This window comes from Perna viridis, chromosome 13 (genome assembly GCF_037379345.1).
Source record: "Perna viridis isolate PV_CMFRI_1.1 ecotype Kerala chromosome 13, ASM3737934v1, whole genome shotgun sequence".
NCBI classification, from domain to species: Eukaryota; Metazoa; Mollusca; class Bivalvia; order Mytilida; family Mytilidae; genus Perna; species Perna viridis.
Window position 1 is genome coordinate 28,535,138 of NC_142457.1, and position 72,089 is coordinate 28,607,226.

A 72,089-nucleotide genomic window follows, 5' to 3' on the forward strand; every position below is an offset into this window, starting at 1 on the left:
GGATGCACTATTGAGGTTACAGACCACCAATTCAACCAATGAGCATTTGGAACGTACGCAAAAATAGTTCTACGCAGAAATTACCCCTGTTCCTCATAGTGCTGTGAAAAAAGTGCTCATCTCATTTAAAAAATTTAAACAGTTTCTGAAAGGAAAAACATTTCTGTACATTTTATAGGCGCATTTTGCTTCTTGTGATGTGAAGCCTAATCTCCATAATGATTTCTAAATATACCCCTATCTTGTGAAAACACTGGGATTTCCCATGCTATTTATAGACACTTCACTTCCGGTGACCAGTACTGCACTGCAAGTCTGCTAACCCCACATGCCATTCTGAGGATTGTGAGCTGACATATGTAGAATCATGCTGATATATAGTCCTCTGCAGGTTAAAGTTAAGGTAAAGTCCAGAGAAGCCATTGAATATTGTGAAATTAGCATAGAAGCCTATGGGAAGTGGAATTAGTGGTTTTTAGCCTTAAGACCAACCAAGTTCCGGCTTTTATTTTAAAGCCTTACTAAGTTAGACCGGGTCAACTTGAATCGCATCTGCGTAATGCAGCCTATGTGAAATAGAACGAGTTATAATAGATCAGTCGATGCAAAGATCTTCCAATTTTTTTTTAACAATTGTCTGCTATTTTTCTCCGTTCAAGTGTATTTCACTAAACTTTAAAAGTCTGCCTTGTTGACAAAATATCTTTTATTTGGTTATAGAAATCATCAATATACATGTGTCATTCCTCTTACAAAAGAGTCTTGATATTTATAACGTAAAAAGGCTTCTTACAAGACGAAAATAATGGAATTTATGTTTTTTTTTCAATGATTTATCTTGTACATGAAATGTCGCATTTTAATACGACATCAACAGCACCCAGTGTAATTCAGTAACCATTTTGTTCTGTTTTATAGGCTTTCATGTCCAGCCATACATACAGCTGTTCAGTTCGTTGAATATAGTTTAAAAACACAAAGTAAAGCAAAAGTGAAAAAAAAAAAAAACAAAACAAAACAAAACAAAACCTATACATTGTTATCTTGGAGTGACAATAGATCCGTTTGTGCTAACTGTGGGATAGTCGATGAGCACACTCCACCGATGAGCATGCTCAAAATGCACTTCCGCGAGGGAAAATCTTCTGTTCTACCCAAACCCTACCACGAGTCATTGATTGTCTAAAATAGCAAACAAATTGCTTAAATAGCAAAAACAAAAACAAAAAACAAAAAAAAAAGTATTTGAAATATGTACAATGTTTCCAAGTCTGACGTTATGCATGTTATTGCAACATAGACGGCAACGTCGGAATTCGATATTTATCACTCAATGTTGGCAACACTTTTCGTTTCGGCGTTAAAGAGGAATTAGATGTACGATTGCTCCTTGAAACACGTGTTCAGTATAGCAAAAAAAAAAGTAATAATTACATAATTGGTAGTCTCATATTGTACGTAATTAAATACGTCTTAAACATTTCTTAGAAAATCGAAAAGAATAATTAAACTGATAAGAAGTGCTTAGCCTACAAGTATATGAAAGTTGCACTTGCACGTGCAACGCAGCGTGGAATGTAACATGAACATGAATATCAATGAACTCTTTAACTCAGCTACTCTAAACAAAAAGACAAACAGGGGATTGCATCAATCTCGAAGACCGCGCGTCCGTATGTGTGGGGTGAAAATGGTTAGTTTCATTCATCATATTTTGTTGAAAAAAATCAATGTTTTACTGCTTTTAAAATAAACGTAGCTGTAAAAAGTTCCGAATACGTTATTACATGTATACATGTGGCGAGTTCAGGTGGAGGTTCCGCAAGTTTTGGGAGCATGTTGGAATTTTTTTTAGTGCATTTAAATTTTTACTGAATTGACCAAATGATAACCTGGACCCTTTACAAAATGTTCGGATGGCACCAGCAGTTTTTATACTGTCTTTATATTCTTATTGTCCATTAGTTTTTCGTCTTTCCTTTTTTTTGCTCATTTGCACTTTCCGATATGAAAAATGTTTATGACTCCATTCTCTACTTTCTTTCATTTTATTTTATTGTCTCTTTCGTTTACAAGTTCCATACTAGTAATTAATTGCAGAGACGAGTTTAAGTTTCCGGTAGTGGTTATCCGGAGGGAAAAATAAATATTTCCTCCATATTCCGATCGAAAGAAAACGTTCGAAAAGCGAAAGTTGGACAAATCGCTAGAAATTTTGTTATGTTCGATTTTTTTTTCGTTTTAAACTGTACAAATCATGAAAAATGAAATGTATGTTCATAAATGCATGTACGATTATAAAGTTTCGTGATATTTTATGATAAGTAATTGCCAATGAATTAAAGAATTACGTTGAAGAATGTAGTTTTCTCAACAAACGCGGAAAATATTGACTTCACACATTTCTTGAGACATTTTCAAAAAGCCATAACTTTATTGTCTGCACTGAAAATTTTATCAAATAGAATATTGTCTAATTAACAACTTAATTTCATTATAAATGACCAACACGTTCATTTTGACTATGAATATTCGTTTACCTAAAATAAACTTATATCCGATAAATATCTCAAAAGGAACAAATGACATTATTCTTCCACGCAATATTTTGCGAGTTTCCTACCCTCTGCAGGAGCGCTACTCGCTATTTTATTTTTTTTTAGACCTACAGTTTGTTACACCTAACAGGCGGAATTTTGCAGTTTTTACGGGTCTCTGACAAGTTTAATTGATTATAAAATATTCCTAAGACTAAAATTAAGAAATTTTATTAAAAGTGGAGGCTCTGTAGAGCTCTTAGAAAGTCTATTTACTTTACTCTGTTCCGAAGACAAACACCAAGCCAGAATTTTAGGCGAATGGACAAATGCGGTTCAAAACACACACACACACACACACATATATATATATTTTGACAGTTCTAACATCGTGGGAATTTTTCAGACCCTTCTATAAGCTTACGTTACGTTTGTATAATATTGATTTGTTGTGACATGCATCATTAATTTGATCCTCTCTCCCATATACACCTAAAAGAACTGTCCCGTACTACCATACATCGTTTACTATAGTTACAGCCATAGATTAATCCTACGAGGAGGAACGACCCGGCCAACCAAAGCTATATTTTTATCTAGCCGAGTGGTCTAGGGGGCTGGACTTCGTGCAGGCGGTGTTGCCATAGATGTCACAGCGGTACGATTTCGAGTCCCTCGGAGGGAACGAACAAAAATTGCAAATTTATATTATTAGTTCTAATATAATTGGGAATTTTTCGGACCCTTCTATATATATACATTAATGATGATTCATATATTTTGATGATAGTTGTATTTCAAATAAATATGAAGTCAAAATCATCTGCTGTACTGCTCATGCAACAAATCATGAGCCATTTTATATCGACATACCAGAATAATACATTCATGTAATAGCGAGTTTCACATTCAAAGAGTAATCAAGGGAACCAAGGTTATAGCGGTAATCAAAAGAATGTAATCCAGGGACAAAGACCAGACATGGAAAACAGACATTCACAACAAAGAACATAAAGTAACTAAAATCATACATACAAAGTAACAAAAGTAAATGAGCAACTCGGACTCCACTAAAAACTGGGAGCATGGACCAGGTGCACCGGTAGGGTAAGCATCCTCTGCTTTTCTAGAAACACCCGTCAAGTTGCTCATAAAAAGTCAAGTCCGGGGTAGACAAACGAGGGAAGGAAAACTATGACCCGTTGAATACATCAGTTTTCATGGTGCTGATGGATACACCATAACGATCCACGAGTTCATGATGACGACCATAAAACTTCTGTAGTGATGACTTCAATCTTGTAGCAACATAACCCTGCTCCAGAAGCCTATTTGTTATAGTTCTAGCGCGATACAAAAAGTCTGCGTAGTCTCGGCAAGCTCTGGCATAACGTATGAGTTGTGATATGAACACTCCATATGCAGGAGCCCAAGGGATGTTGCCACAGATGAAATGAAAGTTAACAATTCTGAATGAAAAGTCATCACGTTTGTCGTAAAGTTTGTCAATAGTTTTCCTTTACAATCGATTTCTAAGTGTAGGTCAAGATATGAGGCTGACTTCACAGTGTCTGTAGTTTCCTTTATCTCAAGTTCTTTTAGGTAGATGCGATGTATCAAATCCCCGAAATTAGGATTGTTTAAAGATAATACGTCATCTATATAGCGGAAACTGAGATTGAAGGATCTAGCCAAACGATATTCTTTCTTTCTGATCAGATCAGCTATAAAGTTAGCCTCATAAGAGTAAAGGAATAAATCAGCAAGTAAAGGAGCACAATTTGTTACCATTGGAATGCCGACCGTTTGTTGAAAAACACGTCCACCACACTGGACAAATATGTTGTCGATTAAAAATTCCAGCATTTTGTAAACATCTTCCTCTGTTTATTTGGAAGATGATTTGGAATTATTTCTTACAAAGTATGAGGAATCTCTACCAAGAACTATATATTTGTATCTAGGTGTACCATCTTTTTTGGAAAACAACGATGTATAATGTTTTTAAGTCGGGATTTTAACTGAGTATGGGGAATAGAAGTATACAGTGTTGAAAAATCATAGGTTTTAATGCTATTATATTCAGATAATAGTCTTGAACTGATTGTCTCCAAAAGATCTTTCGAATTTTTCAGGATCCATATTGAATTAATACCACTACGGGAGTAACAAGTGTTGTGGTAGGACTGTAGACCCTCTTTGACAGTTGTGAGTATAGAAGTTAAAAGTTTTGAAAGAGGTTTGGTGGTACATTTTGCAGATCCAGCTATGAAACGTTGTTTGTATAGATTCTTGTGAAGTTTAGGAATCCAGTACATAAAGTCAGCCTCATAAGAGTAAAGGAATAGGTCAGCAAGTAAAGGAGCACAATTTGTTCCCATTGGAATGCCGACCGTTTGTTGAAAAACACGTCCACCACACTGGACAAATATGTTGTCGATTAAAAATTCCAGCATTTTGTAAACATCTTCCTCTGTTTATTTGGAAGATGATTTGGAATTATTTCTTACAAAGTATGAGGAATCTCTACCAAGAACTATATATTTGTATCTAGGTGTACCATCTTTTTTTGGTAAAACAACGATGTATAATGTTTTTAAGTCGGGATTTTAACTGAGTATGGGGAATAGAAGTATACAGTGTTGAAAAATCATAGGTTTTAATGCTATTATATTCAGATAATAGTCTTGAACTGATTGTCTCCAAAAGATCTTTCGAATTTTTCAGGATCCGCATTGAATTAATACCACTACGGGAGTAACAAGTGTTGTGGTAGGACTGTAGACCCTCTTTGACAGTTGTGAGTATAGAAGTTAAAAGTTTTGAAAGAGGTTTGGTGGTACATTTTGCAGATCCAGCTATGAAACGTTGTTTGTATAGATTCTTGTGAAGTTAAGGAATCCAGTACATAGACGGTAAATCGCAATCATCGTCATTAGTAGAGAGACCAAAAGACGGTAGCACAGATTTATGGTTTTCCACAATCTCTTCTTTGGAGAGAGTGGTAGCAGTGTAGGTCCTATGACTGCTATTATTTTCTACGTCTACCTCTGATAATAAACATTGAATATAAAACGTTTTGCAGACAAAAACAATGTTGTTTTAGGCTTTGTCTGCTGGTACGACAACATACTTGTCATGTATAGTAGACAATGTTTTTGCTACATCGGGGTCTTTGAAAACTGATGTAGCCTTGGCACTCATTGACCTACTTAAAACCTTCATTCGTTTCATAATTAAAGACCTCACGGCCTTTAACCACTCTGACAGAGAATCAATGTCTTCTTGTTCTGGTTTTATCCATTTTCTTGCATAGTCCTCGACGGCATCCATAAGAACTTTAAAGTTATAATTCCAATTTATGGAGCATGGTTCACGGTACTTGGGACCTTTAGAAAAGATATTACACAGAGATTCGTTTTCGATAATGGTTAAATCTCCCGTAACGACGTGACCAGAAGGACCATATTTGAATGGAGAGGTTTTGCAAGAACAGTCAGGTGGTTTAGCCTTGAAGTCCTCAATCTCGAGGTTCTGCAATAGCCTTTTATAATTGAAAATTTTGGATGCGATGGGTGAAGTATAGGAAACTTTTCAGAAACAAACTTATATACCCTGTCCATATTTTGAACTTATTTAGATGTACAAATCATGAACCATTTGTTTATATCAACACATCAGCATGATAATTGAGGATCTTACTCTTTTTACGGTTGACATACAGATAATGCAATCCATGACTTGATTGATAAGAGTCAGCATATAAAATATATCTCTAGATGCAATTTGCCCTTTGTAACGATGGCGGAACATGTATAATATGATATACATCGAGTTGATAAATATTCTGCTAAGCACAAGAAACGAAAGAGTCATTCAAGCTCCCATCTGTAGTATCTTTAGCTTGCTACTCATTACTAGTCGAGAACGATGACCAATTTTGTTGTTTACATTAACTTATCGAGTTTATCAAAATATTGCAGACTAAACTTATTGTATGAATAAAAAAGATAGAAAACAGAAGTTTATAAAACAAGTTTGAACATAATTCCTTCTGGCGGAAATAAGCAGTAAGCAGAAGCAAACAAGTCACAAGGGCCAAACTTAAATATACATTTTGTACATCAAAAATTAGAAAAGTTGCATTTTACCATTTCAATGATATTAGACATCAAATTCAACTACATGACACACAAAACAGAAAAAAAAAGTTGTATTCTTTCTTGAACTACAAAATATAAAAATAGGATTCTTTCACAACGTACCATATTCGATCTATCTAAAGTAGGCATGTAGTCTCATAGTTCTGACTTACTTCCACTTAATCACGATTCAGATAAAGCCACTCACTGATGATATAAAATAACCATTTAAAGGTCGAACATATTTGTCTCAATGAAAATGTCCACAGTTGACAGGGAGTCTTTATCTGTACTTATATTGATTGAATTCCAATATTAGTATTGTAAATAACAATATAACGTTTCATTTTTCTATATAGATAGTGTAATCAACAAACAAAGCTATAGTATACATAATGACAGTTACTATGTCTCTGTCAAGTGGATTTATAAATTAGATAGTAAGAAAAGTGAAGGACATCGATGATAAACACACGGTCCATCATAGTTAGAATAGAATGAAAAATAGCACAATTTTAATGCCCCAGTCTCCTAAAATATAATTAAATGTTCAGACTTTCACATTGCCACCTAAAAGTTACATACAATAACGAATTCATCATGCTTTCTTTTTTATCACTTATTCCATAAGATACATATTATGCAGTAAGCAACAGTTTGGTGTAAATTTCAAGTAAAAAAAAGAAATTCTGGCTCTACTTTGTCACACCTGTCATACTTCCACATTTATTTATTTACGATAAACATCATTCGTATATTGTTCCAAATATCACAAATAATATGTAAGTAAGAATTTAACACCTGTTAAAAGACATATCCTACTATTGTTTTGCGCATATTGTCTTTGGACGATATTGTTTTGCACATATTGTCTTTGGACGATATTGTTTTGCAATATGCCTTTTACGTTATCCGATATTTAGCGGAAATACGTACTACTTCCGGTAGCGATAATGGACTGAACGAATTTTGAAAAGAAACAGCAAAGGGAAATAGAAAAAGACAAGATATAAATGAAGACGTTTTAATGGTGGAAAATACTGTGTAGACAACAGGAAAAAAGACGAATTCTAGAACATTTATTTGTTGCGAGAAAAATTGAAAGAAGGGTGCCAAGAATGTGGCGAAATTCTCAAATTTACCAACATTATTAATGAAATAAAATGTGGGTTAGAATTTTATCTGAGTGTATGTTCAATGTCCCTGTGGAACCATAAATACCATAAAATCAGGAATTCTGCAAAATGAAAATACCGCATATTTTTTATATCAATTCGAAAGCTGCAATCGGTAAGTACATGTAGTACATGTACAAATCTTTATATACGATAAAAACAAACAAACAAAAAAAGAAACAAACTCAAAAACCAAAACCAAAACCAAAAAAAATAAATTAAAAAAAAACAAAACAAAACAAAAGCAAACATAATGAATGTATGTATAAATACAAATACAACTCCCCCCCCCCCAAAAAAAAAAAAAAAAAAAAACAACAACAACAACAAAAAAACCAAAAAAAAACCCAAAAAAAACAAATGATTGATTGAATGATTGTTGATGTTTAACGTACAAGCAGCAATATCTCAGCCGTATCCAGACGATGAACATAAAATGAATGATAAAATGAACATGAAACGTTGATGAAATAAAAAAAAGGGATGGGACACAAGGATAACAGGGTCGACGAATTTTGATTGCCAGTGGAAATAGGGAGAGGTGGGTGGAGTCCGGCATGCAATTTAGCCTCCTATGGAGGAGCGCCAAGGTTCCCACTCCAATCGAATAGCACAGCAGGGTACATATAGCATGCCAGATTACCCCATTCAACCACCTTGGACACACAACCCAGTTGCTCTGTAGGCAAAGCGTCCTTGTCTCCGGCCATGATTCTTGGTCTAATTTAGTCGCTTTCTAAGATAAGCTCAGCGCTACTGTGGGTCTTTTCCTTTGACATCCGGGCCCGCACGGAAAAAAAGTACATTTGGACGTTCCAACCGGTGCTTATAATCTTACAAAGTACATGGTCTTGAAGCTGCTCCATTATTCGTCTGCGAGTTACAAAATTACATAAGAAATCTGAAAAATACAATATATTCTGCATGTATATATGAAAATTAAATATTTACAATACAATTGCATAAGATTACGTTGTTATATAATTTATCAATTACAGAGGTAGACCTTGGGTAAGGGACACAATTCTTACAAATTATTGGAACATTTGTATTCATCTCATGTAAGCATCAAAGTAACTTGGACTGATTATGTTCTGTTTCAAATGACCTATTGACTGGCTTTGGTGAAATTGAATGTGATACAAACATATCACTGATTTAAAAAGTTATGCCCCATACCCTAGGTCTACCTCCATAAGTCTACATTTTCTTTGTATTGTCATTAATTCTTCAACTTTGTATATTTTAACAACACTTTTATAAAAGCTAATTTAGTTTAAAAAACTGATAGAACAAATTCTGTGGCCACGAATTAACAAGTCGGGCCAGGAATAAGAACATTAAGTAAGAAAAAAGTATGCAAATTTTATTGTATCAAAGACCAAACATTGATATATCAGCAATTGACAAAAGAACAACAAAATAAGCGTACATAAAATAGGTAAACTACATCTATACAGATACATAAAATAGGTAAACTACATCTATACAGATGATATAGACAATCAATACCAATACAAGATTAACATCCCTTGAATCTTTGACAAAAAGATGAAATATATACTGAATATTACATGTCAAAATCTGTATCACATGCTGTATCAACCCGAGACTCATATATCCTCCCATGGCCACTGGTCTGCGGGATGATATAGGTCGAGGGTTGATATAGCATGTCATACAGATTTTAACATGTCGTGTTCATTACATCATACAGGGGTTTCATTAATTTTTCAGACAGGAGGTACTTTACAGATAGTAGGAAGTACCAAATAAATTCGGCAAGGGGTCTGGGGCCGCTTAAGGCCCCCAGTGGGTCAAGGGCAACGCCTTGGTGGGGGTATGGGCAAAGCCCCCAGAAGCTCCTGGCTGTTATCTTTTTTGAGATTTATATTTTGGGAAAATATGGGATTAAGTCTGCAATATTTGCTTCAGTTTTGTTTAAAATATATGAATTTGAAATAAAAATATATGATATACGACGAATCATAACTGATTTAGTCTCAAAACCCTGAAATCCAGGAGCTCCCCATGATTCCCACCAGATCCATTTCTAGACTAATGCTGATCAACTTTGTTGACTGTTTATTTTTTTTTATTTTGATAAATGTCATATTTTGTTTATAGGCTTTTATTTACTTGTTACAAAATTTGAACACTAACACATGCAAATCAAAGCATAGGAACAACACTAAGCATTTATTAAATGAAATTCCATAACGTGTGGTGGTTCCTAGTGCTGATTAGTTTCATAATAAAACTTTGTTGTTGTTTATTGCCCAATTATTACAGTGACATGTACAGCAATTGCATGTGCATGGCAAGCCAAAGTGGACAAAAATCAATATTTTGTAATATTAGAAAATTTTTAATATTACAAAATCATTTTTATTTTAATATTAGAAAAAAAATTTTAATATCAAAAAATCATTTTCTAATATTAAAATTCCTGATTTAGTAATATCATATAACATCACACATTTTGTAATATTACAAATTGATTTTCTAATATTAGAAGATCGTTTTTTAATATTAGAAATTCAATTGAATTTTTAATATTTAAAAATGATTTTTTTAATATTAAAAAAAGTGTTTTGTGATATAAGAAATCTAATTTGTAATGTTAGGAAATGAATTTGTAATATTGAAAAATCAATTTTTAATATTAGAAAATACCCATTTTTATCCACTTTGGCTTGCCATACATGTGTCTTATTGTGAAATGTTGGTAAAAAAATCATAGTCTGATAAGAAGTTCTTTGCTTCTGAAAAAAAAACAAGGCTAGCAGTTTTAGTCTGGTTGACTTTTTGACGGAGAGAATTTTTTAAACATTACAATGTATTTATTTTCTATCATAATTTATAGCAGTGTTGAATCTCGGATCCAATATCGATAATATTTTTTTATATTCTTGCCAGCAAAGGCCAGACATGTTCTTTTCAAACTAAGAGTTGCCAGAATATTTTTACCAAAACTCCCCCTCCCCGCCGAATCGAATAGTCGTCACTTAAATCACATTCTGTAAGTTTGTTTCACGTGGTGACTCGTTGTCAACACTAAAAATTCCTGCACTCTCCTGTACAAATCACAACAAATATCGGGGAAAATGACGGGTATGGGGCAATTTCAAATACGAACGGCATTTTTTGACACGTTTTCATAGAATCTTCACCTGTGTTTAGCTTTTTGTTCAGTACAAAATATTCGGTGATTGCTTTGACATTGTTAAGTCACCACATGTTTCCTTGAAATAGACACTACGTTAAAACGTCGTAGGTTAAAGCGATTAGAATCCGACGCGGACCTCGACGAAGACACCAATTGATATAAACAATAATAAAGACCGATTTTGGAGACATACCCGTAGCCTACAGACGGAACGATCTTAGATATCTATTTACTAGATTTTTCCTCATATTTTTCTGCTTTTATTTTATTCTGCCGGTGCCAGACGCTACCGTAGCCGGGTAAAAGTACCGGGTACCGGCTCTTAATGAAAGTACTGATCATATATTTTAACCATACTTCAAGTATAGTCTGTGAAGGGGTGCGATGCAAGATATGCGATATAAGTCTAGGAGCGTGATATAGGGTATGCGCTATAGGTCTAGAGGTGCGATATAGAGTATGCGATATAGGGTAGACGATATAGGGTAGACAATATAGGGTTTAAACAAACACTTATAATGCATATACAAAAAATTATATTTTAATCAAAATATATGTATATTGTGACATCCCAGCCGAGGAATAAGTTTTATATTGTACTAAGTTCTAGATGATAAGCTGCAATTTCGTTAAGCTATGACACGCTACTCCACAAGGTTGTTTGGTAAGGGCAATGATTAACGAAAACAGTCTCCAGTTAATGTCATTTATTAAAATGATGTATAAAATGACACAGTAAAGATGTACATATATACATTAACTGGGAGTATAAATATAGTGAACATGGCACTATATAACAGATTACCGTAAAATACTCCACCTGAAAATTTTGGGAGTCTCCTTACAACAACATTATTTTTTCTTTCGCTATCGCTCAGGGTAAAATAATGCGGCATAAATGGTCAGCCCGTGGTAAAACAATGATAAAATGGAGTTTCCGTGATTTATTTCGATTCTAATAGGACAATAATAGTACTTTTTTACATTTTCGTGACCTATCCAGGTCGGTGTCTGGTCAATTTTTTTGCCAATTCGTCCCAGTTTGGGACAATTTGTCCCAATTTATTTAACTTTGAATTTGAATCATTTTATTTTTCAATATATCAAAAGACGCATTTCCTCTCATCCCCGATTCAGAAATCTGTTGTCAAATTCGAGATGTAGGTTCAAAAAGATATAGGACAATATGTATCTGTAGTCTCCTTTATCTCGAGCACTGGTTGATATATTGACAGTAACCATTTACCAAAAGAAGGGCAGATGGACAATACATCATCAATATACATTGTAATTGTATGCAAAATTAAAGGATTTAGCATATTTTAAATATTTATTCTTTACGAGATTCTGAAGAAATTTAGTCTCGTATGAATATAAAAGCAAATCGTCTAGGAGAAGAGCACAGTAAATGCCCATTGGAATGCCAACTTGTTAAAAAAGCTCCTCCAAATGAGATAAATATGTTATCAATGAGGAAATCAAGTTTATCGCATACCTGCTGTTCTGTATAGCACACTTTGTCCTTCTGCGAAGTTTTTAGAAAAATATGTGGATTTGTAACCAAGAACAACATAATTTTTACGCCTCAAATAATAGTCAAATTGCAAAAAATATGGGATGAAAGGAAAGTACAGTGATCGAATTCAAACATATCTTAAAACAAGCCAATTGTTGTAAATGATCAATATAAAACTCATTAATTTATTTTTTTAATTCACCATTCCGATTACGAAGGAAATTTAATTAATACACAAGAAAATTTGCGATGCATCGTAGCACGGAATGTGCCAGTTTGCGAAATATTCAGGTTCAATGATGGTTTACATGGAACACCTAGATGAATTAACACAAAACAACCAACAAATTGCACAACTTTACTACAAACTACTGGTTGGCCTTTCCCAGTTCCTAAATTTTCAAGTTGAAATTCAATTTAAAGGTCTCCAGGTCGAAACTGTCAAATCATCCAAACTTAAGCCACATTCATTGAAATAAAACATACCATTATACAAGTTGTAATGAATTATGGTCGTTGTTAATACAAACCAAATTAATCATCATATTTAGTTCGCAATAAAAGTTGTTTATTGGGTTTGCTTATTGGCGTAAATAGCATATAATTAAATATGATATATTAGAAGGACTATTTTTCTTCAGTAATGTAAGATAATTTCAGATGCTAACAGAGCTAACATGCTAAAAATCTAAAGGCTCTGGCAACTGCTACATTAATTCTGATCTTCAATCTAAATTGATAATCATAACTTCTCATCTCATTTTTCTAGTTATGTACAAAACAAAATCCAAAATATATTTCATTTTTAAATTATAGTCACGTAAAATAATGCCCTTTAAAATCATAACAAAATTGACCAAAAGTGGGACAAATTGACCTGTATCCATTACGGTCACCTTAGACGCACCATGTTTGCCCGTATTTGGCTGTACACATTGCGCTACCTGTCAGTTGAAATGCATGGTCGCTAGTGAAACTTTGCTTTGTATTTTTTATATGAACTAATGGGGAATTAAGTAGAACGATGTTAGATATGGCAATAGTCGTTTGCATTATAAGGTCACAGTGTTCACACATGGGCATTGTTTCGTTTCATACATGATGGCGCACGTGACGAGTGCTACCAAGTATGTGTAGTGATTTTTACGGAATTTAATGTAACTTTTCTAAAACATAACATTGAATATCTTTAATGTTTGGTAGGCATTGGCTAAATCAGCGAGCACCGTGAGCTTTACCATACATGTACCGTCTGTGCGAGATTTGTAAATATAATAAAGGACATTACAAAGAGGGGGGTCGGGGATCGACCCGGGTGAAAATTTTTGCTTCGCAAGTGCAATATTAATTTTGTTCATATTTTAGCAGCAAGCGAAATCAATATTTCTATTTAAAAATGTGTCTTGTTAATTAATGGGGGGGATTTTTTTTTTTCAATAAATGAATAATTTTTTCCCCAAAATACCAACCCCATGAGCATACCCCTTTCCCCTCGCTCTCAAAATGGTCAATAACCTTAAAGCACTTCGCAATACTTTACATTTTATACAGCTTTACGACAAAGAACTATAGGCACCCTTAGTAATTATAATACCAAAATTCTTTTTTTCGGTGACCCTTCGAAAAACGATCGCGAAAATGAAAATATTTTCGAACAAGTTCAGAATTTCATTACTGAGAGTAGACGGTTCGCTCTGTAGATGCTTAGCAACATTGCTTCTCCACCCTAATATTTACGATTATGACTGCCTAGCTTTGTTACATGTAGTTAACTGCATTTATTATGTCTGCAATTGACCGAACTATAAACATAGCCATAGATATACTTCTCACACAATCGTAGCAGTTAGAATTACTTTTTAGCCTTAATTTAGCTGATTTTTGCATTGAAGTTGATATGTTCTTAATATATGATCACGATTTATTGATGTTATAATCACGTTCTGTCTGATTTTTTTCTGGGGGAGACGGATTAATATAAGGAAACTTGTTTCCGAATCCCGATTTCTTATTTATGTTTTGTATTCTGTTATGCATTTTCTAATAAAATATGGTTTACACTAAAAATCAAACCAGATCAAGAAAGATAACTCCTGCAAATTTCCGAATGACCAATTTCATGCACAATCTATATTTTTTTTTATTTCAAAAGCGCAATAACCAAATGAAAATCTTAGATTAGTTATGTGATCTTTAACCGTTTCTGAACAAGAAATAAATTTGAATTTGGTGGGTTTTTGACATGTATGAATCACATCCTGTCTGATTTTTATGTGGACTGGTACTAAAATAAACGTTTCTCATATGTCATCTTATCTAACAAAGATGACAAGGAAAACATGAGCAAGGATCATCAAGCTCCACATGTGTATAAAGACTATGTTCTTTGTGACAACTGTTTGTGTTCTCATGATAAAACTAGGATGTACTGCATATTTTAATATTTATGTGTTTTGTTGTTGTTGTTGTTAAAATGTTATTATTATGTCATATCAATGTTTCAATAATTTGGTCAAAGGTCGTGCAGTTGGTAGTGTATCATATTTCACGTTATAACATCTATTATTTCGGTGTATCAGTAAAATCAATTCTTGATGTATTTAAATTCCTAGTTATAGATTGACACCAGAATACTTTTTGTGAACAAAATACACATCGATGGTTTGTCGAAGTCCTTTGTCGAATACCCGAGAAATGAAGTGTCAAGAAATTTCATGAAATTTATCATTAGATGGGAAAAAAATATTTCTAGTCGTTTTCGTGGTTTTGTGAGAAAAAAAAACGATATAATTTTTTAACAACTTGAGACATATAAAAACTATCATTCATACTCAGTCTGATCCAAGAATCAGCATTTTAAAATAAACCGAATGGATTATAATTAAAGGTCAGAAGTTATATGCTTTCTGATTGTATAATAAAAATTGTCCATCATCTCATACATTACATTTTGACATGTGTCTGTGACATCATCGACCTTTTAGAGTGATTTACTAGTTGAATTTTGATACTAAAATTAATTTTTAAGGAATGACTGTTAATTTGTTCCGGTCTATTTGAGATAACCATAATGCCCATAGTGTACACTAGAAAACAACTTGCTACGCAGATTATCTAATGTGCATAACGTGAATACGTGATTTAGGTGACTTCTTCATAGACAATAAATAAAAAAATATAACGTCATTTCATAAATAAATGAAATAAAAAAATGGATAACACTAACTTGGTTTAGCATTATTTCCGAATCGTGCTGGTCCGGATGTCAAAAGAATAGACTCGCAGCAGCGCTGAGCTTGTCGCAAAAGGCGACTAAATAGTGCTCAGAACCCTGGCCGGGAGTGGGGATGGGATTTTGCAAGGCGCTCTGTCAACAGAGCAACTGGGTTGTGTACCTCAGGTGGTTGAATGGGGGTAACACCTGACATTCTACATGCTGGGGTCGTAAGGCCATAATACGGAAAACTTGACCGCAAACCATAGTGGTGCAACGTATTGGGAACCTCACTCATCGCACATTAACAAAACTTGCTGTGGTATTCATTAGGAGTAGGAATCTTTGCGCTCCGGCACAGGAGGCTTAACTGTCCGACCCTACCCACCTCTCATTATTTCCCTTGGCAATCAAAATTAGTCGACCTTATAATCCTTTTGTCCCATCCTATTTTTCATATCATCATCATTTCATGTTCATTTTATCATCCATTTAATATTCATCGCCTGGATATAGCTGAAATATTGCTGCTCGGACGTTAAACACCAACAATCAATCAATCAATCATTATTTCTTTAGTGTGACCATTAAGTCTCAAGAATAATACGGTATTTTCATATTGTCCTAGATAAAGATAAGATATTTAAATAAACATCATACACTTTTGAGTATTATTGCGTAAAAAACTACGCCTCAGTCCAACATCGTTAGCCTCGGACCAAAACTAAGGTAATATGGAAAACCTTCCGCAATCATACCTCTATTGACTACATGTAACTAGTCCAATATGGATTTTAAAAAGGCTAATAGAGTAAAAGCCGTATTAGACCGGTAAATCTTATATTGGTACACTTTCGTATTTTGTATTTAATTGACAGTTTTTATCATATTTAGGCTGATTTTCAAACGTTAGTCAATAACAGGACTTATTTCATGGTCATCATGAACTCGTGTATCGTTATGGTGTATCCGTCTGCACCATGAAAACTGATTTATTCAACGGGTCATAGTTTTCCTTTCCTCGTTTGTCTTGGCTTGACTTTTTATGAGCAACTCGGAGAGGAGTCCGAGATGCTCATTTGCTTTTATTACTTTGTATATATGATTTTAGTTACTTTATAATCGTTGTTGCGTATGTTTTCCGTGTCTGGTCTTTGTCCCTGAATTGCATTCTTTTGATTGCTGCTGTAGCCTTGGTTCTCTTGATTACTCTTTTACCCTGTTCCAAGGTTAACCAGTAATGATAATTGTTGTAATGTGGAGATTTCATTCCTGTATAATTGGACATGGATGTCAGCATTCTTCGGGTCATTTGCGATTGTTTTTTTATTCTTAGTTAGTAAGCATATGAGATAAAAATATTATTCGATTATCTTCGATTAAATTTTCTCGCATTTTTTTGGACTATGAAGGTTTTTTTTCTAAAGACTCCAATGAAAATTCCGGACTTGTGGACACGTTTTGAAATTGGCCCTACTTACTGTCAGAATCCTGCGGAAATTAGCCTAGGGCCTTTTGTACACATCAAAATTGCATTTGATTTTATACCTATCCTAGCACCCGGCCCGATGTACGTATATTCGAATTATTTTTAAATTAACTTTGAATTGAAAAAGGTATAGATCAACATAAAAATGTAAAAAAAAAATTATTTTATTAAACGTGTACTGAATACACACTAAGAATACAACGCGTATTAATAATGCATGTACACTACTGAATTGTTGGTTCGCTGTAGCTTATTTATTTATTGTTCATGATACATTCATTTATTTATGCCACAATTATGTATGTGTAACAGAAAGTATAATCATCGTCTATGGTGGATTTGGGCGGAAAAGGAGGGGGGAAATCAAACCGGAGTGATTGGCTTCTAAAGCCTTAAAGCTTCTGAAACAATGTTTAGTCCTCAATCTTGAGTTTCGACCGACAGTATACATTTTATTTTTAGTTTGTACGAAATTCCATAATGCGCAATTGTGGATAAATAAGAAGAGCCATAAAACCCCCAGTTAAGGAGATAGGCCTACGGTAAGGAAAGTAACTCTTGAAATCAGTGATGTTTGTGCATAGTAACTAACTTCAACAAAGCCTATCAAGCATTCAAATGAAAGAGAATGAAATCAATCCAAGTTACTTAGATGCTTACATGATATCTATGGAAAATGGTTTATAAAAACGTACAATTGATTTGTAATAGTTGTACCCATTACCTTAGGTCTACCTCCTTAATCTGAAAAGATATCACCTGACAGTATGGTAAACATATTGGACAGGACGTAACTCTTTAGCGCAGTGGTAACGTTTGGTATACTTGACTGAAGTTATAAATTATTATCTATTATTATTTTTATAACACAGACTTCACCATTTGTTATGTAAGTAAGTTACAAATTATATTTCATTGATATTTTTTGCTTTGTTAAATAGAAAACTTCGAAAACAAAAAATGTAGTAAAACTGTTTTTTACAATTTTTTCGGTGGATTGGGATGGGATGAAATATGGTCTGCGTGTTCATGTTAAAACATTGGTCTATATGTTTTTTACCATTTTCATTCGATAAAGGAATTTTGTTAAATATAAATATCTGTTTATGTGACTTACCAAGAATCCCATTAAAGTTGATGTCAAACTGTCAATGAGAATTTTTAACTACAGCGTAACTAAAATCTAAATCAATGCTTTCGAATCTCCTTGTCAAAACAGTAGTGTATAGACCCGTTAACCTTTAGATAGGGTGGATGATCTGGCGAACAAATTAACAGTGAACCGTACTGACAATTTTCCTTTTTACTTTTTTAGTTAGCCATGTTTTTTAACATTGACGTAGACCTAAGGTAAGGGACATAAGGGAAATTAGTGATTTGTTTACAAGTATCATATTTAACTTCAATAAAGCCTATCAAGCTTTCATTTGAAACAGAATAGAATCAGTCTAAGTTACTTTGATTCTTATACGAGATTGACATAAAATACTGAAAGCAAACGTTCCAATTATTTGTAAGAGTTATGTCCCTTACCCTACATAAATGAAACTTTCTTCTTAAAAAGAACACTTTTCAATGTTATTGTGAATTAAATGCTTAGAACAATAAATTGAAACAGATATTTGATCAAAGTCTCGAAAAAGAAACGAAAAAAATCAGAAAGCCCTATTTTCCCTTCGAACTGATACAAATCGAGTTTTTGTTTTGTACTGGTTTATACACGTCTGTATAATATAGAAAATTAGGGCCTGGGTGTGTTTGACCACTTTGACATACATTTGTAAAACATCATTAAAACATACATATCCTTAATGTAGCATCCACATCTAGGTCAAACAAAAATTGATTCTACCGCTAAAATCTGTGTTAACAAGAATTCTTCAAAACAAAACTGAATGAATGAACAAATAGCGATAAAATAATAGGAACTTCACGCATAATCACATGACTAAATATTTCAAAAACATAAGATATATTATCATACATTGACATTATTCTTTTCACAAAGTTCATTGTTCTGCAGACGGGAGTTTCCTGTTGACTGTGGTGAAATGGTCTGTTCCGAGTGAGGATTTGATTCATCCTTAGATCTCGATCTCTTAATTTCTACAGATAGATTACTAAAAGTTTTACTTAGATCACTGTGCTTGCTATTCTCCCGAACAATATCGTTTAAACTCCTTGAAGACAACTTCATTGCAGATAAGGATCTCTCCAATAACTTAATTTGTTTATCTGTATAAACTACGGTTTTCTCTTCAAAAGAGGTTTTGGTAAGTTCCTTTGCGGCCTTCGTGTATTCTTTTACTAACAGTACCTTTTTAGATTCAATTAAATCAGTGTTTGTAGTAACATGAACCAGTGTTGAGAATCTATGGTAGATCATACCAACAAACTGAATCAACAATAGAATCCCGAACACCACAGTAAACAGAAATGCTAATGGAACTATTCTACCAACTTTATCACTACAAGTACAATAAATTCTCAATGAATCACTAACATGATTTATCTCTGTTACAGCAAACATAGCCGCTGTTAGAATAACATTCAATAGGTACACAGCCAAACAGACTTTATTCAATAGGTACACAGCCAAACAAACTTTATTCCGTAGGTACACAGCCAAACAGACTTTATTCCGTAGGTACACAGCCAAACAGACTTTATTCAATAGGTACACAGCCAAACAGACTTTATTCCTCGCTATCTCTTTTTCTTTTTTTGGGTCAGCATTTAATGGCTTGAGATATTTTTTTATCATCTTCTTCCAAAAGTTTGTCGCATCTTTGAAAATTTTGGTTGAATTTTCATCGAAGTATACATGAAAGTCAGCATCATCATCATAATCGTCCTCATCATCATCATCGTTTTTGTCATCCTCAATATCATTAATGATGGGACTGATCTCATTTTCTGTTAGAAAAAAATAAACGAGTAAGTTACGAAATGCTTTTCTAAAAAAAACAAAAAAACTATCGACAAACATAGTAAGAAAAAACAACATTGAAGAAATTCGATATTGTTGAAAGGTGTGATTTCTCTGATTTATATTTACATATATACTATTTCGTTCGATTTATTGATTCAAATGGTTATTTTTTTTGTTTTTCTTGAAACTTATGTACTAGCGTACTTGGGTACACAATTTAAGTTTTTTTATTAACAGATTAGTCACTAAAAAACTTTAAAGTTTAATAATTCTATGAAAAACACGTTACTACCTTATGTATTAGCTTTAACCTTTGTACTAGGTTCATGTTGGTTTTCCACTTTGGTTTCTGTTTCCCGCCTTAATAGGCGTAACTCCTTCATTATATTTTCATACAAGAAATCTTCTTTAGTATAATTATTTGTAGGGAATAACAAGCAGCTACAAAACAAAGAAAAAAACTTAAAAACTATAATCAGTGATATGTTTGTATAATATTCAATTTCACCAATGCCTATCAAGCTTTCATTTGACACAGAATGAAATCAATCTAAGTTACTTTGATGCTTACATGAGATTGATGTCAAATGCTAAATACAAACGTTCAAACGATTCGTAAGAGTTGTGTTCCTTACCCTAGGTCTACCTCCTTAAACTATATAACGTTTCATACAGAAAAAAAACACATTACTTTACTAACGTTATAAACTGATACACGCACAATTTATATGAACATCCGGGTTCCAAAGCGGTGCTTATCGCAAATACGGTTGATAAATTGGTTAAAAAATAGATCTGAGGTGAGTTGACAATTATACTGTTATATTCGATTAAATATGAAAAGTATGAATACTTTGGCTGCATCTTCTCTCACTTAAAAGACAACTTTCCAATAAAAAGACGTGGGAGTTATTTTTGTCCCGACATTATACTTATCTTGGACATTTTAGACTATTTATAATGCCATTCGAGATAAAGGTACTCTGACGCAATATTTTTTTCATGGGGTCAATGTACTTAGTATTATAGCTGATTCATATGTATCAGTTATTGATGAATAATAACTGTTTTTAAGAGAGAATAATACTTCTTTCGACGCAGTGGTGTTGCTTTTACAGCGGTGAAATTACAGATTACAGTTCTGTGCTCGTATAGTGCGGATGATATTATAGTCAATATAAAATATGTTTGGATTAAAAATATGGGAAAATTTTAAACCTGATAAACTTATTTTAGTACATATCATTTGACCAAACATTTACAATCCGAAATTAAAATAATTTCCGATTACTTCCACATTTATTCTAAATGTATTTACAAGTATTTTGATGTTGTTTTGTTTTTAATTACAATATATTAAACTGACCTACACTTACATGTGTGGCAAGATCTATTTCCGAGATTTCTATAAACTGTTTAAAACTAAAAGCTTTAGGGCGAGTGCCGTTTTTCACCCATAATTCAAGTTTTTCTTCACTTAACTATAAATTACTGACATTTCATTGCCGTTTTTTGACAATTCGCGTTTAGAAGGCAACACTGTTTAAAGATAAGCGGAGGGTGTTCATAATGGAATAGAAACTATTCTTTCCTTTGATTTTGGGAGCAAATCCTGTTGTGTACAGCGTATATGCATTCATACATTCACTCAATGAACTTTGAATTCCTGACTGTGCCATACTCTACAAGAATTCATCCAATATTCGAATCGTTTGTTTAATAATGAAATAATGAGAAAAACCTTTAAACGGGGGAATGGTGTGAGGGTTTACTGGAAATACAGTCACCACTTTTTCTTAAGATTCATTTCTCTACTTTACGTGTCCAATTTCGTGAACCTGTTCATCAACCGTATCAAGAATGACGCATTTTCACCGAGACATTTCATCTTTCAGTAGTGTAACTTAGTATTGATTTTCACCTGTCATTTAGAATTCCCAAATACAGATGCATATATGATTAACACGTGTGAGTATTTCCAACTCCAAATTTCACGGTAATATTCTACACAAAGCACGGAAAGCTCGATGTTCATTCAATAAGTTAACTAAATCGTTAAATAGGCTTATTCGACAGAGCGATCGTTATGAAAGTGTCAAATCAATATAGACAGCATATTTGGTATTATCATTGATTTTCACATTGGGTTTTGACACATAAATTAAATCAATATATTTAAAACCGTTTTTGGCATGATATTGGTTATCTCCTTATTGTATGACTTTTGATATACCGTGGTTCTCAACCCAAATGGAAAGAATTTGGACTTATATTACATAAGTTGAGGACATAACTTTTTGTAGGTTAAAACTGGTCTGGAGCTGGCAAGTCAGTTAACTGCTAGTAGTCTTTTGTTTGTGTAACGTATAATCAGTTCTGTTTTACAAGGGACATGGATATTTTTGAACATATGTTTAGGCGTGTTTAGATATATGCTATTTTTCCACTGAGGTCATAATGTAAGGGGAGATGGTTGTGATCCATGTCAAAGTAACCTGCGCACTGTTTTGGCCTGTCACAAGTCAGGAGTTTCTGGCCTGTATACGTCTTTTTTGTTTGCAATTTCAATAGCTTTTATCTTTCTAGAGTCTATAGTCAGGGATACAAAATTATATATATAAATATAACCACATACTAAAACCATCCCTCGAGTGAACAAAAATATCCTTTCTCTTCAAGTTCAGGTGTATGCTTGGAGGTTTTCTGTTTGATATTGTCCTGTTGTTTGGCTTCTCGAGTACCCCATGATACAACGTGTAGATTTCCATTTTCTATTCAGTGATTTTTTAGTGAAATAGTTCGTTATTTTTTAATGTAATAAATTATTCCCTACTTATTATGGTTATAAAAACGTTCAGCATGTTTTAATAAGCACTAAGTTATTATAAGCTTTTATTCAAAGAAGTGAATTTTCCGATTGTGTATCGATATTTTTAATTGTCGTAAGAACCAATTAGTAAATAAGCCGTGGTAATTGCATACGTCAAAGAATAATATATCATGAGAAACATTTGTGAAAATGCTGTATCTACTATTGCCTGTTGTGTAAACTACATTAATTCTTTCTGAAGACATTGTGTTGCGGAAATATTTGTTCGTTTCATTTATAAAACACTTTATTATCAGTCCCTGTAAGAATCAGATAGTGGGTAAAACATGGTATAAAAAACATCATTTTGATACTGAAATTTGACAATTTGCACCATCAGAATCAAGGAAAACAGACAAGACTTTCCATATCGTGCTGGACCATTGAGTTACAATTTCATTGAAATGCACTGAAAATGAATATTTCAAGGGCAGATAACTCTGTCAAAAATCACATTTTTCTAACATTCTATTGGAAACATTTTAGGCAAAGCCAGTGATGCAGAGATTAAATAGTGTTATTTTCAAATAGAGAAAGAATCCTTGAGTGATATTACATTGTCAAATCAGTGGGTTTTTGACATTCATGTTTCTATTTTTTTTCCATTTTGCCTGATTCTTACAAATACTTACACTTATTTTTTTAAACCGATTGAACCGTGGCATATTCAACATTTAACTTCTTACCTTTGGATGCAATTATGCAGTGATAAGAATAACTCCAATTACAAACATCATAAAGTCCGTAGTTGTTGAACAAATTTGTGAACTTTTGTGTGAGGAAAATAAAAGCATGTGTTGTGTATTCTTCTTAGTTATCAAGTATTCCACACATACTTTTATATTGCAGTATTTCATTGTTTGCTTACATACTTAGATGATCAACATATGTCATAAAAAGAACATTTTTGAAAAAGCTCTCGAACTCTCACCTGACGCTTTGTAGATGCATAAAGGCACATCACCCAAAATAAACCAATTGGAAACGCATTCACCAAGAGAGCCAACCAAGGCAAAATACTTTCAAATACAATATTAATGGCACCAAAGATCATCATGATAATCGTTCCTGGTGCCAATAGACCTGATACAAATAACATCATTTGAAAGATTATATACAGAGAAGATATATTTTGGTTTTTCTTGATGATTTTCCAGTGTACAATTAAATCTGGAATGTTGTCAATTGTAGAGGGCGACCAACGTCTTCTCTGGTTATAAAATTCGTAGAAACCTTCCGGAGCATGTGCAAAAGCGTCAGACTCTGCGCAGTATTCAATTCTCCAACCTTCGTTCAATAGCAGAGTACAAAGCCAAAGATCTTCTCTTGAAAGCATTCGAAAACGTCTATCTTCTTTTCTTTACAGACGAATCGTCTTATAAATAATTAAAAAAAAAAAAAAAAAAAACGAATGAACAATGGCTTCTGATAAAGCATTTTGAGGGGTTGTAATAGTGGTGGATATGATGGACGAAATGGGCTGTAATTCTCCAACTATGCAGCAGAATACAACTTTCGTATTAATCACGCTTTACCATTTTATATCCCGGTATAAAAGGGTGGTACACGTAAGAAAAAAAGTTTATGACAAGTTATGCGACATTACCAACTTTTGGGCCAATTTTGCTCAATGAAGCTCTAAAGAGGCATGCGTCATTTTCTCTTTCATATTGTATACACGGAAATAAATACTTGCAGAAGGAATTATCTCTCTGGTATATAGATCATATCGATTTCCGGGTACTAGGTATGGTCAGACAAAGTCTTAAGTGAACGTAAACGAAAAATGCTTTATTTATTTGTGTATGGGTGCAAATAGGAACATTCAGTTAACCCCTATGTAACTTGCATTGCAAACAACAGCGTGGTGGAATGTCAAATGGTTCCAAACGAAAGGAAAGTTGAAATAAAGTGCGCACCATACGACAAAAGTTGACTTTATTATTGTGTATCATTATTTTGACCATCTTGTGTACTTTACTTGATTCATTTCTCGTTTCGGTCATATATGTAAAAAATAGAATATTTTCTATACAAGTTAAATAAACAAAATTAAGGACTTTTATATTGAACACGAATTTCGGGGTTTTCAAATCGGTATCATCCACTCAGATTGTTTGATATTATACTGTTGTATTTTTTTTTCTTTTTCTGAAATGAACATAGAAGTTATGTCCCGTTATTTGGGAAGATGGTCATGATTACAAGTAGACTAAATTCAATAAAAAAGTAAAATAACCGACCTTACAAAAGCTTTTTAAGTATGGACTCAACTACATAATATAAACCATAATTATTATGTGCCCATCAATAAGTATTGTGTAAACCAATTTTTGAAGATCCAAAGAAGAATATACTGTTGTTTATCATTGGACAATCGTTTTATTTCATTGAATGTACGTTTGCCTTGGTCATATTGTATATATACTGCTGCCGTAGTAGCTATTTCTGTATATTTCTTGATGACATCAGCATGCAGCAGTGCGGAACAAACTGAAACACCCTGAACTACATAAAACACATCCAGTAACGTGTTTTGTAGCCATTTGAAGCCAATGGCTGACTGCGTACTCGAATTTCTGATACCACACCATCGGTCCTGAGTATTTATAGTAGACAACATTACCTTTATCAATAATTGCTGGTGAGAATGTTTTTACTTTGTTTACTTTATTCCCATTGTAAAGTGTATCATTTGGATAGCGATTTATTACGATCTTTTCGTGCCAACTTGCGGGGGTGTGCTGACCTAAACATTGTCCTTTCTTACAAATTACCGACAAAACCCTAACAAAATATTTGAAATACTTTTAAACCCGCATTTGATATTGCTTTTTGCAGAATGAAAATGTCGTTGATTAAAATTAAAAAGTAATGTTAGAGAGTAATCAAAGGAACCAAGATTCTACTAAAAAACAAATCAGTTGTCATGGTGCAGATGGATACACAGTAACAATCTACGAGTTCATGATGTACAATAAAACTTCTGAAGTGACGATTTCAATCTTCTATCAACATAACCCTGTTCAAGAAGCCTAATTGTAAGAAGTCTAGCACGCTTCAAAAAGTATCCGTAGTTACGACAAGCTCTTGCATAACGTATGAGTTGTGATATAAAAACGCAGGTGCTGAAGGGATGTTGCCACAGGTGTTGATACTACGGAAGGAAAAGTTATTGCGTTTGTCGTATAGTTTGGTTAATAGTTATGGTCAATGTGTAAAGTCATTAAAATTAATTTTGATCTACCTGTTCCAGTAGGATGAATTCTACCATACGCCGCCCCAACAAGTTCGTCTAGCTAAACTCAATATAGCCTCTGGTGTAAAAACAACATCCCCATTAAGAGCCAGTAGAAAAGTGTTTTCTGCAGCTGCGTCGTATGCTGGAGATCTAAAGGTGTATTTTCCTGCTAGTTTATACTTAAGGATATAAAACATGTACATTACCTGAAAGAATGAATTAACAAATCTAAGGCATTATATTTGTTAATAGTGCTGCTTCTGTTCATATTGTTCCTCAAAGCTATGCAACTTCAAAAAGATTCATAGAAACCGACAGAACAGAACATATCATGTTAACTTTATAACAAGGATTAGTAAATTCTCATTGATTTGCGGTAGTATTCCATCTGTATCTGTGATTGGAATGTACGAATGTCGAGATACACACTATATCTTATCAACATTATTTCATTAACGAGACTATTTCTATGTAATCTTCTGTTGCAGCATTGTGTATAAGGTCGTTATAGACAGAACTTCTTGATTGGAGGAAAATTTTAAAAGAAGGAAGACGCGAAATATACCACTACATTTATCTGAGGCTTCCTGTTGTTGCAAGGGTTGCATATCTTTGCTCATTCAGTTTTGTGACCATTTTTTGTAAATAAGTCACATTGTTGATTTTACCTGACTCCATCGTTTTTTATGACGAATTTTATTCTTGTCCTTTAAATGGACGACGAGGGTGTTCATTCCTGGTAGTATGTATTCCAGTCGTCCTCCGTAAGGTGTCTTATACGACTTGAATGTTAGTTTTTCCATTCCTGTACCGTGTATCTGTCTTATAACGTAAAAACAAGTTAATCGACATTGAGATAATTTCAGTCTTTCTAAAAAAAATAATTTTAAAGTACATAATTTTTAATCTTAAGACTTTTTGCACTCACCCAAAAGCGAATGAGTGAAACAAATAATAATTCTAATCATGAGATTCTTCATGCTTATAGCCGTTTTGATTGGTCGAGAACGTCGTTGCCAGAAAGTTCATACATGCATGAACTTCGCCAGATCGTTCATACATGCATGAACGCCAGTCAACTTGGAACCAATATGGAGGCGGTGTACACACACTTTTATAATAATCGATTATATATTAAATCAAAACATAAAACGTCATGAAAAAAATATTCTACGAATAATAAACAAGTAAAACTTAAGTAGCACTCCAGCTAAGAATCATGCAAGATGTGATTCATGGGCGAAAAGCCTACATATTTTTATTTTTGATATTTTGTTTGAAATGTCATAGTAAACAGTGTGGTTTTTCATATAACCTGTGCTCTTAGGAAATAAAAATTATATAGAATGCACTGTAGCTTTCAAAATTAAGGGAGATAACTCTGTAAATGATGCTGAAATACAATAGAATCTACTGGATTTTTAATGTTAATTATCTCCTAAGAGCAGGCAGATTTGAATGAATAATTACACATTTCATAGTATAGACCCATAAAACAACTTAATTACAAAACTAAAAATATGTATCCTTTTTTAAGGTGTATCACATTTTTCAGATTTTTCAGGATTCCTACAAAGACAGCTACTTAAAAAGGACTTGCATGTATATACAAATAAAATACTAATGAAATGTAAAAAAAAAAGAAGAAATGATTGCCGCCTTAATCTTAGATCTTACTGCCTGCGTCAGTGTTAAATAGAAGTAAAAGGGAGGAGAAAAAGAAATGTCACGTTTACCTAAGCTATGTCACATACATAAAAAAGTTTTAATTTGAAATAATTTTGGTCTACAGTTTCATTGACACCTACCGATTTCTGATGTGTGTCATTCATATCACAAAACGTCTTCTCCGTATAACATATATAATGCGAATTGTTCAAATCAGATGACATTTCAAATCCAGAGCACAATGTTTACATTGTTAAATCGGTCGTGATGTAATTACCAAGACGATTTTTGGTTGTTGGTTGTTTGACGAAAACACAGATTTACCACCTTATTTGGTGTTAAAAATTCTTTTGAAGGTTCCTACTAAATAATTGTTTATTTTCAAAGTCGTGAGAAATTACATTTATTTTTATTTTTTTTTTGGGTGTTTTTTTTATAAACTGAGAAATGCACAACAAATAAAAAGACAGACATCTCTGCCTCAATAAAAGTACGACTAAAGAAAGTAATGATTAAATTGAAAATGGTGTTGAACTGATGTCGGGAATTGTACTATTTCAAATAATTAATATATCTTAGAGTCGCAGGTAGGGTTCTATCCTATCATTTTTTGGCAACAGTTGCTTTTGAAAGTTTTTTATTTTACTTACAACTACATCAATAATGTAAGTATGGCCAGATGATGAATGCACAATTACTAATTGTAACAAGTGACGGTAGCCATTTCCTTGCCAAAAGTATGACCAAAAACTACTTAATTGACGGAATATCCAAATATCGATAAATTACAAGCAGTACTTTTGCCTTGTTCTTTTTAAAGGAAGAATTATCATAAGTCACTATGTTCGCTTATTTGTGATCGATTCAAGTCTCGAAATTCACAGTTAGACATTTCAACGTTTAATGATTTATTTTCATGTGTATTACAGACCAATGAGAGCCTTTACTACCCCTTCTCCTTAGTGCAATTAAACGTCTTAAATTATTTAAGTATTCTTAGAAATTTGTCAATTTCACTTCACGTTGCTATAACTCTTTCACTACAATTCCAAAATGTATGTTCAAACATCATAATAATAACCATAAAAAATATTTCATTTCTATTTGTCTAAAAAAGCTGTGGTTCTTAACAAATGACTTTGCCGTAACATTAACAACTTAATCAACGCCTTGACACAGTCATTGATATCAGCAAATGTCTCTCCTTCTTTCAGTTTATCAAAGGCGTCATCAAATAAAATATGGGCTGGAATTAAAAAAACGTAAATCAGCTACTAACACAATCAATATCATCGTCATCATCATCAGTTCCTTTCTAGAAAATCAGAGGAGGCTTACCCTACCGGTGCACCTGATCCATGCTCTCAGTTTTTAGTGGAGTGCGAGTTGCTCATTTGCTTTTGATATTTTGTATGTATGATTTTGTTTACTTTATGTTCTTTGTTGTGTATGTCTGTTTTCCATGTCTGGTCTTTGTCCCTGGATTACATTATTTTGACTACCACTATAATCTTGGTTTCCTTGATTACTCTTCAACATTTTTTCATACGTCTTGACTAATGACAATTATTGTTAGGAGCTAGCTAACACCGTGCTGTTTGAGATCGTGATACAACAAATAAAGAATTTACTTTTTTGTCGGTCAGAAAAAACAACTGTAAATTCGAAGTAATTTATTAAATTTCAACTCGTTTAAGAAATACTTTCATTTACGATGAACATTCTTGTAATGATTTGTTTTGTAGTCATTAGATATCTGGAAGCGTGTATATTAAATATAAGTTTTACAAACTTTCCATGAGATAACTTTCAACATCAAGTATACAAATTTTCAATTCTTTGGTTACTAGATAATTCCGATACTCTGCCAAGTCAAGCCTGTTGTCCAGAAAAAAAATAGACTTAGAATTATATATGATCAAAACCGTAACAAAGAGTGCATACAAATATCGATGAATTTGTCCTATTTTCTTCACATTAAAAGCATTTATCCAGAAAACAAAAAAAGATCATTTAAAGTGCCTGAATTGTTGACTTTGATAATAGAAACCATTTATTCATATCATTCTGAAACAAAACATTCATCAATTAAATAGCACTTATACTGACATATTGTAAAGCAATTTGAGCATCACTGCATCCCTTTAAAGACTCAATTGGCGCTTGATATAGCTAAGGAGTTGATCTTTGGAAATGAAAACATGAAAAAAGAAAAAAAGAGAAACGTAAAAAAAAGACTGTGAACCCAACAATGATAAACGTATATTCAAGAAAATATCTCCGTGATTAGATTCCATGATGTTCAGTACATTAACCCATTTCAGAAACGGTTCTGGAAGAATTTAGAAAAAAATGCTGTTGGACTTTAATAGTCTATTTTTAATAATGGCAGTCATGTACAAAATACCCAAAGAAATAATGCGAAAATAATTCACAAAAAATTCATAGTTGTTAGATGTATCTTACTGAACACTAATTTTGATGTCAGAATTTCAGAATTTGTCATAACCTAAATAGAGATATTTGCAAAATACAAAAAACAAAAAAAACAAAACAAAAAAAACAACAAAAAAAACCAGAAAAAGAAAACCAAAAAAAAAAAAAAAAACACACACACACTGTTATAACCGTTTTAATATTCAAATCATTCTTATACCTAAAAATAGATTTCATCAGTTGTAGCATTTCATCTTGGGTTTCATGCCACATGGTAGCACAGCAGACAAACACCATCGGGGCATCTTTGGCCGAATTAGATTCGATATCAGTATCGTTATCCTTAACCATTTAAGATATTGAACTGTGGCGAATATGTCTCTTGTCTAATGCATCATTTAAAGATGGTTAAAAAGTGGAGACAAACAATATTCGAATGGTAACAATTCCAGGTGACTCAAATTCAATTTTCAAATATCAGATTAATTCAAAACGCCGACATAAACACATAAATTGCTGGCCCTAATACAACCAATTCGATTGATGATAAGATTTTGCGGATCCGGGTACTTTGAAGTGGGGTTTCCATAATGGTTCCAGAAAAAAGGATTTCCAGGCTATAATTTGAAAATATTTGTCACAAAATTACACAATAAACGTGTCATAGTTTTTCTTTCCGGTTTTGTCTACCTTCTATGAGCAACTCGGTGGGTATTTCTAGAAAAAAACAGAGGTCGCTTTCCATACCGGTGCACCTGATGGACCATGTTCCAAGTTTTCAGCTCATTTACTTTTATTTCTTTGTATGTTATAGTTTTGTTATTTCACGTTCTTTGTTGTGTGTTTCTGTTTCCCTATCTTGTCTTTGTCCCTGGAAAACATTATTTTGATTTTTTTGCTAGAATCTTGGTTTCTTTGATTACTCATCCTAAATAGAGATCATAAACCTAACTGAGCCATGTGCAATCAAGTTTCATTTCGCATAAAAATTCTTCATAAGTTTTCAGATGGATGTTAATATGTGTTTCTATAGTTTCTATACATGTTAGGAATTTTGATTTTGTATGATTTGGTATAAATAATATAAAATGATATTACGTATTCTAAACGAACAAGCAACTCAAAGTTTTGCCAGCGCAAAAACAGCATCTGACGTTCGAATTCACAGCAGCAAGTCCTCTCAGAAATTTCAAGAATCTTGAAAATTCGGGAAAAAGTGTATGATTTTACTTTACTCATTTGTGAATGACCCATTAACAATAGCATAGCATTGTTATTAAAACTATGAATTATTTTTTTTCTTCTTCTCAGTAACAGCAATAATAACCAAGATATACTACGACCAAGACAATTGATTTTTTGTTATTTGATCATATCAGCCATATGAATGCTCCTATCTTATTCTACAACTTCCCTAAATAATGTCCACAGAACAGTTTTGTACCAAAAAGAGGTGCAACACATTGCATCAATCAAGTAGTAGTCTTTGTGAGAGTCATGCAAATTCTGTAATATATGATACGCCCCGAAGAAGGTTGCATATTTTTATTTTTGTTGTTAAGTTGCTTTATAGGTATATGAAATGAATTGTATAATTATTCATGCCGATCTGTTTGCTCTAAGCATATAAATCACATTGAAAATCCAATAATTTTTATTGTATTTCAGTGTCATTTCCAGAGTTGTCTTCCTTAATTTTGAATTCTACAATTCATTCTATATAATTTTTTTATCTCCTTAACAAGGGTTATATGAAAAGTCACTTGTTACTTTCTTTTTACTGTAGCATTTTAAACAAAATATAAACAAATATGTAGACTTTCTTACCATAAATCACATTATGCATGATTCTTATCTGGAGTGCTACTTAATTATTGTGATTTTGGAATAATAAAAAAAAACGAATAGAAACTTAATTCATTGTTTTGTGGATGCTAGGAAAAAAACTACTCATATATGATGTTAAGAATTATATGATGTGTGTTTGAACTCTTGAGAATAGTAGTCAGCCGAATTTTGCTCACTGAAAAATCATCGCAATATTTTTCAACTCATTTATTGTAACTTACCTAGATGTTTGCCAGTGTTTAAATCCATTGGTTTGCTAGACATGTTTTGCAATGACCCAGTAAGAAATGTACATTACAATGAAAGATACCGGAATAAAATGAATGAATCTATCTCCAACGTTACCAATTCCAAGCCAACAGTAGATGTCAGATTGAAATAGATCCACGGATTCTAGTTTAAAGTCACTTGCTCCAAAAATTAGTCCACCTAAAGATAAAGTTGTGACGATTTGAATTAGTATTGTCCGAAAACTAAACCCGAAAATCTGACATTTGATTACACATGCAGTTTTCGAGGACTTAAAAAAAACAGTCACAAGCTATTTTTACTACTGCAACAATATAAGGTGCATAGTCCAAACAGGTTAAATCGTCTCCTAAAAGACGCCCACCAAAGATTGGACGCAGGGTTACTTCCCCTCTACCAAATATTGCTTTAAGTCCTTCTAACTCTCTGTTTGTTTTAAATACCTGAATACAAACAACAAGACCGAAGGTAAAGAAGACTTGCCATAGGTTAACAAGGCATTTTATTTTTGTTTTCCCTCTATGAAGACTCTGTTTCACCCTTCGATAGAATCCTTAAACCTGGCATCAAAACATTTTCCCAGTATTTTATTGAGATACACAGCGATGCAGCAATATATGTTAATAGTAACCATGTTTCTGCACAGTAGATACATATTAGTGTAATTCCCGTAATACAAAACCGATAACTGAAACAGATAATGATAGTTGAATAGAGTGATTGTCTTCACTAAAAAGTCTATCTAGGATGTTGACAAATGGAGGAATAGCAGCTATTCCCAAATACACAACGGACGATGAAACGGGATCGAATGATGGCAGAACGACAAACGTGAATAGTGACACACCAATACAATTCAAGGATTCTACAAACCAAACCTATAGAATAAACAGCATATATAAGTAAGGATACGTAGCTGTTGTGTATCCCCATTGACCGTATTCCGTTCTGAAAAAAAATTGATTTTCATGTTTTAGTAAGTTCTTCTTATACTCCATTTAGTCTTATCAAAGGAAATTTAATTTATTTGGTTTTTTTTTACACTGATAACATAAATAAAAGTGTTAACTATATCATGATCCTTTAGCATGAATATACGGAAAATTTTATTATTTGTAAATTGTTTTCATTTTCAATTATACTACCAGCATATCTTGGTTTTAATCAAGTTTGTATTATTACATTTGTTCAACGTGTCATAGTTTTCCTTTCCTCTTTCGTCTATGAAATGACTTTTTATTAGCAGCTCGGCGGTTGTTTCTTAAAAAGCAAACAACGCTTCCTTACCAGTGCACTTGCTCCAGGTTGTTTCTGGATTCCGAGTTATTTATTTACTTTTGATGTTTTTTACGTATTATGTGTGTAATTTAATGTTATTTGTTGTGTTTGTCTGTTTTCCATGTCTCGTCTTTGTTCTTGGATTACATTCTTTTGATTTTTGCTAGAATCTTGGTTCCCTTGATTACTCTTTGAAAGCAATTACAATAGAGAAAAACATACTACAAATAAATATTTGAAGTCTATATCTGTGTTCTGTTTCAACACAATTCGCCATAATGTATGTATAAATGTGAGGAAATATGGTGCAACAATAACAATAAACATAGCCCATATCCAGTTGAAATCCACCGCACGGAACTCTTTGCATTCTTCAGTGACGTTGTAGCAAGCTGAGCAATTAAAGCTTAGAATTCCTCCCATAGTTGTAATATCCGTTTTAATGAGATGTGTTGGAGGGTGTTGTTGCCATAGTAATACATGAAAAGTTATTCTACTAATGTATCCACTAGAGAAGACAGTTAGGAACAGAACAATCGAGAATGCAACCTTCAAAACCTTTTCTACAGTAATATTTGTAGATTCTGGTTTTCTTTGCTTCGATAACCTTGTTTTAAATGTTGAAGTTGGTCTGACAATAAACATATAAAATCTTCAATTAGTCAATAATATACATGAATGAAGATTACGTCAGCAACCAATGGGAATTTTAGATATAAATCTGATCAAAATATTAATGAATTATAAACTATTATGTATTTTTAAACATCATATCATTATCATGGCTAATAAGATGGATAAAATTACAATAAGGTTATTAGGGAATGACTATAAAATATTTTTCGGTCTATAAGGAAATAACCTCGATCATGGGGTGCGCACTGAGGGTATTCTAAACAGACCGAAAAGTATAACAGTCATTCCTTATAATTCATTTTTAGTATCAGAATTTAACGAGTAGATCAGCAAAAAGATAAATGACGTCACTGTACCATAACAAAATTTGGTCTATGAAATGATGGACAAAATTCTTTATCCAACCAGATATGTTACACCTAGAATTAAATCATACTGTGTTAACCCATATTTAAATATAAACATATTGTTAACGTCTTCACTTTCAATGAGCAGAGAAATATTTCAAGATAAATTATATATTTGAATCAAATCATTGGAGAAGAAGTTGATAATAAACTTCTTTTTATTCGATAAATTTCCTATTTACCCTTGATGATCGGAATCATCCATCCAGAATTCTTTCTTCATTTAAAATTCAAAAAGGAAAACTTGTATGATATTCATTTAAAATATTTCACACGAATATATGGGTCAAAGATAAAAAAATATTCCTTTTTTTTAAAATATGGTGTGGTAAAATAAAAACTGATGCAACCTTTTATTGAAGAAAAAATAAAAATCAGATTTCATTGGAATTGTTCCAGTATCTTTTTTGTTCTAGATATACGTCGATATATATAGATGATGATATGTTTCCATTGCAGTTAGATTAGTTACGACAGACATGTTGTACCTTAATGTAGAATTCCTCAGACGTTACAGGTCTGGATAAAAGTTTAAGACAATTGAACGTTCTTTTTTTTCTGTTTTCCTTATTGCTCCAATGATCTCGATTTTGGGACATCGCAACAAATCTGAATCTTTGGGTACGATTTAGCTTCATTAACACATTAGAAATTCACGACCACATGCTTTGCGGTCGTTGTAAAAGTCAAACCCGCTATATCGTTACGAAAAGCTTAAAGATCTAATTAGAGTTTACGATGAAGGTTGGCGACTTTTAATCATGGCTTGAATGTTGATAGATGAACCAAAACAAAATGCATCTTTCGTTGCCAATAGTTTTTATACGTACTTGTAATTAGCATTAAAAAAAAACGGTCTTCATTTTGTCTAATATTCAAAAGTAACACTAATACGTCCCTTGATAATATAAATACAAGATATTTACATGTGCATATTTTTTATTTACAAATAAAATTTGAATCAGTGTTTTGACTGTAAGCTTATTTTTCAAGCAAATATATTTGTTAGTTCTCTTTTGTTCACCAATATTGCTATGATTTTTTTTGTATTTAGATGTTATCATACTTACTAGCAACCAATTAAAATATTCCTTCATTGGATCATTCTTTGCCATATGTTCTGGCTCTGATGCAATACGCATTTAATTTCCAGGAGCTTATTTTATTACATTTTGATTTTCAGTTTTTATTGCTATATTAGTATTTCTATACCTTTAACTTCTTGTTTAAAAATAGTCATCGTAATAAATCAGAAAAAAAGATCCATGTATGAATCAAGGATCACATTTTGAAACACCGATATATATTTTTATACCGGATCATATTGTTACACCGATACATATTGTAATACTGGTACATAGTGTAACACCGGTACATGTTATCACATCGATACATACATTTATAGTAAAACTAGTACATATTGTAGCACCGAAACATATTTTAAGACCTTAAGACCTGTTGATGGTGTAACACCGGCATATAAAATATTGTATCAATGGTACATATTGTCACACCGGTACGTACATTATATTAACAGCGGTGCATATTGTAATACCGGTACATACAATATTGTAACACAGGTTCATGAAATTAAACTAGTTATTCCAGAAATATTTTAAATACACATTCGAAACAATCACAAGAAATGTTGTATAGTACATATCTTGGATGTTCTAAATTATTTCAGATTTATTTTATAGCATTGTTATTTACCGATAAACCAGTAATAATTATATTTTTACGTAATGCTTTAGCAGTTCGTTTTAATTGCATCGACAACGATTTCCTATCACAATAAATTCATATTGAAAATAACCAGTTACTATCACCATGTACCTGATACACATGTATAATAATCAAGCGTGACCTTAAGTTCTACTGCAGAGAAACGATAAAAGAATAGTATCAGCTAAATATATCTGACCTTCACACTTTACGGCTCATCGATTTCCTCTTCACACTTTACAGACATCAGATTTTTAGAAAATTATTTTCCTCATAGTAAGATTTTCTATATCCGTTTAATTTCAATTCATTCAATATATAAAGTAAACAATTAAAAATGTAACCAAGTCCTTATCGTTGTCAAAAGACTTGAAATGCTAATCTAGAAATGTTTGTTACAGCTAAGTCCTGGTGTGGGTAATATAAAACAATTTAAGCGGATTAAACATTTATATGGATTACTTGTTTTATCATTGACAACCATGCCCCCAAAAGAGGCTAGGCTTGATGTTCAAAGGTGTGAAATCGTATTCGTAGAAGAGATTTAGAAGAGAAAGAATTCAACTAGAGAAGTCAGAAAAGTGCCAGTGCTAATTGCTAGACTTATAGTAACAACTTTATTAAAGTTTGGACTGATAAACATACCAAAGATACATTTGATCTTGTGTTTTCCTTTCTATTTTCTCTTTTTTTGTATGTTTTAGATATTTTGTGTGAAGTCTTGCTTTCCGTACCCTCGGTTTAACATGAAATTGTTTTATATCCTGTTGTGATTGTAGATCGTGTCTGTTTCTTGTGTTTACATTTTGGTCATGTATTTGTGTAAATTGTTCTTCTAGTATGATGACGCGGTATTTTTCGCTGATATTTGTTAACCAGTTTTACAATTCTCTGCACTAACAAAGATAGATAGGTAACGATTTCGATGCAAGGTAAACGTACGTTTATATATTCAAATCCTTGGTACATATATTAATTTGAAAGAGTAATCAAGGGAACCAAGGTTATAGCGGTAATCAAAGGAATGTATTGACTCCACATTGAATTAATACCACTACGGGAATAACAAGTGTTGTGGTAGGACTGCAGACAGCTGTGAGTATAGAACTTAAAAGTTTTGAAAGAGGTTTGGTGGTACATTTTGCAGATCCAGCTATGTAACTTTGTTTGTATGGGTTCTTATGGAGTTTAGGAATCCAGTACATACAAGGTAAATCACAATAATCGTCCTTAGTAGAGAGACCAAAAGAGGATAGCACAGATTTATGGTTTTCCGCAATCTCTTATTTGGAGAATGTGGTAGCAGTTTAGGTCTTATCACTGCTAATATTTTCTACGTCTACCTCTGATAATAAACATTGGATGTAAAACGTTTTGCAGACAAAACCAATGTTGTTTTTGGCTTTGTCTGCTGGTACAACATACGTGTTATGTATAGTAGACAATGTTATTGCTACATCGGCGTCTTTGAAAACTGAGGTAACATTTTTATGATGGAGGATGTTAGTTAAATTAATTGCATCTATACCTTTGTTGACAAACGGTAGTGGAAGAAATGATTGTTTTTCTTCATCTTGACTTTCACACAAACTTGTTTAAAAAGCCTTTGGAAACCAATATCTAAAATGATGGCAACAAGTCTGTATAATAATGAGGAAGGGTAAAAAACAGGAGTGTCAAGATTTTTTTTGTAAAGGGAGAGTAGTAGAATGAGAGGTATAGAATAGAGTTTGGTTCTAATGTGATGAAGTCCAAGGGGTTTTTGTATGAAAGGAAGGAGATCATCTTTGAAGGCATCATGTAACTTAGGTGACGTATAGTGAAAATGGCCATGACTCCTTCCCCGTCTTGGATTTTTGTCAAATAAATTCATCACATTTATGGTATTGTTATGTTGGCTTGAAAGGTTTCCTATACTTTTGATATTGTCATTAGACCATAAGCTATTTGAGTACCTAGTCTGTATATCCTCTCTTTCCCTACGATAGTTTTTACTTAGAAAGGGACTGTTCGTAATTTTTTTTCTAAAATATGAACAGTCATAGAGAGGATTGAATGATCTTGTTGATTAAAATGTTGATAAACTGTCGGGAATTTGGTGGTATTTATTCCCGAACCAATTCCACTTATTCATTCATTTAATCGCTCGGTTTGAAGGTGTGTTTAAAAAAAATTCTTAAAAAATCAGTGACAAGGTAGTTTTTATATACTGTAAAAGTATTAATTTTCGAGGTGTACTTATTTTCGCGGTGGACAGAAAAGCATGCGAAATTTATTTTCAATACTATAGAACGCTTATCACTTTTTTGAAACCGCGAAATTGATACCCACGAAAATGTTCAGTAGACAGAATCCGCGAAAATTAATACGTTTACAGTATAGATCATTGCTGTCATTCCATACACAATACAATTAACACTGGAAGTATCCGTAACTGGATAGTACTTGCTTATAACTTGTCAAAGTTCTAGATGTGATAAAAGAAAATATTCAACTGTTATGTATAGTTTTCCATGTTTTTTTTTAAACATTCTCCAAACATTGAAGACAATGATATTGTATTGCAACCTTGAATTTTTCGATTTCAGTGAATATGTCCCCTTACTACGGAACTACTTCAGTGGTATCCCAAAACAATAAAAGCATGCATGTAAATTACAAATAGCGCTATCGAATTTTGACAATGGCAGAATTGATCCGCGTTAAACAATTCCACATTAAAATATTACAATTTCTTTACTTCAGTTTTGTTTTCTAGTGTGTTTGAATTAAAATAATGAACTGTTTTAAATTGTTGGTTAGATTATTGGAGTATGTTTCGGTTTACGCCGCATATTAACCGCTTCGTGTTTTTTTTCAATCAGCGTGAACTGACTCAAACATCTAGCCAACAATTAAAAACAATCCTTTAATAACAAATATTATTTTGTTCATTTTTAACTTTTGTATACATTCAAACGAAAACACATACACAAACGATCAATACAATAAACAATTAACAAACCTACAGTGACATGAAAAGCTTAAAATATCATTTTTTTGAAGAATGGACTCCTTTTGTCACTTTAGAAATCCCTTAAATTACTTGATAGAGACTTTTGAAAAGTTCTTGACGAAAGAAACATACTGCAAGAAGCCATAAACATTAAAACAACAACTTGAAATTCGTAAAGTTATAAATTTAGTCCCAGGATACTACAGCTTTAAGTAATAAATTTATAACTTTGTTTCTTCAAAATGTAAAGACCGGAATAACTTTGTTGTATTTCTATTTTTAAATAAGGAGTTACTTATTCACTCAGAATAGAACAGTTTTTTAATGCCAGCTAATATACGTAAATGGTTCTTCGATATTAGATATTTCTACATACAACAACCATAAGAAACTTTTTATTTGATAAAAATTAACTAAAAAAATCAACATCAATACATGCTAAAGTAACGACAAACATCGGTGCAAAATGAACAAAGTAAAAACAAACAAAACCAAACCATACGAACAAAAAACCTGGCTTATAAAAAAAACACTCAATAAATTCAGGAAAACGACACTTAAATTAAGTAAGGAAAAATATAACACAGGATTGCTAAGTATCTTTTCATAAAGCAGTAAAGTTGTATTAAACTTTTAGATTAAGAACAGAATTGGTTTTAAACTGTTAAATAAAGCACAGCACTGGTATTTAACTTTTAAATAAAGCACAGCACTGGATATTAACTTTTCTGTTGTAAACTCCAAGTGGAAAACATGAGTATAATACATCATAACATTACTTTTACACACACTTATAGACATATACGCTTTCACATACGATCTAGTTACATAACATACTACATTGTAAATAAAGCTTCGACTAGTTTTTTTTTCCAAATTTAAGTCATATATCATTTTTCAGCAAGGCTAAACAATAGTTCATTTTATTGTTCCTATTTTTCTAAAAGTAATATCAACCTTGAGTCTCCCCTCGTGCTGACTGAAGTGGTAAAGATTCGTCTGTTTGAGGGTGTACTCTATTTGTATTACTAGAGTTTTTATATGCCCACTTATCATCGCCATTTGTTTTATCCTGTGATGTTTTCCTGGACGTTGCGCCTTGTGATTTTCTTCTAGTTTTCTGATGCCATATTTTTGCCGCATTCTCTACCTTAGTGAATTCACTAAATGTGCCATCCAAATTCAATTGTTTTGTATTTTCTGCAACAACTTCCCTGAGTTTCTTAAATCGTTTTTTCCCACGCGATGACGTAATCATTGAAGAGAGTGATCTCTCTAATAGAGACCTTTGTTTGTCTGTATAAACTTCATTTTCTTCTTCGGAATAGGACGTTTTTGTTAGTTTTTCTGCAGCTTTTTTGTGTTTTTTAATATTAGAATCTTTGTCCGATTCCATTAGGTCTGTGCTAGCTGTAATATGGACCAATGTAGAAAACCTGTGATAGAGCATACAAAGAAACTGAACCAATAGAAGTATTCCAAATACCACTGTAAACAACAAGGCAATTGGAACAATAGTTGCCGTTTTGCCTCCACAAGGAAATTTAATTGTGAGAGAATCTTTGAAGTTGTTTACCTGAGTCAAACCAAACATGATCGTTATAAGGATAGCATTTAACAGATAAACAAACATGCAGACTTTATTACGTAGTTCAACCAAATCTCCTTCGATTTCTTCTTCTTTCTTAGCATCTTTCTCGAGAGGTTTTAAATACTTCTTCAAAATTTTGTTCCAGAATTTTTTCTCGTTTCTACTTATAACGCCAGCTGTTTCATTAAAATAAATGTGATAGTCATCGTCATCATCATCTTCGTCCTGTGTTTTGTCGAAGTCATCGTCTTTATTCTCCTCATGTTCTACAACAAAATTTGGTAAGTAACAAAAGCTTAACATACATTTACACGTCCAATTGACACAATACATACTGACCTTATTTCCAATTCCTCATCGTCTCCTATCTCATTTTTCATCGAACATTTTCCATTCCTATAGCAAAACATATATTTTCAAAAGATTTTTTTTTAATTTCTGCATAAACAAAATAAATATGTTTGTTTGATTTTGTATACATCAACCGATTCTCATTTCCCTCAGTCATAGTCCTCTATAGTAAATCACCATTTCCATTTCCAAATTCTTCCGTAAACTTTTATACCACACAAGTAATACACATTAATATTTGGAATGAATAAATATTGAGAGTACTGAAAACTGAAACAAAAGTCAAACATATTATATTTATCTGATACGATTATTGCTAAAGGCAATATTAATTAAGTCGATTCAATTGTCATTTCAATAAAAAAAAAGACATGAAGACTAGGGCATTTAAAGCAACTAAGACTAATCAGTCCTTAGACGTATGCAAAAGCATTCCCTCTTGCTTGTTGGTCAATGACGTAATCAGCTTATCAATACTGAACAATTCGATGCAACCATGTTTCGGACCATGACAGCCCATAGTTCAAATTAAAAATGCATAAGGACAATCAAAACAGTATATTATAACAAATTTTACAATTTGGAAGTTAATTATAACAGGGCTGACAAAAACTATGAATGGACTTAGGTGCTTGAATTCATGTGTTTGTCGGGAGCGTTTAGGATTTCACCTTTCTCATATTACCTTCGATTTCAGAATTATTAGTCTCGACAGGTTGAGTTACGGGTTGTTTGCTTTGTGAGTTTTCACTGCTTCCATCTAATTTTGTCTTGCGGATTTCATTCATCATATACTCGTACAAAAAGTCTTCTTTAGTGTAATTATTTGTTGGACATAACATACAGCTGCAAATTTAAATCAACTGTAATTTATGAATATTCTAAGCAATCAGGTGAAAGGGGTGAATAATTATTTGAGGTTTGTCATTTTTATAAGTCCATGCAAAACCAGGAAGTGGGTGGCACATGACCAATTTTGTTTTAAAAAAAAGTCATCCATTTCGTACCACAAATGCATCCTTCACGAAGTTGAATGTTGATTTTTGACATGCTGCAACGCTTAAAAAGAACAATATTACATAGAAAGCATTGAAATTAATTGAAACAGAGAGATAAGCCTTTTATTTTGTTCAAAATTTGGTGGTTTTCTTGGGGAACTATAAAACCATTTTCTGGGTTATCCATTGTCGGTTAAAACAAATCTTTATACTATTTGACATGCATATGATACAAACATTACATTTAAACAAATAAATTAGTGGGATAAAATTTATCATGTGCCACCCTTATTATTAGACCTGACTTTTTCTACATGGACAGCCTGTCATTGCATGAATGAAGATGACTGCTTTTGTTTTTAAAAGTGTTGACAAGTGTACGACGGTTTCATACGGAAACGAACTTAAAACCCTTCATTGTATCCTTGTTTGATTGTAATATATACAGTGTTTCGTCAAATGAAGATTAATTCGGTAGTTTACTATCTCACCATCATGAACATTTATCTGCATTTAATCATAAACTTACTTTTACAAAATGCAAAAAAGATAATAATGAAAAAAAAAACCCTACTTTTGATGACAGTTCGTTGTTTGGAGTAACTGGAATGTGTTTTACGTATGAACATCTACTTTCAAATTTGTATCATTATTATTATTATATGTATTTTCGAATTCCAGTCTGTAAAGAATTAAAAATTGGTGTAGCCTGTAACCTATAGCTATCTTCTCCAATTCTCAGCCAGTTTATTTTTTAAACCACCGGCGAAAGTTAAATTGATGCCTGACATTTCTTCAGGATTCTACTCTTGCTTATTCTCGGTTGAAACTACTTTCACTCCCTATTATGATATCAAGATTTTACTGTCTCTAATGGAGAAATAATTCAAAGCATTTGATACTAAAAGCGAAACTTTACTTATTATCTTAATGGGCCTATAAGGCGTTGAACAAATTTACTTTCATTCAGATACAAATAAGGGTTTGTACATTTTAAATTTCTATCAACATATGAGGTGTATCAGATATCCTATGCTGCTATACATACTGAATCCATTTCCCAAGTGAACAGAAGTATCCTTTTTCCTCTAGTTCAGGTGTATGCTTGGAAGTTTTCTGTTTGGTATTGTCCTGTTGTTTGGATTCTCGAGTACCCCATGATACAACATGCAAGTTTCCAATAGTGTATAAAAACATCAACATTGACATGGATGGTATGGCAAGGAAATATAACAGTCCTGGCATGATACACAGTACTTCCTGTAAATATACCAGTCCTTGCATTAAGCATAGTTTTCCATTTAATATAAAATTCCTTTCATTATATATTTTTTTAAATTTAAGCACATATGACTTACAACATCTTAAAAGGTTGTTTTCGTATCGTAAAATCATAAGACATTGAGTCACCATGGATTCTGATGAAAGCGAACTAAGCCGTAAATAAAGGGAAATTAGGATTTCCATGTCGGAACAATTTGTGTCAGTCAAAACATGTACTTTGTTACATCAATTATTTTATACAACCACATAAACAGGAAATGATAATAACGATCGATCTAAATTTTGGAGAAAAAAAATCAAGGTCACGATTTTCTAATTGTAGAAATTAAATTTATTGATACCATTGGATGTACTAAGGCTGCTATAACAAATACTCCTGCTACAAAGATGATAAATATGGTCGTCATGGAACATAAGCCTTCATTGACAGCATCTCTCACCACTCCTATCATTACTACAGCCATCACTATCGCATAGATACACGACAGAACTGCAGCATACTGAAGCTGTAGAAAAAACATATACTATATTATAGATACACGACAGAACTGCAGCATGCTGAAACTAACTGTAGAATAAACTGCAGATTTGACGCGTTGGTATTTTAACCTACATTTAACCCATCATGCATTTTTTGTTGAATTTCATGTACCAAGTCAGATACATTGCAGTACCAGGTCCTCCGGTGAGGTAATATCTTTTTTGTCGGATTAGTTGTGGAATTGACGTAATCATGGATCGGATTAGTGTTCTGTACTTTTGTTGTTACCCTTATTTACTATGCATAACGTTTTACAAGAGATGAAATAAAAGTGGTTTACCTGGCGTTGGGATGACGCATATAGGCACATCAGCAAAAATAGTCCGACTGGTAAAATATTCAATAAAAGGGCTAACCATGGAGGAATACTATCAAACCCGACGATTATGGCGCCTAAAATCATCATAAAAATCGTTCCTGGTGTCAGCATCGTTGACGAAAATAGCAACATTTGATATGCAACATACATAAACGATATATTTTGGTTCTTCTTTGTAACGTTTTGCCAATCCATGATTAGATCAAGAATGTTAGCCATTGTAGAAGGAGACCAGCGTCTTCTCTGGTTGTAAAACTCGTAGAATCCCTCTGGGGCAAAGGTATATGCATCAGACTCGGCGCAGTATTCAACTTTCCAACCCTCTTTTAGCAGTAGAGTACAAAGCCAACGATCTTCACCTGCATGAAAAGGATAGTAAATGATTGATTCATAATCTATATATGTGTGACACTGAAGTTTTTGTCTATGTTGAACGCTAAGCGAAAATATCTTGAAGCATATTATATACTTAAGTATGTTCAGAATACATTTTAAGTACCCTCATAGAGAGTCCGAACATGAAAATCGTGAAGACTGTGGTGCTTATTAACAAAGAACGTAAAAACCTGACGTTTTCTAGTGAAAGAGCAACATTGTAGTGAGCACATTATGTATTACGTTAAGTTGTCAAATGCTGATATAATTCATATCGAGATAGTGGCACGACATATTATATAAAACAGACAATAAAAATAAATTTAAATACTGAAAAACTGCGGGAAAGCATTTCGCTCTTTAAAAGGAATAAAATCCATACCAAGTATCTCAATTTTCCGATGTACTAGTACCAATATTTTTTTCTTATCTTTGATTCGGCATGAGCAGTACTTAAGATTAAATAAATGTACTATATGAAGTTTTGTAAAGCATTGATACATCAAATCTACTATATTTTTCATTTCTACACGTAAATGAGCACAACAAAATTTCATTTTATCCTAAAAAGGTAAGGCTACCTTGGTCGTACTGTATATACTGAGTTGCCTCACTAGCTTTCTTTGTATACGTCTTGATGACGTCAGAGTGCAAGAGTGCAGAGCCACGGAACAAACTGAAACACCCTGGACTACACAACACACAACCAACTACGTGTTCGGTTGCTTTCTGAAGCCAGTGACTGATAGCATACTCAAATTGTTGATACCACACCATTGGTCCTAAATAAAACAGTACCCTTATTAGTTTTCATAGACATTAATATAAGTTTTGAATGGAGCATTCCTTCATATTAATGCAATGAGTCAAATTGTAACATGAATCAAGCATTTAGGTCTCTAAAACTATTTTACCAACAGGTTTACAGACATTTTGTCTACTAGGTAAATAGTTAAAAACTTTCACTAGAGCAAACAAAATAAATATTAATAAAAGAATTCTACAATAAAAAAACAAAAACACAACCAAAGCCATATTTCCTCATCGCGTATATTCATACCAGTCCCGATTGGATGAATTCTTCCACAAGCTGCTCCAACTTGTTTAGATTTTTTCATTCTCCTAGCCAAACTCAGGACAGCATCTGGTTTAAAATCTACATCTCCATCAAGAGCCAATAGAAATGTATTTTCTGCAGCTGCGTGGTATGCTGGTGTTCCTACGGAATATTGTAGACACAGTTTATGTTGTAGGATGTAGAACATATACATAACCTGAAATAATAAACCATGTCAGCTTTTATTTGATCTGTATTATTAAAACAAACAAAAACAAACACATAACGCAAACTGATTGTGAAACTTTCCATACTGAAAAACTGCGAGAAAGCATTTCGCTCTATAAAAGGAATAAAATCCATACTAAGTATATCAAATGAACTTCAGAGGACGTTTACCCTACCGGTGCACCTAGTCCATGCTCCCAGTTTTTAGTGGAGTCCGAGTTGCACATTTGCTTTTGTGGCTTTGTATGTATGATTTTAGTTGCTATTTGTTCTTTGTTGTGTATGTCTGTTTTACATGTCTGGTCTTTATCCATGGATTACATTCTTTTGATTACCGCTATAACTTGGTTCCCTTGATTACTCTTTCATTCTTTCCCACTGATGCATATTGGACTTGAACAAAAATGAACAACAAAGTTCAACATAAACGGTTTTCTTTTATCCCGACTTATTCCACTTCTAAACTAAGATACTCTTGAACGGTAATATGTGATTGGTGATTGTTTTCTTATGTTTTTTTATGTTTACTTGTTCATATACATCAAGCCTCCATGTCGTTTATTGGCGGTCATATCACGTTAAATTACAGGTTTGTGTAAATTCAAAGAAACAAATCATGAAAGAACTTGAGTACTGGTAACCTAACAAACTTCTAACATGACCAATAAGACTGAAAACCAGTCTCCATGATCTAATAAATTAGCCAATGTTTATGAAAGTATCTTGCTAACGAATAAATAACAAATCATTCGGGTAATATTATTTTGATCAGTTACCTGACTCCATCTTTTCTTATGTCGGATTTTATTTTTGTCTTTTAAATGGACAACAAGAATGTTTTCACCGGGTAGTACGTATTCTAATCGCCCTCCATATGGTGTTTTCACTGGTATAAAAGATAATGGTTCCAGATTTGGACCATGTATTTCTCTGAAACGTTAGTCAATACAGTGATTATTCAGAAGAAAGAAATGAAGATTTAATATACTTTCTTATTATATTTCAAAACAAATACTAAAACTGGTCAAAAGCATAAATAAAAAAGCACGTTTACAGATTTTCCAAGCAACGACCTTTTTATTACACATAAGGCAGGTTTGTGTGTTATTTATATTTCACATACGTAATAAAGTTTGGCTACATATCTATCTAATTAATTTCAGTTCCACATGTACACGTACGTGGCGTAAATACAGCAGTCAGAATAAATAATCAGTTTGACCATTTCATTTTGCTATTTTACACCATAAATGAAATAGTAATCAAGGGAACCAAGGTTATAGTAGAAATTAAAAGAATGTATCCACGGACAAAGACCAGACATGGAAAACGGGCACACAAAACCGAAATAATACGTACAATGTAACAAAAGTAAATGAGCAACTCCGGCTTAAAACTGTAAGATAGAATATGTCTTTTTCCGAGGAAATTTGTAAATATTTCAGGAAGGGACTACAATATATATAATTCGACTGAAGATTGAAGAAAACTTGAGTTATTTTAAAGAGTATTTGTCTTAGATGCCAGTGAATAATCCGGCGTTAAAAAATGTTCACTCTAACCAATTCAATGTGAATGTACGCCTATCAATCTTAAATGTACCGTACAAAATTATGTTAAAATGCTGTAATTTTTAATCGACAACATATTTGTCCAATGTAGTAGTCTTCATCATAAACTCGTGTATCGTTATTGTGTATCCATCTGTACTGTGAAAACCGATTTGTTCCCACGTATCATAGTTTTTCTTTCCTATTTCGTCTATCTCGGACGTGACATTGCATTGTAACTCAGTGGGTGTTTCTAAGAAAAGCAGAGGACGCTTACACTACCGGTGCACCTGGTCCATGCTCCTGTGTTTAGTGAAGTCCAGTTTGCTCATTTACTTTTATTTCTTTGTACGCGTTACTTGATAATTTCATTTCCTTTGTTGTGTATGTCTATTTTTTATGTCTAGTCCTTATCCTTGGAATATATTATTTTTGATTATGGCTCAAATCTATTTATTAGATTTCTTACTTTGCAGCATCATTGACAACGTAAGTAAATGTCTTGACGTATTCATTGACATCGGCAAAAGTCTCACCTTCCTTTAACGGGTCGAATGCGTCATCAAAGAAAACATGCGCTGCAAAAGTTACAAATTGTACACGTTATTTATGCTCTGCAGGTTTACTATTTTATTATTCTGAGAGTACACTTCTCGAAATATTTAAGTAGCACTACAGCTAAGGATCATGAAAAATGTGTTCATGGGTAAAAAGCCTACATATTTTTATTTTTGATATTTTTCTTGAAATGTCATAGTGAACAGAGATTAACATGTGGTTTTTCATATCGCCCATGCTCTTAGGAGATAAAAATTATATAGAATACACTGTAGATTTCAAAATGAAGGGAGATAACTCTGTGAATGGCACTCAAATACAATAGAATCTACTGGATTTTCAATGTGGATTATCTCCTAAGAGCAGGCAGATTTGAATGAATAATTACACATTTCATAGTATAGACCCATAAAACAACTTAATTACAAAAATAAAAAATATGTAGCCTTTTTTGGGGTGTATCACATTTTTCAGATTTTGCATGATTCTTACAAAGACAGCTACTTAATGACAGTACATGTTATATATGCTATCAAATGCCCCGTCAAACACCCGCTATTAATTAATTATCCTATGAAAAGCCAATCGAGATATGGTCAAAGTTGGACACTGGTAACAGATAAAACTTGACAATTACGTCATCATGTGTGTACTTTTTAACAAAGCTATATTTTTGTATTACATAATTAAATAATTATAGTATTATTTTCACTCTTCGTGGATTTCTAGTTCAAGGAACGATTATCATCAGTATCAGAAGGATAGTTGGTTGGTTTGTGCTTTTTGCGGCAGGGCTTGTTAATACTATGACAGAATATAATTTTTTAAAATTAGTATAAATGTTTAAAGAACGCAAATGTTTTGTTATCCTTGCTATAATCACATGTGTAATAATATTGTTCCCACCTTCCATTTTAAAGCTTTCAACATCTTCTGGACCATCTTTGAATTCTTTTGTTAACATATAATTCTGGAACTGCTTCCTGTCTAACCTACAGTTGATATTAAAACATATATTTTATGCAGATTTGAGTTAACCCAGAAAATATGACTTTATTTATTTTCAGATGGCAATTGTTTATTGGTTTAATACATCCTTGGTGCTTTCTAAGTAACTTACTGAGAAAAATCTAATATTCCTAGATATATTGGTTTTAATTTAATTTCATTCGTATTTTCGGGGAAAAAACATTTTAATTGCCATTTACAATTTTCAAATTAAAGACGGTGTGTATAAAACCCATCATGGAAATAGATATTACTATTCTCGTTACATATGTTTTTATAAACTTTGTATATCTGCATGTTGACGTGAAATTCTGGAACCACTAGTAATCGTGCTACGTGTAAATGGAAAAGTATAACCAAATAGATTTCACGGGTAAGTAATTTTATATCAAAAGATTGTAGGTTTTGACCATAAAGTTACAACATTTTATTAATAATTCAATAAACTGCTCCTTCGTCCATAACTTACCTAAATATTGATTTCATCAATTGTAACATCTCATTTTCAGTTTCATGCCACATGGTAGCACAGCAAACAAACAACATAGGAGGATCTTTGACTCTTGGTCTAGATTCGATATCAGTATGTTCGTCCTAAGATTAATGAACGTAGACAATTTAGAAGTTGTCAAATGGGGGTAAAAGATCTTTCATCTTCAATGCGTTTCGACTAGTAAATGTTATGAAATGCACAAGATACAGAATTTTATTTAAATCTAAGTATACATTCATTCATGATCGATTGAACTTTATTCTAGATTGAGGCTTTTACTATTTGAAATCTTCCTTACCTGGCCCTTAATGACATCATATTCTTTGTCATGACGTCTGCGGTTGAGAAGCATAGATAATTCTATTGTAATTCCACAGTAAAATGGAGCTAGAAAAATTCTGCAGAAAAAAGATAAAAACTCGTTATAATCTCACCAACATAATGCAGCAAATCAAACATAGATTATTACTATTTCCATTATCAGCTATCATCAACATTATTAAAAATTGTTTGCCATAGTTGATTAAAATATATAAGAACATGTATATTATTTTCAACAGCATGCTATATTTGGATTTTAAAATTAAAATTAAGAACTTGCCTGGCTGTTTCTCCATGCTTGTACCCATGAGTTTGCCAGACATGTCTCACAATAAGCCAATATGATAAATACAGAACAGCAAAAGAAACAGGTAGCAGAATAAAATTATCTGATAAATGTTTAGCCCCTAACCAGCAATATATATCAGAAAGGAACAGGTCCACAGTTTCTAGCTTAAAGTTGTCCGGATATTGAAGCATTCCAATTAATGAAAACGTTGTAACTACTGGTATGATGAAAGTTGGAAGACTAAATCCTAATTTCTGACAGTTGATAACACAGACTGTTTTTGATGCTTTGTAATACATGTAGTCACAGATTATTTTAACCAGTGCAACTAGATATGGCACGTAGTCCCAGCAGGTTGGGTCATTTCCTAATTGGCGGCCACCAAACGTTGCACGCAAGGTTGCAATTCCTTTGCCAAATAAAGCATCAACTCCTTCGCTCGTATCTGTAGCTTTACCTGCATAAATGCATGTTACAAGGATAAAAGTCAAAATAATTTTCCATAAATTTACAAGACACTCTATTTTTGTCTTTCCTTTCTGGAGACTTTGCTTCGTTTTACGAAAAAATCCTTTTCCGTGCATCGTTACAAAGTTTTCCCAGTGTCTTACAGAAATACACAAACATGAAACAATAAATGATAAAATTAACCATAGGTTTGCAGAATAAAAAGATAACAACGCTATGCCAACAAGTTGCAGAACAACACCGATTATAGGTATAAATAGTGATACAGTTGAACTCCAGGTAGAAGATTCAGTAGAGTTTTCCTCCTCGTTAAAAAGTTGATCAAGTACATCTACTAGGGGAGGTAATACAGCTGTTCCTAAATAAACCACTGATGCAGTTACTGGATCAAAAGAAGGCAACACGACAAATGTGAACAATGACACACCAATACAATTCACTGATTCTACAAACATGACCTACAAAATATGCAGAATTGAACTTTATAACAACTGCAGTGATTTTCGATTTATTCAATATTCTAAATTATTATTATTTTTTATATATATTTTGAAAATCATGATGCACAATTGAGAAAATATCGAGAGGGAAAAAAGAAAGAAAATATTTTAACATGTAATCACTTATGCAGGGAACACTTTCATAATTTTTTTTTCGACCAACTTGTTAAATGTTTGTGTTCTCCGTGAACTCTCTATTTAAATATCATTGATGAATAATAATTTCTGTACTTTCGATCATGTGTACTGTTACATTTAACAAGTTTAAATTTAGTTGATTATTCAACGCACTACTGTAAAAGTACTATTGTTCGTGGGGTACAAATTTTCGTGATTTTCGTGGGTGACAACGAAATGTGGTTTCCAAAGACAAGGAGATTCCAATTGATGTGTATACTGAAACCTCAAAACCACGAATTCAACGGTCACAACCCTACCCCTTTTAAAACTTATATCAAACTTACGATAATGAAATCTGTACAGTCAAGATGTTTATTTTGCTTAAAGATGATTCGGAATAGTGTACGTAGAAATGTGACAACGTACGGTGTTATTATGACGGTGAACATTGCCCAAATCCAGTTGAAATCGATTGTTCTGGAAATGGCTCTCTCTGCGCAATGTGCTGAAGCATTATGGCACGTTGAACAATTGAAAGTAATTATTCCTCCAAAAGTTGTAATATCAGTGTTAATGCGAATTGTTGGTGGATGTTGTTGCCATAACAATATGTGCAGAGCAATTCGTGCAATATAGCCACTGGTAAAGACTATTAGGAACAGAAAAATGGCGAATGATGCTTTCAGAACTTTCTCAGCTGTAATATTAGACTCCTTTAGTTGCATCTGTTTAGATTCAGATGCATTGTCAGATCTGAATAAAAATGGAACAAAGTGAATTCATTTTATGTTAATTTTATAGATACTAAATTAGTTTTATACTGTGAAAGTACTATTGTTATTGTGGTACCAATTTTCGTGGTTTTCGTACATAGACCAAACCATAAATTTTGATTCCCAAATGAAAAGGAGAATCCCATTGAATGTGTATATTGAAAACCTCAAAACCACGAATTCTAGAATTCACGAACTTGTGTTTCTTCCCATCTTTGACATATTTGAAATGAAAATAAATATGTGATGATTTGAATGAATTTTGAATGATTTGTCGGCGATAAAACGATTATGAAATTTGAAACTTGAAAATTGGTGATTTTTGCATGCCAGAGTATTGACTCTTACACGTTCTGTTCAATTTTACGTGTGATTCCCTAACTTGTCACAAATGAAACAGCATCATACTTTATTTATGACGTAAAAGTTTACCTCTTATCGTCTGCTCCTCTTGTAATATTAAGTTGATTTGGATTAAATAATCGACTGTCATTCTTTTGAGAGCTAGATGCCATTGTGAAAATATATCATTCGCTATCCTAAAAAAATTAAATACGGAGATTTTTTTTCTCAAAATGTCATACATCAGCTAAACTTATTTAAATAAAATTCTATAAGGTAATCGTCCATAACTTCTGGTGACGTCATAGACGGACAAGCCATCAAATTTTCGCCATGGCCGATGCCGAATATAAAACGGCCTAATATTACAAAGGAATTTAAGCATAGAGAAAATGTTTCATAACTCATGAAAGTGGAATATTGCCGAGACTCGGTTGTTTTTATGTTGAAATTAAATGACTTGAGTTGATATTTTTCTATATTCAACTTTGACTCATAATGAAACCTGTAAGTTTTTCCCTTTTCTATTGGGTTCCCACTTTTAATTCTAATTTTGAATTTTATTAAGTTCAATTTGTAAACATTAATATTTACCATTAAGACCAATAGTGACTCTTAAAATTTACTGCGAGTTGTTGAAGGCTGTTGACGGTGCCCACTAACTTTGTTGTTATGGTGGTTATCGTATGAATATTTACCGCCCCATTTTGTATAATACATCTTTCTTCAAATGAATGTCAAATAATAATAGTGTTGGTGACGTCAGTGAAGTCCTTTATATGTAAAATGCAAAGACCAGAACTATGAATAGTTTAAAATATTCTGACGGAAGTGACGAAATTTGTCGACAAGGAAGCAAGTGCGGAATCACTGTTTTGTCTTATGTCGATTAATACCATATTATATTTATTTAATGATAAATTGGAAATTTTTTAATAATTATTGGTTGTGTAGAAATATATTAAGCTTTCCGAGAAGTTTCATACATTCTCCTCGGCCCATGAGACTTGGCAGTGCACCTTAAACAAAGAACTGATAAGTTCCGTCCATCACAGGCATAGCCAATAATCACATTGCTTTTTGAAGATAATGTAAACGTAGAGAAAGGTCTGAAAAATTCCCATTGTGAATTCTTCGTGCAGGCTGTGTTGCCATAGATGTCACAGCGGTACGAGTTCGATCGTGTCCAGCGGAGGGAACGACAAAAAATTTGGCAGTTCTAACATCGTTGGGAACCTACATAGGCAGGAGTAAGTAAGAGCGCCAACGTTATTTTTATAATGAATTAAATTTCTCAACAACGGCACGTAAAAGGCTAATATTGTGATCCCTATTATCTTTCTCAGTGGCAAATATTATTTTTATTCACACTTTTTATCGTAAGTTCAATTTTCACTTATCAATTTGTTACCTTTTATAATACCGCTTTACTTTGACATTAGGTAAATATGTGTTAAGATTAATTGCGGTGATCAAAGGCATTCATTACTTAGATGAATCACAAGGTCTTATTATTTTTACATAATATGCGTTTTTTATGTAAGATAAATACAGACACACTATTAAGTATGGCAGTCATAAAATACTGCATACGAAGAGTTATTAAAGACTTCCTTGTTTTATCGAAGTATGTGTCAAACTAGACTTCGGGAGATCTATATACCGCTTCAGTCGTTAAGGTTTTATGCACATGTATCAAGATATTCTGTCCGCATGGGACTGGGGCCTATATTTACGGTCTTAATGACATATAAAGGCATAACCTTTAAGTAACAACTTAAGTACCAGTCCAATTAAAATTCCGGCAAATGCTCTCGACACTGACTAGTCAGACACTGCCTATGGTAGAGGTGATTTATAGTGTATAAAACATAACTGAACAAAGATGCTTTTTCGGTCTACATTTGCTTCTTTTTAGCGTCACGATAGTCCTTTCTATATTTAAGATCTGTATTTTTAACAAAGTCATACATTTATCACCAAATTAATGCAACCAAATCAAAAAAAATATACATAATCTATATATTTTACATGATCTCAAACTGAAAAAAAATGACTGAAAAAAAAAACACTTCCATACACCTATCAATTCGACTCATGTAAAATACTTTCGATTTATTATTTTGGTCGTCATAAGTAAATATAAGGATAGTTTAGACAGCCTATTTCACACATTACAAATATTTACGTAGTAATTGTCCACTGTTTATCATTAGCAAAATATATTTTGAGGAGCTTTTAGTTACTGAGTTTTAATTATTATAAGTTACAGGAAGAACGCCAATTATTGGTAAATTTTCCTAATGCCTTGGGAAAGAGGTGAAACTACTCGAAATGTGATACATTCAATGCATTTTGATTTACTCTGAAACAAATTTATCTTTAAACTATGAATATAAATGCTAATCAGTGTCGAGAGCATCTGCATGACGTCTACGCGAGTTTTGCTGCCTTTTCACAAATATGCAATTGCTTTTGTACATGTAAAAAAACTCTGACTGGTCAAAGCTATGGTATAACGATGGTAGCTCTGATAGAAAAAATATATAATATAAAACAAACCGGTATTTTCTTCCAAAACTACATGATAAATACAGCAGGAGATGTGATTTATTTACATTCCCATCTTGCTGATACAATGCGAGTTCTTTATTATCTGAAAAGATTTGACTTGGGATTACCTACAAAGACCTTTGGTAAGAAATAATCGTGAAGAAATGAATTTATCCGTAACTTAAATGTGTTGTCTATGGTTTTAACGTAAACAGATATACCAATGAAAGTATATTTAAACATCTCTTTCAGGAATCACATAATTATTGTATTTATATTGCCTATTCTAATAAACATGAACACTGGTGCGAACAATATCATAGATTGAAGATCTGCGCTGATATTTGAGTTTTAAAATTGATGTAATGCAACGATGCAAAAGAAAATAATGTGTCTTTTTAGGGAAGGACTCTAAATAAATGCTACAACAGGATAAGCATAATAACGTGGCTTAAGGAAGTTTATACTTTTAAAAGGTAAAAGTTTAATACCCAAAGAGAACCAACCAACCAAAAGGCTTAACACAAATCCAATGGAACTTATGGGGCAATTTTTATGGAAACTAGCCAGTATAGAAACAGCATTAGTCTAGCTGAAAAAAAAAGATTTAACACACAACTGCGTAAACAATTCAATTAAGACTTTGGTAGTACAAACGATTGTAAAATTATACGTACTACAAAGGCGATATGAATAAATTACATTGTACTTGTCAAATATTAGAGTTGCTACAGTTCCCTCTTTCATGAGTTTAATATGACACTCCCACAATAATTAGCAGATTTCCTATCAGCAGCATTCATGGAATCATTTTTTTTTTTAAATCTAGCCAAATATTTCAAGCGCAACATGTCTCATCATATATAACTAATTGAAGACTAGCTTAATAAATTCCCTTTTTCTTGGTGCTCAATCAATGTCTAGTTCCGATCCTGAATTCGCGAGATGTGTGTTTTACTAAAATAACCCAGGGGCAGATCCGGACACCTTGAAAAGGGGGGGGGTTGTCAGCCAGCGTACCTCTGAAAAAGGGGGTGCTTGGACATTTTTTGCCATTTTTGTCAATTTTACACGTGGAAATGACAAATTTTTCAATAGCAAGGAGGGGTGCCTACCCCCTGGATCCGCCACTATAACTTTAAAAATAGGTTTAGCATAACAATTTAATATAGAAAAAGTTCTAGTATGGTCATGTCATGCTTAAAGAAAGGAAGATACATTTTGTAATACGTAGATTGTTTAAAATATCTTCATATTGTTAAACATTGTGATACATCTACAAGTTCAAAGGACCGATACGAAATACAGTGTTGGATTGGAATATTCGTTTTTCTCCAACATTTAATAATTTGACTGAAACAACATTCGTTGAATTATATCTTCTCTCAACTGTACAAATTACTCAGCAGAAACACGTTCTATACTATTCCCAAAATGTAATAAATAAAAAGTTAAGTTCCTGTGGGGTGAAAATTCTTCTGTATATAGACCAATAAAACAGGTAATAAAGACATACATGCCGGGTTAATCTACAGGGTATATCTAATAATGTTCAATAGAAGTTGACAGAGTTTCAAACTGAAAAAAGATTTAATACAGGTACCATTAGTACGTCGTAGGTATCTAGTATCTGTAATAGATTGTACATTGATAGACACAGTTTGTATTCAATCTGAACTACTCGCTCATTTCCGTTACACTTAAAAATAACCTCGGATGCCATGGGCGGAACCAGGATTTTAGATTAGGCTCGGGTTCATAGTAAAAATTTGGCCGAGCGGAGCGAGGCAATAAAATTTTTAAGGTTAAATTTTGGAAATATTCTTCTAGAGTGGGTGCATTGTAGATATCTTTTATGGTAATATTAGCGATATATCAAGTTTCAACCTAAAACAGCGTAAATATACCCCTGACAACCCATGCATTGCAAATTTTAGGGGGCACGCCGCCACGCCCCTGGATGCTGAAAGGAGAATTTCTTCTTAAAAGATTTGCCGGAATTGTAGTCATCCGCGAATCAAAGTAGTTCTATTCACTATGTGGCGCTAAAAAGTTTAGTTGGATAGCACTAGAAATAAAGACCAAAAACTCTTCCAAGAATTTTGGCGCCAAGCGAGGAGCTAAGAAAAAAGTAGTGGTAAAAAAATTCAACCAGTTTAACTATAATTCGAGAATCAGATCGGTCAAATTTCGGACAGATCCAACCGCCTTTAGTGCCTCCCTAGTTTTTCTTTTGTGTAACAAGAAAGGCTGAGGTGTTCCGATTGATTTCGTAGTATTATGATTATCTGTTTGTTTACTGACAATAATGTCATGTAACCTTACACACTTCGATGTCGGTAGCAGATTTCCGGGAGGGTTCCGGGGATTAAAATTAAATTGCAGGATAATGGGAAAAGGAGATTTAGGTTTTTTTCCTCCGAGCATTTTTTCTCGCTTTGACGAAAGCTGATTTATTTTGTTTTCGACACAAGATTAAAATGCTAAGAGCACATTGTAAAACACATTTTTTTACATAGCTGGCGATTTGGAAAATTATACTTTTTAAAAAGAAAATCCACATACCCCCCCCCCCCCACCCTCAGAAGATTATATGGCATCAACCTCTGCTGGTGTTTAGACGAGGTTTCAGGGAGGAGCAGTGCAAACAGGGCGTGGAGAAAGGATACAAGAAAGCATCCGGGCATGCAGCGAATCCCGTGATATCAAGGACTAGGAGAGGGTGCATTCACAAATAGATAAGGACGTTCGATAGCAGATTGAAAGACAGTTTCGAGTCGGAACAACATGGGGGTAAATGCACAGATCACCCGGGTAAACCCGTTCTTTTCAAAGCGGTACCTGTCGGAACGGCTGATAAACAAGATCTTCAAAATGAACATATTGAACAGAGAAAAATAATCATAAGGTGAAATACTCCGTTAAAATAGTATTCAGTTAATTTTTCGGTAAATTTTGAAAATTGTCAGTTTAAAGGAAAGAAATTTCTTTACTATTTCCTACTGAATGTTTCTATTGTTTTTATTGAATATTGCCAAATCGTTACACAAAAATATTACTTTTATTTGTATGTACATAGTAAAAACAATGTTAACTAAAAGCAACATTATTAATTTAAATTTGAAATCACTTAGAGAAAAATAACTATTGAAGCATGCATGCCGTGAAAGTGTGGTCTTTAACACGGTTGGTGAGATATTCTAAGACGGTTAATAGCACAAAACTAGTGTCGTTAATGCGGTTGATATGTTTTATTTTACGGCGTGAAAACAATGAAATGTAAATTAAATGGTTATGCTTCAAAACTCGCGAGACATATGAACCTTGTACACGCAATGCTATCTAGTACGTTGTCTCTAATTAATGCAAGTTAAGAAAAAGTCGAAAGAAGCATTAATTCCTTTAAACTGTAAAACCACTACTGATATTCCAAAGCTTTTTTAAAAATAATTATTTAACCTGTCATAACATTTTACCTCGTAGATATAGCTCTTATATGGTATAAACTTCCCACTTACATCATATGCCGTTCCCCATCCCTCATTGTCCCCATTCCCATCCCCATAAAGTCCCTATTGCATGTGTCTTATCAAATATTTATATTATCTCATTAAATTTTACGTATTTTAAATTTCTTCAACATTTTAGCTGTTATTTTTAATTAAATTTGATAGTTTGTTTTCATATCTATAAATATTCTAAAACTAATTCACCAAACCTCCCATTCAAAATCCCCATCCCCCATACATCATACCCATTCCACATATGATATCCATATCCCCCATATACCATAGAATGAGAAGCTTTCCCTATAGAAGTACTGTACATTGTAGAAAGCTGATTATCATGGTCGGGAGTTGTACCAATGTTAACTTAATTCTGTTATATATACATCTACTACTTAGGTTTGGACTGAAACCAACAAATTTCCTAAGTGTAGTCAAGGGAACCAAGATTCTAGAGGAAATCAACAGAATGTAATCCAAGGACAAAGACCAGACATGAAAAACAGATAAACACAACAAAGAACATAATGTAACTAAAATAATACATACAAAGTAACAAAAGTAAATGAGCAACACGGACTCCACTAAAAACTGGGAGCATTGACGAGGTGCACCGGTAGGGTATACATCCAATGTCTAGTATAAATCAAATATATAAAAACAAGAATAAGATTTCCGCACAATCATGAACAAAGTGACGTTTTCTAAATGTTCTACTCTTGTATCAGGTGCATATCTACATTTTTAAGCATTGGTTTATAAAATTTAACTTGACCATTTACATATATGACCTAATCAGAAATGTTATTCAAATATATTGATAATAGTGTGTTCTAAAAATAATAACTGTATCGTTCTCTAACTAGGTTTCGATTATTCAAGCTTCCTAAACTGATTCATACTAAACTCAAATGTCGACCAGTTTGATCACTTTAATTGAATATTCGCTGAAAATTTCAAAGATTCGATGATCTTTCTACGAAACTCAGCCCTAGTGATTACAATACACACAGTAAATGCATTTTTGATAGACGGTAATGATGTTAATAGACAGCTAAGCGAAACTTCGTTTCGTTTGTTAGCTATAATAGTACCATTCCTAATCCCAACAAGTTTAATAATGATATTCTAATGCTCAATGAACATTTATCTAACTATTCAGATGTTCCTGTCCTTACCTTCCTCCTGACTCACCAGTAACTTGAATGAAACTCAAAAATAGAAACAGCACCACTTTTGTTACAAATGTACTCCGAAGCCAGACATCTTCTTTTGCATGCAACTACATGTACAGTCAAAACTACCGTAGCAGGAACATGAGCAACAAATTCATATAGGTAACAGTAACAGTCTATCTTTGATTGTGTCAAAATGTGGTATATACTTCTATATGGTTAACAATAAATCTTCTGTTAGACGGCCAAATCTCTTATCTACTTTTTTTAATATAAAACAAACAGTTTTATGACTGGACTACTTAGAAATCGAACGAAAGTTTAATTTTATATGGTACACCTTTCCTGGTTCAAAGGTCACCGTTTCCTTGGTCTTTTTAGAGTTTTATCTTTGTTTAATAGCAACCGAATCACAACCTGCCTTACATTGTAATATATTTAATGCAATGTTTCAAATGACATTTCAAACCTATCTTTCGGTATATTTGAAATATCGTCCAATGTCAATAGCTCACAAAAGATATTACAAACATTGGGTACTTTACGTACTATGAACTTGTAGGGTAGAACTTGTAATGTTTCAAATTACTAATTTTACCAAACTCTAAATGGGTACTAAACTCAGGCTTGATATTGTAAATTCTGTTAACATTAAACTTTTTGATTTAAATTCGCCATTCTGATTACGAACGACATTCAATTCACCTTTAAAATATCAAACAGAAACGTACGTGATATCGTAGCAGTGCGCCAGTCTGCGTAATATTCAGTTCCGTTGTCGGTTTACATGGAACACCTACAATGACAAAACACATTTTTTTCAAACAAGACCAACCAAATACAAAGATTATTACAAATAGCATTTAGACCAATTCGCAGACTTATTGAATATCAAAAATTACTATATACTACCATCCAAGCAAAGCATTATCTTTACTCGTATTTGTCATCTCCTTCGTGTAGAACTTGGCCAAACAATGAGGAAATTATAGTCTGGAACCCCATTCTTTATCGAAATCACTGCCCCCTTTGTGTAAATATATTGGATCCACACCAGCATGAAATGTGAAGACAGCTCTTTCGACTCAGCTTCTCTCTTTATAACGTGTTGACAACAATAACGGTGTAAACAATAAATGCATAAAAAACAGGTACTGATAAGACGTTTTAATTGGATCGTTGTTAATTCTAACCAAACTCAAATGTCGACCAATTTGATCACTGAATTGAATATTCGCTGAAAATTTCAAAGATTCGATGATCTTTCTACGAAATGGGTATAATGTATGGGGGATGGGGATTTTGAATGGGAGGTTTTGTGAATTATACCAAATTAATTAGCATATTCTGTTCGGAGTAACAGTTGTTTTATGGCTTAAATAACATGGAATTATACTTGAAGACTGAGTTGATCCCGTGAAGTTCAACATTTTACATTCATTTGGTTTAAATGGGAGAAAAATGTAACTTCGACAAATTAATTATCCCTTAAACTACTAATCTCAATGTCTCGGCTTTATAAATTCAATGCCCGAAGTAACTTCCCCTCACTTCCCCATTTTTTCAATTCCAGAACATTTTTTTTAATCCACTGCGGTTATTTTTGTAACATCCTCCCAAGTCAGGGTGTAAGTAAAACTATGACTTTGGATGATGCATGATGAAATTTTAAACTTGTAAGACAGAATAGTTATTCAACTTTTTGTATGCCTGGTTTGTGAAATTTTGCCGTTTTTTAGAAAGAGTACTAAAGTTCTTTAAAAATAGTGAATTCATTCCCCATTTACTGATATCAATAATTGATTTATTGATATTAAGGATTAATTATTGATATCAATAAATTGGCATTTATTGATATCAATAAATCTAACATATTTATTAACCTGTTAATAAATATATATTAATATCAATAAATGATTTATCAACATGTTAATAAATATTTAACAACATGCTATTAAATCATTTATTGATATCAATAAATAGCTGAATTATAGAACAAATAGAAAGGAAAACAATGCCAACATATAAAATGATCAGAGTGAAAATCAATGATCACACACATTATATATAAGAGTTATAAATCCAAATATCAAAGTATTAGGTATATTCTAATTATATAAAAGTGGAATACTCAGTAAACACAATAACTTGATGTAATCTTGTACACCCGATGTTGTAATATGGTGTCATAAATTCCATCATTCGAGCAACACATTCTCAACCCCAAGGCTATTTGTGTGTACTTTGACAGCATCCACAGATAAAACCAACTCTTAAAATCATCACGAAAAGCAATTTTTATAGCAGTTTACATGCATACAGTTCACAAATCAATTGTTCTCATTTCCTCCAAAGACACAGTTCAATGTTGTATTGTCCTTTTATACTATAGTACACGTAATCTAGAATTTTACACTCCCTGACCAGAGCTTACTGACGAAATTTAAACAATAATATTAGAAAAAAATAATAGTGTATATTACATCTATGTGATGTCATAAATATTGAGACTACAGGCCCTTGTTCAGATAAATAATTGGATGATGGTCAATCCCACCTACATTTGTTCTTGTAGGATTGATCATTGCTAGGGCCTTTGTTGACACTGGGACGACTTGACACGAATAGAAGACGTTTCATTCCCCTGCACAAAAAAACCGCACATTTGGTCTCAGTATCGTATTAATTTTCCCATAGACTTCTATAGTGAAGTGCATATTTTTAGGATTTTAAAAAAAAATATGTAAATTGATTCAATAAAACTTTCACTTATGTAGCATTTCTAAGGACATGTGAAAAAATAATTTCCCGCAAAGAAAATAGGGTGAGTCCACGAAGATCGGACAGAAAAGTAGTCTTGAACTATAAATAGCCATTTTCCCTGCTTTCACTTTCGTTTTGCACTCACCAAACCAACCTTTTCAGTGGAACATTTTTATGATATTATGTTAGATTTTCTCTTAAAAAAGTTCTTCATCTTCCAGTGTGATGTTTGCTCTATTTTATAAGTCATTGTTCATATCTTTTGACAAAACATTAGTTTGTAGAGAGACAAAAAGAAAATGCACTATATTTTTATAGCATCCATGTTTTGACATACACCCGCTCAGGGATATGCAATACGATACTGGTACCTGTTTGCATGTGCCGAGTCGGTAAAGAATTTTAAGTCGCTAATATTGTTATATTCGCGTATGATTTCTATAATATAAATTTATACCCCACGTTCTGCTGCAGATCTGTGCCGTGTTTACCGCCATAGCGTCATAATTCTAGTTTCATTCAAGATCAAAATTAGTCCGAATTTCCTCTCAGTATGACCCTGCAACCCTCCTCTTTTTTATTTGGATATTGATATGTCGGGTTGGGGTCAGAACGATGTGCCATACAAAAAGTTGGAGATTTAGCGGTACCGCGGAGTATCGCCCTTCAACCGCTTGTAACGACTTTCAAGTTGAAATTGTGCATGTCACACCTACCTAGTTCGATTCCGGAATCATTTTCCTGTATGCTGATACCAAATTTGCTACAAAAATTACGTTCATTATTGAATTTTCCACGAGAGACCCTGTTTTGTTGACATTTTGAACCGTAATAGAGAGTAATCGGAGCTTGAAGATTCTAGAGGAACTCTTCTGATTTTAGAGCATATCGCATTCATGCCATTTCGGATGTTCAAAGTAAGCCAAAATCAGTGGCATAGAATATTTGACAATTAGCGACTTTGCTTATAATTTTGCTTAAGACAATTTTATGAGAGTTATTGGACTTTGACTGTTTTTTGGTGCATTCCTACAATAGAAAGATTTTGTGAGCCATACTCCTCTGTAACCACTTGATAGATTTCTTTCGAATTTTGTAGCATTGTTAAATACATTATATATACTTGATCCATGGATCCGGAAACAGTAAAAAATGCCGGTCGTTGACCGACAAATTTTACAAATTACCGACAACAATTTTCCAATATCGGACATAAAAAAATTGTTAATCCTTATAAATTAGTCTGCGTGGTTTTATCAGTGTATAAACATCCAATCTACCAGTCTCCTAATTGTTTATTGGAAATTAATTGACAGGTGTGTGGCAATTTTTGCCGATGTGCAGCCACCTGTGACTGTGATTTACCTGTTATTGATTAGCTGATTGCATAATTGAATTGATGGTACACATGCAGCCCATTGCATATACAAATTAATGGAAGTAACTCGGAGAATCTTCATACATTTATAAATTAAAAAAAAAGATTAACAAGTCCACCATTTCCAGCCGATCTTTCAGTCATACATGTAGTTTGTAATTATTAATTTGTCGATTGAATTGTTTTAACACAGAAGTCAACAGACCATTTAAATCAATATACAAAATGTGTTCACGATTTTCTTTTATTATAAATATTCAACATTTTTCATCACTCGGAAGTTTTCGGCTGTTTGCCTTTGTGATGAAAAAGTCCGAGAGATATGATTTTTTGTTTACATGTTGGAACGTCCACATGTGGTCGAAACTCAAACTCGTTCACTCGCTCTGATATTTTGTTAAAGACAGAGTATGTGATGAAATAACACACTTTCCAATATTTATCTTAAAATAACTACATACAAACATTTTTTAAAGTTTATTTTCAATCTGAGCCTGTAAGACTGACAAAAACGTCAGCTGAAGTTTGATAAAATGTCCGGCATGGGCTGCCAAAATTTCCAGACCCTTGACTTGATCATATCACCCCCATTATGTTTTGGGCAATTGACAAAAACATGAAATTCTTGGGAAAAGCAGCAAACCAGATTTATGATTTTACATTTTAAGTTACAGATTTCTGTTGTGGCTGGGGACATTTGGTTATGTGTAGCAACCTTGTTACCTTTCAAGAAAACCCTCTTCAGAACCTTGATATGAATCAAAAGTTATTTTCTCTCATTCTAAGCAGGTGTTTAAAAATGTGCGTGACCTTTTAACCAGTGGGCTGTAATTTCTGCATGAGTTTTCCTACCATTTAACATTTTCAAGTTCTCTACAGATTGCATGGTAGAAACCAATTCTTCTTCAGGCTATTCTTGATTTAAATGATTTCTCCACTCTCTATGGTAAAATTAAAATTTAATCATGCTCGCTAAAGCTTGCATGTTGAAAATTTTAATTTTACCATCTCAAGTGGAGAAATAATTTAAACCACACATTACTGAAAGAGAATCTGTATTTACACTATGCAGAATATAGGTTGCTGGTATTACAAGTTAAAAACACAAGTGATTTTTATCTGCCAGATGACAACACTTAAGGAATCAAGTCACTGTTACACTCGTACATCTTAAATTAACAAGATTTTGTAATACAAATATAAAAGACAAAGGTTCTTAGGTCTGAGGACTGGACAATCATAACAGTCTATATGATGTACAAGAATAACAAAGCCTCCCTGCAGTGACCTTTTCATAAAAAATCGTAAGTGTGAAATTAGTCTCACAAGCACATTGATTCATGTGATAAAACAATTAATGACTGAAAAATTCGCTACCACAATTTGTTAACCCTAAAAAAATGTTACATTCACCTCTCCTACAGCTTCGTGAATATACATGTAACATTTTCTCAGGTTGATAAATCATAAAAGCAACTTATATCAAAGTCATTTATCATATAATTTGGGGTCAAACAAATCTGACCACTGGGCTGGTGAATACCTACCGAAAGTTTTCCTTTTTAGGAGTAATATGTATACATGGTATATAAATTTTATTTCAGATGATTGTACCAGAGATTGCTGTATAGAGTTATAACCCAGCTGTCCAGATGTACATCGCTTAGTCTAAAAGGACCCTGGGACCCTAGGTCCAGTTTGTTAATGTCGTTTTATTTGGAGGCACCAACAGGATCAATTTCATTACATACTTTAGAGAGATTTGCAGAAAAAAGGCTGGATTTCTTGATTAAGATTTACCATGCAAGGAATGATAGATTAAGACTATTTGATGTGGTACAGGATGATGTAAATGTCATAGATTCTGAATGTCTCATTGATGGATCATTGAAAGATAGAATATCACACTTCTTTCTGAGGTATGAACAAAATGCTGAGGAGGGGAAAAGTTATTCTTATTATAGTTCCACTTGCAAAGGGGTGGTATATAGTGATAGGGGTGTTATTACCATTACACAGAGGGAACCCATCTGTTTATCTTTTTTCTCTTTCTACACTATTGAATGGAATTATTTGAAAATTTCAGAGAATCCTTATTACACATTCCCATTGTGCACCTCCTATTTTAGACTTTGATCCAAATCAATTTGGGGGTTTCACATAGCAAAGCATGGACATAGTCATTTATGAATATGGGGACATGGAAGATGCTCTAACTTAAATGCAGCATTTAATTCTTATTTACCTTCGACCAAATTTTGTGCAAAATAAAGATTATCTCCCTTTTTCAATGAATTTTGATGCTTTGTACATAATTCATTTCTCCTTAGCAGTTGCAGTGAATCAGAAACCAACGTTTAACTTTGAAAAAGGATCCATTTGCATTTGTGATATGAAATTGATGACTTTAAAAAAAAAATTCTCATGTGCCACCCTTTGCCTGTTTTTTGTGTGGATGCCCTCTAAATGTGCCCAAGGGAACTTCAAGTTTGATCTTAATTAATTTAATTCCTTAAAAAGTATTAATAAGATAATTCATTGGAGGGATTAGGATTGCCAGGGAACATCCAGATTAGGATTGCCAGGGAACATCCAGATTCAATGGGATTGTTTGGAACTAGTTCAGTCTCCAACCATTTTAGCATAGGCAATTAGATTATGGTTGTTTCCAATTCTTCTCGGTATGAACAGTTATATTTTGGTTACCAGTTGATTATCCTATTTATTATATTATGTATATAGATCAAGTCCATAACTACCATTGAGGCAACAAAGGCAACTGCCTCCCCCAGAACTTCAGCAACTTTCAGAAATTCTAAATAGAATTACTCAAATAAACTGGAATGGTTATTTATAATAAACATTATACAAGTTTTTCAAACATGAAATGTCATGATGCACAGTATGTGTCTCATTTCTGGATTCATGGTTGATGAAAACAGGTAGTTGTCCATAAATTATATTTTTCCTGGGAAAAGTCAGAATTTTGATGTCCCTGAAAGAGAGCATTTATTTTCCAGGAGCATTCGATTATTCATCGATATATATATGTGGCTGTTACCTAAAATGACATGTTTTATAAAAAAGCTTTTCTTATTTCCAGGCACATATTCCAGAGTATTAGCTCCATGAATAGATTAAATAAAATTATTATACATTACACTTTTATGATTTCAGATTAGCTTTGTCAAAGGATTTGGATACATCTGAATTTCTTATCACAGCAGAAACTGTCCTCTTTGAATTCAGATTTCTATGTATGAATGAAGATGAACTAAAAACAGTGTTAAAAAGAACTGCCAACAGAATTAATGCCATCAACATGGAAATAACAAATACACTATTTGAAATCCTGGGCATTTTTAACTTAATTTTTAATCAGACCATGAGCTGGAGTAAAGTAGTCAAGCTATATTTAAAGGGAGATGACTCCATTTGTTTTCATCTTCCTTTTACAATGGTATTCAATCTGGTTGCTAAGAGACACGTAGAATTAACCAATGGCATTGCAGCAATTCCTTTTACAAAATTGAGAGAAATAATGACAGAAATATTTAAAGCTTCATTGAAAGTTGGAATACAGAAAGCTAGAGATCAACACCATATCAGGGAAACAGATTCTAGAGTCAGGAGAATCATGACAAAACTAGTGGTAAGACACCATGACACTTAACAGCACTTTTCCGGTAATCAATTTGATTTACTGATGCTTAAATGATATCAAGTATTTTTCTGCTGTGTTAGTATAAGTTATTACAAAAAATTGTCATTATACATGCATTTTTATACTGGTAGATGGCATATAGTCAGTTTAATTTTACCAGTGTTCAAATAATGTCGAACAGGTCCTATTGTTATCTGTTCATCATACATTCATTGTTATGTAAATTTTATGGCAGATGGCATATAATAAAAGTTTACTTTGTACTTTCAGTGTATGTCAAAATTGGGGAGAAAAAATACAATGTGCATGTTATAATTGGAATGATGACCCTTAAACTCATTTTATCAATTGGCAGACTCTTCAGGTTATAATGATCTAAATAGGTACAAACAAATTATAGTAACTTCATAAAGACTCAATTTAACATTTTTTTTTTACCTCTGGCTTTGCCGATGGTCAGCCAAATAATAAACATGATTATCCATGAACTGATAATTCTTGGTCAAATTGATGGATGTTAAAATCAATATTCTACTTTCAAGGTCATATGTATTATTTAAAAAAAAGTTGTATGCAATAACTTCTTATCTTACTGTGTACACTCCTTGAATTGTTCATGTTTCTTATTTTAGTGTTTGTGCATCGTTTATCATACTCGTACATATCGTTTTGCGTTCGTTTAAATGCACAGTACAAGCTTTCCTCTAAATACACACTGCGAGTGTTAATTTAAACGAATAATTGAAACATTCGTTTAAACACCAATATGAGTGTTCATTAAAACGCATGATAGAAGATTTCATGTATTTTTGTAAATTCATCATTTCTTTTATTCAACTGTTATTTTTTTTTCAAACATTTTTTGTTATCATTATTTTTTGTATTTTCATTTGTTCTATTATCTTTTATTATTTTTCTTTCTTTTTATTATTTTTTATTGTTCCACTATTGTGCATTTAAACACAAACTATGAGCCTTTGTCTATCATATGTTTAAACTAAAACAATTTTAAAAAATCTAAAAAAAATCATAGAGCTGTAGAAACTGATTTTGGGTACTCCTGTGATAATACGACAGTTTGGGGAAGATCTGTGTTGGTGTCCAACACAATTTATACAGGATTAAGGAATGTTTTTTTAATTTTTGACCAAGTTATGCAAAGTAACCAACTTTGGGGCAGTATACACTTCGTGAACCACGAAGCCATAACAAATCAAATTAAATTATTCAAATTCAACTGTACATTAACATGACTAGTTGTTTTAACAAATATTTCAGAAACATCTAAGGCAGATTAATCATCCGTTCTGTCAGTCAGTTAATTTAGGAAGAATTTTGACACATGACCAGGTTGCCATGGAGATCAAACAGTTCCCACCGTGCATGTTTAGTTTGTATAAATTTCTTTGTCACAGACATAGATTGAAGCATCACTCTAGGGTAAGTGAAGAATCTATTGCATGTCAAAAGCCAGAATTGTTTTGTTTGAGGGTTGGAGGGAGGTAATTTCTACAAATTTTTCTTACTTTAAAAGTGCTTAAACAATTTTAAGCTTGTTTTTCCAAAGGGAAGCTCATCAGACATTGAAAGTTCCTGGCTCAGGCCTTGAAATTGAAAGCAAGAATATTTAACAAAAAGTGAAACATACAAAAAAATGACAGAAAATGAAACGTAATATTTTTGCATTGGGTCAGTAAAAACATTTGAATGGACATTTTGTGTTCAGTTAAAGTACCGGTATATAAATGCCATTTCTTTAAAATTATTGGTTTTTGTATTTTTCAACTAATTGTCAGGTAATAAGAAGGTTAATGTCTCATACATGATGTTTTTTTTACTTAAAGTAGACATACCATATAGGGGTGATTTTGGCAGGTGTAGAATTTTGCAATTTTGAGGCAAAAAAGTATGCACAATTTTTGGCGATTCTAATTATGGTGGATGCTGAGCTCAGAGTAAATATTTTGTGGAATTTATTTTGGCATTGTTAGACAGACTGCTAAAATATGCCAAAATTAGCACTGCAAAAATTTTCAGCTTTACAGTAGTGCTCATTTGATTTTGTTACAACATTTTCATTTCTACTTCAGATTCAATTGACTCTCTTTTTAAAGGAGATAGGAATGCCAGTCCATGAAGCTCTTATGTTTTGGAGGCAGGAATATTCCATTAATGTTGAAAACCAAGATGGCTGCTGTCATACTTGGAAAGATAATGAAAAGCGATACATTTACAATATAAGACATCTGTATGGTCTGGAAGGTTCACATATAAACTATCGAGCACATTGTTGTCAGACTTTACAGGTACAAGTATCTACTACTTAAGTTGTAATGGGTATTAAGTCATTTCACAATGATTATTCATTTGCCCTGGATCATTTCAAACTGCCTCTTTTTTTTTTTATAATTTATTGGTTTTTAGAGTTCAGCTTCATGTCTGTTCAAATACATTTAGCAATTACTTGTTAGATTAAAAGTTTTGTTTCTTAAACATTTTTTAAAAAATGACTAACTGAATTCTACAATATAGATTAAAGTAAGAACACAGATGTTGTTCACCTCTCCTCCTTTATTACTTGTTGGATTCTCATGAAACTTTGTAAACAATTCAAGTGGCATGAAATATGTGACAATCAAAATACCGGTAAGTTTTGCCCTAGATTAATACCCCCACAAAGTTTGGAGGATATATTAGAATTAACCCTTTCTGTCTGTCGGTCTGTTTGTCTGTCCACATTTCTTGTAAACCAAACTCCTCCTTAACCACTCAAGGGGTTTGATAGAATTTTGTAGAAAGGTTGGGTATTATATGTAGATATGTATGAAGGAATTTTCTCAGAAGACTCCAAAGAGAGACAATCTAACTGCAAGGTTTAACATTTTAAAACCTACATGTAAGCACAACTCCTCTTAAACTGCTCAAGGGGTATTGGTGAAACTTTATAGAAAGGTTTGGCATCATATGCAGATATGCATGAAGGAATATAGTTACTGCCAGAGGGAGAGAGATGAGTTTATGGTCTATATATAAAACTTCTTTTGAAGAGGGGGTGAGGTATTTCTTATTGGAAGCTTATATTTCTGGTGTTTAATTCAATCTCATGAAATATCATGCAGTGTTAGATTAAAGTATGAAGGTGTACATAACTAACACCAAGTTTTAAAAATTTTTGCTTTTGACTTTTTTCTGTCTGACAACTTGTCCATAATACAACCTTGATTTCATGAAAATTTATACTGTGAAAGTACTATTGTTCATGGGGTACAAATTTTCATGGTTTTCGTGGGTATGCCAAACCACAAAATTTGGTTCCCAACAAAACGGAGAATCCCATTGATGTGTCTGTTGAAAACCTCAAAACCATGAATTAAAAAATCCACAAACATTTATTTCTTCCCAAATCCACAAAAATTGGTATCCACGAATTAAAGTCCTTTCACAGTAGATCATTATACAAGCTTAGAACCCTGATATGTGTTGACCTTATCAAAGTGATTGTGACTTTTGTTATATGTCATGAATGGGTGTTCCATGCCTGTAACAGGACCACAAATGATAATATGGATAGGTTTCACATGTAAAAGATTAGGAATATATATAACACCAAGAATTGTTTCTTAAGGTTAAAGATGAAGGTCATATTATACATGTACAACTTGTAACTAATTCATTTTCTATCAAGCTTTGTACGAACATTGTATATTGTTGTTTCAATACAATCACTATTTCAGAATCAGACGTTAACTTATGGAGATGTTGGTGGATGTCCATTCAAAGCCTATGATAAAGTACATTTACTGAAGTTGCTAAGTGACATGGGTATTCCAGAAAGCATGCATGAAAAAGTCCAACCCTTAGTTATTCAAGAGAAGTACAGTCAAGCATGTAATTGTATCAGGGATGTGTTATTGGTAGGTTTTGTATCATTAACTAGAGGAAGAGTATTATATTGGCTGTCTTTATACTACCTCAAAAAATTGGTAAATAGGGCCCCTCCACAAAAAGTGGCGGTCACCCTTTAGTGATCAACTTCTCCATCAGTACCCTCGTCTGTTACAAACTCATGACCAGACTGTAACTTTTTTGTCTTTCAGTGTAGGCTTTTGATATTTTGCATGTGAGTAGATCACATACAGAAGATGTGCCATATACTATGCATAGTAGCATATGACCTTGAACTTTGACTTCAAGGTCATATTTCAAGATTTTTGGTGATGAACTTGTCTTGGCTGTTACTTTTTTGTCTTTCGATGTGGGGTTTTGATATTTTGCATGTGGGTAGATCACCTTATAACTTACCATGGATAGTGGCTTTTTATCTTGAATTTTAAAGTCAAAGTCTTGTTTTTTTGGTG

General features: G+C 32.9%; 3 protein-coding genes and 1 pseudogene across 8 annotated transcripts in view; 1 reads left to right on the top strand and 3 right to left on the bottom strand.

Moving 5' to 3' along the window:
- Nucleotides 1-19,220: 19,220 nt before the first annotated feature.
- LOC148600222 (uncharacterized) lies at nt 19,221-20,240 on the bottom strand. The gene is made up of 2 exons (XM_088558123.1): nt 19,934-20,240; nt 19,221-19,846 (listed from the first exon to the last, which is right to left on the bottom strand). The coding sequence occupies exons 1-2, from the start codon at nt 20,229-20,231 to the stop codon at nt 19,221-19,223; spliced, it is 924 nt and encodes a 307-aa protein (XP_088414249.1). The 5' UTR covers nt 20,232-20,240.
- A 227-nt stretch (nt 20,241-20,467) lies between these two features.
- Nucleotides 20,468-35,029, bottom strand: LOC148600223 (chitin synthase chs-2-like; annotated as a pseudogene).
- A 4,877-nt stretch (nt 35,030-39,906) lies between these two features.
- LOC148600224 (chitin synthase chs-2-like) lies at nt 39,907-60,210 on the bottom strand. 3 transcript variants are annotated; one of them, XM_088557818.1, is made up of 17 exons: nt 59,930-60,210; nt 55,255-55,348; nt 52,783-52,889; nt 51,922-52,330; nt 50,481-51,415; nt 50,178-50,277; nt 49,856-49,980; nt 49,285-49,370; nt 48,290-48,398; nt 47,047-47,200; nt 46,046-46,259; nt 45,567-45,767; nt 44,572-44,969; nt 44,092-44,256; nt 43,515-43,726; nt 42,154-42,314; nt 39,907-41,383 (listed from the first exon to the last, which is right to left on the bottom strand). In XM_088557818.1, exons 3-17 carry the CDS (start codon nt 52,863-52,865, stop codon nt 40,479-40,481), a joined length of 4,257 nt encoding a protein of 1,418 aa, XP_088413944.1. In that variant the 5' UTR covers nt 52,866-52,889; nt 55,255-55,348; nt 59,930-60,210; the 3' UTR covers nt 39,907-40,478. The 3 variants fall into 3 exon arrangements, with proteins under 3 accessions (XP_088413944.1, XP_088413945.1, XP_088413943.1); XM_088557819.1 differs by lacking the exon at nt 55,255-55,348 and having other exon boundaries at nt 59,946-60,210; XM_088557817.1 differs by lacking the exon at nt 55,255-55,348.
- Nucleotides 60,211-64,352: 4,142 nt separating this feature from the next.
- The window catches only part of LOC148600225 (uncharacterized), an 8,532-nt gene continuing 795 nt past the window's right edge, over nt 64,353-72,089 (top strand). The window contains exons 1-7 of one of the 4 annotated variants that reach the window (XM_088558358.1): nt 64,364-64,475; nt 65,140-65,371; nt 65,672-65,986; nt 67,245-67,719; nt 69,010-69,171; nt 69,822-70,037; nt 71,466-71,645. In XM_088558358.1, coding sequence (XP_088414484.1) covers nt 65,772-65,986; nt 67,245-67,719; nt 69,010-69,171; nt 69,822-70,037; nt 71,466-71,645 — 1,248 coding nt within the window. In that variant the 5' untranslated portion in view covers nt 64,364-64,475; nt 65,140-65,371; nt 65,672-65,771. Of the gene's footprint in view, nt 64,476-65,139; nt 65,372-65,671; nt 65,987-67,244; nt 67,720-69,009; nt 69,172-69,821; nt 70,038-71,465; nt 71,646-72,089 lie in introns of all 4 variants that reach the window. The other 3 variants (XM_088558359.1, XM_088558356.1, XM_088558360.1) reach the window with 3 other exon arrangements.

Bases quoted from the DNA above. Each gene is read 5' to 3' on its own strand.
- LOC148600222 (XM_088558123.1), bottom strand. From the start codon at position 20,231: ATGTTTGTCGATAGTTTTTTTGTTTTTTTTAGAAAAGCATTTCGTAAC. The intron at 19,847-19,933 runs GTTTGGCTGTGT...TACGGAATAAAG, and splicing joins GATAGCGAGGAATAAAGTCT to TTTGTTTGGCTGTGTACCTA.
- LOC148600224 (XM_088557819.1), bottom strand. From the start codon at position 52,865: ATGGCATCTAGCTCTCAAAAGAATGACAGTCGATTATTTAATCCAAAT. The intron at 52,331-52,782 runs GTAAACTTTTAC...ATTTTTATTCAG, and splicing joins AGAGGAGCAGACGATAAGAG to ATCTGACAATGCATCTGAAT. The intron at 44,257-44,571 runs GTAAACCACTTT...TTTTTTCTACAG, and splicing joins ATGCGTCATCCCAACGCCAG to CTTCAGTATGCTGCAGTTCT.